Below are 72,089 nucleotides of genomic sequence, written 5' to 3'. Positions count from 1 at the left end.
AACCCCAAATGTATGTTGATGTCCCTTAGTGTATAAGAAGGGTAGGAGTTAGAGTAGAGATGAAGACTGTGAGCTAAGTACTGAGTTCATTGACTTATTTATATTAGAGATATTGACGTACCTGAAGGACAATGTGGCACAGTGGAAAGCATTGGCCTTTGAGTTAGGCGAGAAGTAGATTTGAATCTAGTAGATTCTGATACTACTTGTATGACCATGAGAGATTCATTTAATCTCTCTGAGCCTCAGATTTGTCATCTGTAAAATGAGAATAATACTTGTTATACTTACCTCCTAGGGTGCTTAGGAGGAGCAAGTGATATAAAGCATGGATGCTGGTTTGCAAATCTTTTAAAGGACTATATAAATACTAGCTTTAAGTATTACATACTTTGTCTTCCCTACCAGACTATAAGCTCCTTGAGGGCAGGGCCTATTTCATTCTTCTTTACATCTTGCTAGGGCTTATTTAGCACAGTGTCTCTCATTTATTAAGTATATATTTCCAAAATTTTTGTTGAATGAATGATCCAGATGACTTCCTTGTATGCTTGCTTCTATTGCGTTGTCACAACACAGAGAAATTGTTGGTGGATTCAAGGGGGTGGAGTCACTTGCTTTGTCCCTCAGAAATGACCCTGACCTTGGGACCCACACACTTGGCCCAGGTTTAGTCATGGGGTGAGGCGGGGGGAGGGGGGGGAATTTGGTCTGAAAAGAGATGTCAAGTTCTCTTTCTCACACTCCATGGCTGTTTACACCTATACCCTGAAGCCCTAGGGGAAATCACTTAAAGTTTATGTCTGATTCATATTTATGGCCTTCCTAAAAGGGACTAGAAAGACACTTAATGATATTATAGAATAGATATAGAACATTTCCTCATTTACTTATTTCTTCCTCAAAAGAAATGCTAAACACACACACACACACACACACACACACACACACCTTACAAGCTCTCATTTATAAAGACTCAAACATAAAGCAGAAACTTATTGTCACTATATGCCACAACCTTCTAGGAGGTTGATACTTAAAACAGCCAAACATGAAGTATAAAGCATTTTGTAGGACTGCTGAATAGTCATTTCACATTCACCTTTGCTCTGTATAGTTGCTCTCAAAGTCCATATCTTCCAGCGAGCTAGGCCAGGAGAATGTGGTAGGTAAGTGGGCCCTTATTGTTGACAGTGGTCATCTACTCCAAAAAGCACCTATAGCTACTATAGTTTAGCAAACACCTGCTGAGGGACTCAGGAGCTCCCAGACTCTTAAACTCACAAAGTTGTCTCTGTATTTGGAAACATAAATTTTAGAACTACTATTTGGTCACCTGTACCCAGGTAACAAAATTCAAAAGCAGAAGAGGCAGCCAGGGGTCTAAGATCCAGGCTCAGGGTCATCTGGAAAAGTATTTATTCCATCAGCCATGTGTGAGCAGCTTTTTTCTCACAGGAAGTCTCAGAGCGAGCGTTATTTGCCATGTTGCAGAGATAGGAAGGAAGACTGAATCACAGAGCAGTCACTCCTTTAAATGTCTCCCAGATTGAGTTGTTTATTATTCCCTTTCCAAGCTGCTAGTGTGAGGGCCAGTGGATGGCTGGGTCATCCCAAATATCCAGGTCCTTCAGCACTGAATAAATGCATGTGTTCCACTAGGAAAGGCCAGAGCAAATTTGTGAGTCAAGGGGTTCAACTCCAAGAAAAGCACATGTGGCATTAGATGGGGTCAGCAGAGCCATGCTCCATGGGCTATACTCTGGCCAGAGCCAATCAGGAAGTTTCCCCTGATTTTACCCGTATAGTATTATTATAATGAATTGTCTGCTTAATATCTTTGGGGAACTGAATATTGCAAAGATGGCATGAAGAAGAAACCAAAAAACATCTTTTGTGATTTCATTTGTAAAAAACAAAAATTAAGTCAGGGTAAAATTCACTAAGCTTATGCAAAAATAGCATTATTACTATTATTAATTAATGTCACTGCCAATAACTGAAGATGCATGGTGATAGGAAGTTTTAAAATTACTTACAATATCACAGTTTGTCCAGGCACCATTCTATTAGATACAGAACATAATATTCTGATAATTATAATACAGGATAACGTAATTCGTGCAAAAGAGAATTACTGAAGCACAGTTAAGAGTCTAGAAACCATAGTGTGTACAGATCAGTTGAAAGAACTGGAAATTTTTAGGCCAAAGAAGAGATGATGACTTGGGGAGGACGTAACTAGTATTTGTATAGTGCTTTAAGTTTTTTTAAAGAACTTTACAAATATCATCTCATTTTATTCTTTTTTAAATTTATTTTTTATTTTTAGTTTACAACACTCAGTTCCATAAGTTTTTGAGTTCTAAATGTTCTCTCCTTCCCTTTCCTCCCCACCAAGACAGCATGTAATCCAATATAGGTTCTACATATACCTTTGCACTGAAATTATTTACATAACAATCCAGTTGTAAAGAAGAATTATAACTAATGGAAGTAAACATGAGAAAGAAGAAACAAAACCAAAAAAGAAGGAAAAAAAAAAGAGAGCAAATGGTTTGCATCAATCTGCATTCAGACTCCATATTTCTTTCTCTGGATGTAAATAGCTTTTTCCACCATGAGTCTTTTGGAGCTGTCTTTGAACCTTGCATTGATGAGAAGAGCTAAGTCTATTGGAGTTAGTCCTTATAGATACTGTGTGTCTGCAATTGTATATGATGTTCTCCTGGTTCTGCTCCCCTCACTCAGCATCAATTTATATAGGTCCTTCCAGGTTATAATGAAGTCTGTCTGCTTCTCATTTCTTATAGCACAATAGTATTCCATTACATTCATATACCACAATTTGTTTAGGCACTCCCAAATTGCTCTCCAGAGTGGCTGGATCAGTTCACAACTCCACCAACAATGTAACAATGTTCCAATTTTACCACATCCTCTCCAGCATTTATAATTTTCCTGTTTTGTCATGTTAGCCAATCTGACAGGAGAGATGTGGTACTATCTCATTTTATTCTTATGACAGTCCTGGGAGGTAGATGCTATTATTTTCTAAAATTTACAGATTAGGAAACTGAGGCAGAATTTATGTGACTTGCCTAGAGTCACACACCTAGTAAGTGTCTGAAGCAGGATTTCAACTCAAATCTTTCCAACTCCAGGTCTATCCATTGCATCAGTTAGTTGCCCACAATATCATGTGGCAGAAACATTATTAGATCTGTTCTGCTGAGGCAGAACTAGGAGAAATAACTAGAAAATTGAAGATAGGTAAATTTAGACTATTTAAGGGAAAATTTCCTCACAAATGGAATTATTCAGAAGTAAAAGGGAATGCCTTGGGATGAGATGGGATCCCCCTCACAAGAAGGGTTAAAACAAAGGCTGGAAGATGATTTTTTAGGTATCTGCAGGAGACCTGAAGATATTCTTATTCAAGGATAAGTTGGACTACATATATAACCTCTGAAGTTCCTTCCAACTTTAAAACGTTATGATTGTTCTTCAGGGATGTTTGTGGAAAAGGATTCATAAGCTCTTTGCTAATACCATTTTAACCAGTTAAAAAAATTTGTTTTGACATATGCCTAGAAACTCAGAGAGAACAGAGGCAGGGCAAAATACTTAAGGCATAAAATACATAAGTCCCACAGGAAAATGCAAGTGAGTAGGAAATTATTTGACTTGCTAACAGAGTAACATGAAAGCCACCTAGAAGAGCATCATGAGTAGATAATCACTTATTACTAAAGAGTGTGTGAAACCCTTGGGGTGCCCACGCTTCTGGATGACATTATATAATGAAATCAGATACTCTATTTAAAAGTCCAAAGGATGAGCAAAGGAAGTTCTAAAACACATAAATACCACTAATATACTAAGCAGTACCTTGAAGAAGATGAAAAAAAATTAGCAAATAAAATAATGACACCAAAATTCAATAACTGAGGAAAGTGGGGCAGATTGGTTATGCACTTTGAGAATTTGACATACGTATAGATACACTCATACACTCACCACAGTTCTTTGACAAACAGAAAAAAATTGATGATTCAAAGTTATCATGAAGAGTTTTTGTTTCATGTTGCTATGTACGGTCTATTTTTAAAGTCTATATTACATTTAACATGATTGTAGCGAAATTGCCCTCTTTCTGTATCCCTTCTCTCTGCTCCCTTTTTAAAGCATTTTTGTGTTTCATTGATGTGCTTTTCTTTTTCTTTCTTTTTCTCTTCTGTTCTCTTTCTTCTCTTCTGCTTTCTTCTCTGCATTATTGTCAGTACTCACCCACTCCCCACCACTACACGCAGCCCCACTCCACCTCCTGGAATAGAAGCCCTCCCTCCTAACAAATAAGCAAAACTAGGCAAAAAACCCCAACCCAAATCCCACATGTACTAGGTCTGAAAACATACATTCCATTTCAAGTCTATTATCTCTCTGCCAAAAGGTGGAAAGCATCCTTGTTCATCAGTCTTCTGAAGTCATGATTGATCAGAGCTCTTAGCTCTTTCAAGGTTGTTTTCCCTTGTATAATTGTAACCATTGTATAAATTATTCTCGTGGTTCTGATGTTCAATTCACTCTGTAGTAGTTTATACAAAGTCTTTCAGGGTTTCTCTGAGTCCTTCCTTTTTGTAATTCTTACTGTGCAATAGTAGTCCATTTTATTCATATATTCATATACCATAATTTGTTCAGCCATTTCCCAATTGATGGGCACCCACTTTGTTTCTGGCTCTTTGCTATAACAAAAAAGTACTGCCATAATTTTTTTTTAACATATAGGATGAAATTAACGTTTTTCTTTTACCTCTTTGAAGTATATGGCATGTATCATTGGGTCAAAGGGTACACATGATTTAATAGTATTTTGTGTATAGTTCCAAACTGATTTTCCAGGTGTCTATACTACTTCTCGGATCTTTAGTAAGCAGTTTATTAATGTGCCTGTCCTTTCCGCAATCCCTCCCAAAGTTTTATTTTCCCTTTGCATCATATTTGACAATCTCAAGTATGAGGTAGAATGTCACAGTCGCTTTAATTTGCATTTCCTTTATTTTTAGTGATTTGGAACCCTTTTATATGGTTGTTGATAGTTTACCCATCTACTTTTAAAAACTGCCTATTTATATTCTTTGATTATCTATTATGGAATGGCTCTTTTTTCATATATATGTATATATACATATAAATGTTTATGTATATATGTATATATTAATTTCCTATTTACCTTGGGTATCAGACCTTGATCAATAAATTTGCTGCAAAGATTTTTTTCTAGATAACTTGCCCTTCTAATTCTAACTGGAGAGGAAAAGAGAAAAGAATGCGTATTTACAGTATATAGCACCTACTTTGTGCCAGGCACTGTGACAAGTGGTTTTTTCCCCCTTCAAATACTCCCTTATTTGATTTTCATAACAACTCTATGACATAGATGCTATTATTATTCCCATTTTACAGTTGAGGAAATCGAGGCAAACAGAGGTTATGTGATTTCCCCAGGGTAATACAGCTAGTAAGTGTCTGAGGCTGGATTTGAACTCCTGGCCCAGTGCTCTACCCAGTGCACTGTTAGGTGAAGTGATTTTATTTCTGCAAAAGTTATTATAGTTTCAATTTTATGTAATCAAAACTGTTTTATCTTTTATGACTATTTCTATGTCTTTGGTCAACAACCTTGACCTCGATTAATACATGTGAAAGTTATTTCCTTTCCTTTTCTTTTGTTTATGATTTGACCTTTAATATCTAATAGGTATTTAATCTGTATTTAAGGTATATTTTAATATTACATTTATATCCATGTATCATATAATTGGAACTCATTGTGGTACAGGATATAGGCCATGGTATCGGATATAAGCTATTCCTAATTTCTGCCAGACTGCTTTCCAGTCTTCCTAGCAGTTTTTGTTGAATAATAACCCCTTATTATCATTGGTAGATTATTGGCATAAACTACCAAGTTTAACTGCTCTGGGTTTTGTTTACCTATGCTGTTCCATTGATCAACTTTTTCGTTGTTTTTTTTTATCCAATACCAAATAATTTTGATGATTACTCCTTTATATTATAGTTTAATGCTATCTGCTATTGGTAGAACCCTTTCATTCTTACTTAAATAATTTTTTAACAAAAAATTTTATGATTCTTGATTTTTGTTCCTCAAGATATTTTGTTATAATTTTGTCTGGTTCTATAAAATACTACTTTGGAACTCTGATTGGTATAGTGTGAAATCCATAAGTTATTTTTGGTAATTTTGCCATTTATTATATTATCATAGCCCAACAATTAATACCTCTAATAATTTTTACATTATTTCTTTAACTTTCTTTAAATTTCTTAAAATTCTTTAAATTTCTTTAAAAAAAATACAACTGTTTCCCAGTTGTATTAGTGATTTCCATATGTCTTGGGAGGTAGGTTCCTAGATATTTTATTCATTGTTTAATTATTTGAAATGGAATTTCTTCTTCTATCTCTTTCTGATGGATTTTAGTTGGTAATATACAGAAAAACCAATAATTCTTGTGGGTTTATTTTGTATCCAGCTGTTTTACTGAAGTTACTTAAATTAATTTTAGTTAAATCTTTAAAGTTCTCTAAGTAAGCCATCATATCAACTACAAATAGAGATAATTTGTTTTTTCTTTGCTTATTCTGATTACCTCAATTTCCTTATCTTGCCTTATTGGAATAGCTAGCATTTCTAGAACTTTTTCAAATAATAATTGTGACAATGACCCTCCTTGCTTTACCCCTAATCTTATTGGAAAAGTCTCTAGCATTTCTCCTTTAAAAATAGTGCTAGTTTTTGGTTAGATAGATATTGTTTATCATATTAAAGATAGGTCTCTTTATTCCTATATGTTTTAGTATTTTTATAATGTATATTGTGTTTTATTAAAGTATTTTCTGCAACTAGTGATATAATCATGTCGTTTTAATTTTTTCTATCAAAATGGTCTATTTTGCTTATAGTTTTCCTAATATTGAACCAACACTGAATTTCTGATATAAATCCAACCCTGTAATAATGTAGTCTTTTTAATACATTGTTTTAACCTCTGGGACAGCTAGGTGGTACAGTGGATAAAGCATTGGGCCTGGAGTCAGGAAGACAGGAGTTCAAATTTAGCCTCAGACACTTACTAGCTGTGTGATCCTGGGCAAGCCACTCAACCTCTGTTTGCTTCAGTTTCCTCATCTGTAAAATGAGCTGGAGAAGGAAATAATAACAAATTATTAATAGTACTATTACCTATTTTTTCTTTCTTTGCCTTACTTCTGCCCCATTTGAGTATAAGGATATGTCAAGGGCATCCTTGTTGCAGGAACAAGAGAGAAGCATGGATGCTTTTGCCAGTAACATTCTACAGCAAACTATATCAGTACAGTCATGCAACAGACTGAAATGTACAAAGAATGAAAGATCCCATTGTGATTATTGTTGGTTGACTTCTTTAAAAATCATTTGATTTGGGTTAAACTTTTAACCTTAAAAGGTTAAAACTCCACTTGAGTAAGATGTCTGCTGTGCATAAGTTAAAAATCACCTAAAACCGTCTCTTAAAATGTGGTGGTGGTGGTGGTGGTGATGACGATGATGATGATGATAACTAGCATTTATTAGCTCTTTAAAGTTTGCAAGGCAATTTACAACTATTATCTCATGTTTTCCTCACAATAACCCTGGAAGACGTGTACTATTATTATTTACATTTTAAAGATAAGGAAACTGAGACAGACAGAGGTCAAGTGACTTGCCCAGGGTCATACAGCTAGTAAATGTCTGCTGGATTTGAATTCAGTCTTTCTGATTCCAGGTCCACCATTACTGCCCCACCTAGTTGTGTTTTAAGCAATAGAGATGTTTGTCCAACAACAGAGTTATTATCAATATAAAGAAAACTATAACCCATATAACTATATGCTCAACAAATATGTATACCACTGTCTTGGAGGGTATATAGCACAAAGTTCAAATTTAAGAGGGTTTCCTTGCAGATGGTGAGATCCTCCAGATGTTCTTCTTTGTGAATTATATTATGTTGATTGCATCAAGCTCCTGAAACTCTTAAAGCAGAAGAGTTTGGCCTAGATACCTACACAGGAGAAACCAAGTTGATAAAGAATTCCTATTGTCTAGACTCTACACTTTGACATACACCTGGATGGGCAACTGGCCTATCAGTATATACATCTTTATATAGGCTCTATGCATTGCCTGGGCCCAGATTTGAAGAGAAAGAGGAGTAGGAGAGGGAGGAAGAGAAGGGAGAATGGGTTAGATTGCCTTTGGGAAATTGTACAATGCTATGACTCCAAATTTCTTCCTGCAATAGAGGGTGATATTTTTCACTTCAATATTTTATGGTAATGCTATATTACCAAGTCATGGAATACCATGATCTCTGAGGAATTAAAGTTGTGGATCACTCAAAGGGCAATAGAGAGAAACATGGTAGGCTGCAATGTATTCCAATCAAAGAACTACGCAGGAGACATCATATAAATGGGATCATCAGACATTTGCATGTAAAAGGAGAAGGACTGACCATGTAGGTAGAGCCAAAGATAATCCATGAATAAGCCAGTGTGTCCCACTGGTATCTACTTAAGGTAAAGAGATTTAATAAATGCTTTAGCCTTTTGAGGAAACCCCTGTGGGTTACTTATAGGGGGAAATGCCTAGGAGTTATATCAGGATAAGATGGCAAAGAGAGATTATCCACATGAGAGAGATCACCTATATGCCAAAATATCAAAGTATACTGAATGAAATATCAAAGTATAACTTTTTACTGATGACTCAAGAGTCATCATTATGAACATCATTTATTGCACTGTGCTGTATGCAATACCATATCCCTTCAAGGGCTATTGAGGAACATGTAGAACTGTTTTCCCCAGCACTAAATGAGCCTACACTATTATGTATCTTGTGTTTTTGCCTTAACATTTTGTAATTTTTCTATACAGTCATATCACCCATTACTTATTGGAGTTGGTATGTCAGTAGCTTGCATGCTATCCGCTATCTTTCCCCTCATTTTAATTTGTGCCTTTTAAGCTGCTCTCAGTTTGAAAGCTAGTTGGACAAGTTTATTAGAATTGCATGCAAAGCAGAAATAAATAGCCTTTGAATAAGGGCTTGCTTGGAGGGGGAGGGAGGAGTAGGGAATGGAAACCTCTCCTATGAGAAAATACATGATCTTCTGGTATTTAGTGAAAGAACTTTACAATGTCTACTCTGACTGCCCAGAGATCTTTCTCTTTTTCCTCATTTGGTTTCAGCTGTCTTCCAGGTGGTAGGGTTGCTAGATAACTTAGTCTTGATTATGTGAAGTGTTAATGATAAGTTTTATTTATCTATAATTATGATGTTCATATCATTTAAAGACTCCTTATTTTTGTTGTTCAGCTGTATCTGACTCTTCATGACCCCATGGACTTCTTTTCCTGGGGTTTTCTTGGCAAACATACTGAAGTGGTTTTCCATTTCCTTCTCTAGTGGCAGAGAGGTTAAGTGACTTGCCCAAGGTCACACAGCTAGGAAGTGTCTAAGGCTGGATTTGAACTCAGTTCTTTCTGATGCCAAGCCCAGTGCTCCATCTACTGTGCCAGCCAACTGCCAAAAGAATCCTCATATATCACAAAATGGCTTTTAATTCAATATTTTCCTCACTACTTTAAATAACCATGAATTTTTCTAGCAAAGTTTGCAGTTATCTATTTCTCCTCCTCCTTCTCTTCCTCCTTCTCCTCTTTCTCTTCCTCCTTCTCCTCCTTCTCTTCCTCCTCCTCCTCCTGCTTTTCTCTCTCCTCCTTTGCTTTCCCTTGTAACATATTTTATTTTATTAGTTCAAAGCATTCTTCCAAGAAGGGGTCCATGGGCTTCACCAGAATGCAAAGGGATCTGTGACTAACAAAAAGTTACGAACTCCTATCCTGGAACATTTCCTGAAAAAATACTTAGGTTAAGTAACTTGCCCAGAGTCACACAGCTAGTAAGCATCAAAGGAAGAATTTTAATTCAGGCCTTATTGATATCAAGACTAGTACTCTACCTACTATGCCACATTATTCCTACGTCAGGGATAACTGTTTCAAAGAAGGTAACGATCTAGGAAAGTAAAGCTTGGCACCTCCAAAGGGGTCTCAGCATAAATATTCCCCAGTAGTCCATGTTTCACCAAAAGCCCTACATTGCACACTATTGTTCTGAATCTCTTGGCAGCTTTTCAGAGGAACACACAAGAATGGAAGCTGGACTAGAGTGTCAAGGAGAAAGGAGCAGGAGCTGGCCTTCCATGAAGAAATGCTGCTTATTGTGCTATAGGCAAGGGTCCCACATGGACCAAGGTGCATGTATGTCAGTTGCAGACTGCCTTTCTTTTCCAAAAATGTTTTTTTTCCATTAACAAACATATAATTTCTCTCCTTCTGACCCCACTCCTACTAGAAAAAAATATCCTTGTAACAAATATGAATAGTTAATCAAAACAAATCCCCAAATTTGCCATGTCCAAAAATATGTCTTATTTTGCATATTAAGTCCATCCCTCTCTTTCAGGAGGAGGAGGTAGCATTCTTCATCATCAGTCCTCTGGAATCATGGTTGATCACTGCATCCATCAGAGTTCACAAAGTTTTTCAGAGATGTTTATTTCTATAATGTTGCTTTTGTAGAAATTGTTCTCTTGGTTCTTCTTATTTAACTCTGCATCAGTTCATACAAGCCTTCCTCAGGTTTCTCTGAAATGATCCCCTTCATTGTTTCTTATGCCATAGTTCAGCCATTCCAAAGCCACTTCTATTGTGATTTTCTGGGAGTCCCTTCTTAGCTTATAGGCAAATATGTTTCACTTCAGAGAGAAGCCATGGGCTAGGAGTTATACTGCCAATCGCCCACTTGCTTTTCTTCTTTCTCCTACCCTCTTCCCTTTGCAATAGCTGAATAGCACATGTTTATCCTGTGATATCAAAACCTAATGCAAATTCTCCTCTTCTATGCACTTTATGGATTGTATGAATAGTATTTGAGGAAAATGCCTTCTGAGTTCAATGGGAGAATTCACTGGTAATTCTAAAATCAACTCCTTCAGCAGTCACTGCATTGGAATTAGACTATTCTTTTCTTGGGTCTTTTTTGTCAAATGCCAAGATAAAGTAAATGTGTTTTTGAGGTTCTAAGTGTATTTCAGTTTTGAGTACAGAAGAAAACTTTTTTTATGAAAAAAGAATTTTGTTGCCATGTGGTCTAAAAGGCTGTAAATGTCTTAGATCCAAGATTGAAGGGCAGAGTGGTGGCAAGTAGAGTGTGGGTTCTGGGAAGCAAGAGGTGTGGCTTCTTAATCATGTTGAAATGCTTCAGCAATTCATTTCTCTGGACCTTAACTTCCTTAACTATAAAATGGGGGATATGGAACAAAAGCCATCTTCCCCCTTGGACAATCTGTGATTCTATGTGAAAGGGAATTAAAGTGCATTTGGACAGATTACAACCCAGGCCACAGATAACATGGTATATATTTGGAAGAATAATAGCTTTTGAATCAACCTGGTCTGGGTTCAAATTCTTCCTCTGACATTTACTACCATTGTGACCCTGGTGGAAGTCACTTAACTTCCCTAGGCTTTGGTCTTCTTTCTTTTTAAAAAGTTTTATTGATATATTTTGCTTTTACATTACAAACATGTACAGATTATCCTCACTCCAAAGCTCTCTGGTAACAAAATAAAACAATTAAGCAAAACTAACAAATGAGCTCATCTGAAAGTACATGCATGCAACAGTCCACATCTGTAGGACCTCCCCTTCCCTATTTTTAGAACTTTTTTTTTTTAATAAGAGAAATTTATTTTCTTTCCCTCCCAGCCTTCTCTACTGGTGAGAGAGAGAGAGAGAGAGAGAGAGAGAGAGAGAGAGAGAGAGAGGGAGAATAAAAACAAGTCCCTTGTAACAAATATGCATAATCAAGCCAAAATAAATTTTCTCATTGGCTGTGTGTATATACAGATACATACATGTATGTACATGTGTATGCACATATACATTTGCATATAAATATATATACACATGTGTATATATATATGTATAGGTATGTATATATAAATATATATGTATGTGCGTATATATAGTATATATAAAATAGCTTGTTAGGAAGTGAATAGAATGTTTCATCCAATTCTCTGGAATAATAAATAGTCAGTGTATTGATCACAGTTCTTACAACTTTCAAAGTTGTTTGCTTTACAGTGTTTTGTTATTGCATACATTTTTCTCCTAGTCCTGATTATTTTGTTCTTTACCAGTCTGTAAAAGTCTTTAAATTTTTGTTTGTTTTCATAATGTGGTACAACGTAACATAATATTGATATTACAATATAAATTGTTCTGGTTCTGCTTACTTCGTTCTGCGTCAGTTCAACCTTGGTTTTCCCATGTGAAAAACAAGGGAGTTGGAGTTGCTGGCCTCTGAGAACCCTTCCATCCCTAGATCTATGATCTTGGTGTTGAGAAGGTTATTTCAGATGGTGCAGAGTACAGACTAGGAAGACAATTTGGCATCCTGCTGAGACACATTTCACCTTTTATACAACACATCCTCTCACCTCTCATGTGTCTTACCTGCTTTAGATTCCTTCCCTTTCTGTCTTAAATGAAAGAAATCTGTCTGGCTTTATCAACATGATAAATGGATTAGCCTGTGGATGAACAGAAAAGCCTGTCTCAATTCCAGAAAGTCCCCAAATGTCTAAAATCCATTTAGATGATGAAATAAAGTATAAAAAGAATCAGAAAATTCTGAGTCACAGTTCAGAAAATGTATCAATTCATTCAACAAGCATATATTGACACTGGCTATGTGCTGGTTACTGAGGAGGATACAAAGACACAAATAACAGGGTCCCTGTACTCAAGGAATTTGAAATCTTATGGAGGAAATAAAATACTACCTGAAAAACACTATGTGATAAGTACCACAATAGAGGAACAAAGTGGAGTCATGTGAAAGAGGACTAGTGAGGGTGAAAGACCATTTTTTGGAGCTGGTACTTAACAGATAGATTTCAACTGGTAGAGATAAGAAGAGAGGGTGTTCTAATTGTAGGGACTATAGATGTAGAAAGGTAAGGTATGCAAAGAGGAGGAGTGGGAAATAAGGCTGGAAAGGTGGGTTAAAGGCTGATTTTAGAGGACCTTGTACGCCAGACCAAGGAATTTAGATGTAATTCAATATGACATTGATGAGCTTTGAGCTAGGAAGTGACATAATAAGAACCCATTAGGAAAAGGAAAGTAGTAGACTAAGTTCCAAATGGCAAAAGATCTGCTTAGAGTTTGGGAGGTACTTTTTTCCCTCTTTTTTCTCAGTCTCTTTTCTGAAGTTGAGGTCTTTCAGGATCTCTTTGATACCATAGAGAATACCGAATCCAAAAGACAAAATAACTTTCTTTGTTTTGCTATAATGTTGCTTTTGTTCTAAGATTTTTGTCTGTTTCTCATAAACTGACAAAAACCAAAAGATGCTAGATTCCTTGAACTCCAGCAGCCTGTACTTCCAATTGTAATAAAAGTTTAAAGTTCTTAAAAGTAAATTTAGTTAGTATATTTGTAATTATCATTTTTCTAAATGGTAATTTTAAATTTAATAAAACAAGCATAGTCATTTTATGAGCAAACCAAGTTATATGTAATGCAATTTTATGTCCCTAAAGAAGCTACTGGAAAAGGCACTGGAAATTTTAATATTACATATATTTCAATTTTATCCAACATTTCTGTTTTGTTCCTCCCTCAAACCCCTGAACCCACCCCCACCATTTTTCCTCAGGGTTCCAAAATTTCAGAGAAATTTTGAATGCCCTTTCCTCAACCACCATTTTGAAGGTGTAGGTCAGAGAGAAAAAAAAACCACAAGAAGCTAAGGAAAGAGGAGAGAAGGGAGATAGAAGAAAGGTAAGAGGAGAATTCTGGAGTAAGTAAACAGAAAAGGAACTTCACTAATCATCTTTCCTCCAAAGTAACAATTAAACCCACCCATCTTTCAAATGAATTGAGCCTGTTGGGGGAAATGCAGAAAGAAGTGATATGAGGATGAAGATCACCTGATCACTAGGCAAAATTTGGATTAATAGATAGTGTAGAGCAATGAGGGGGTAGGGATCTAGGCAGGGGTGGAGAACTTTTGGCCTCGAGGCCACATGTGTCCCTCTAGGTTCTCAAGTGTGGCCCTTTGACTGAATCCAAACTTCACAGAGGTTTTTTTGTTGTAACAATATATCATTGTAATTGTAATGATATATTGTAATAGCAATCATTGATCTTTAAGCCTTTAAGTTTTACAAAGAGCTTTAGATATATTATCTAATCTTTTCCTAGCAACAGCCTTGTGAGGTGGGTACTACAGATAAAGATCTATAAAATGAGGGAGTTGGTCAAGATGATTTCCAAGATTCTTTTCATCTCTAAATCCTGTGATCTGTGATCCTTGGGCTGGCCTTGGACAGGGCTAAAGTATATCTTAGGTCTCCTATTCTGCAGGACCCTCCAGAACTAGACAGGCTTGCCCAAATTATCTCTGGTGGTGGAGTGGGAATGGAAGGACAGCAGAAGTGCCTTGGCCTCCCTTAACCTCCCTTTCTGTGATGAGTGATGGGCTGGTAGGTCTTCTTCTTGACTGACATTTACAAAGCTTTCAGTTTCTTTTAAAAACTTTCTTCCTTCAAGGTAACTGTTATCTTTTCTAATAGAGATAGAATATGCCCTCTCTTCCTCAGAAGGTACTATCCATTTCACCAATCCAAATGACACATATCTCCCAGACCTCATCACAAAAGAGAGAAAAATCCTCTAGATTAAAAATAACAACAAGAAAAACAATTTTTACAATTAGAATTCTCAACCCTAAAATCCTGCCTAATTTGAAAGAGTTAAGGTGAGGTCCTGCCTAAAGCGGGGGAAATGAGCCAAATGATCTCTCAGGGTCCCTTCTAAAGGATTCTTAGTCTCTTAGGTTTGTTTTGACTATGTACAGTTCCAGGAGAAAAAAAAAAGGACCACTCTTTGTTTACTGAACTTGTCTCTTGTGAGGTAGAGTGTGCTGTTCATTCTCTGTGGGGTGTTTTTTTTTCCTTTTTTTTTCTTTTTTAAAGAAAAAGAGAGAACAGTGAGCATGTGCAGTAATCCATCACCTTGCTTTCCAGTTTCCAGGCAACAGTACAGGATTACAATTGGTCACATGATATATCTGCTGCCAGGGAGAATAGGGAAAAATGGAAAACCATACTCTCCTAAGAAAGAGGCTGGGTAACAGGTAGAGAGGGTTTTGGTTCCTCCTGTGGCAGTATGAGCAACAAGTGGTCAAGTGACCCTATAAATCCAAGAGGTCATGTGTCTTTGGTATCAGACTGTGGTGCTTGATGATGGAAGAAGAAATAAATAGTAAACATCATTGAACTAGGTAGGTCAGTGGCTGCACAAACATATTTCCTGGAAACCAAATGCTCTGATGTGTTATTGCTAAGAGAAAGGACTAGGTATTCATTCCTTAGTTCTGTTGCCACAAAACCATCAGGGAGTGAAAGGGAACCCTGTTTATAGTCTCTAACAACTTTCCAGAGTGGACCCAGGGGGTGGAATAAAAGGCCTGAGGAAGCTATGAGAAGAAAAGAGAGAAACCACCCTTGAAGGCAAAGTGTCCGCTTTCCATCTTAAAAACCCTCTCTTTGAACATAGCCTGTTTTGATTTTGATTGGATTTTTCTGTGTTGAAGCTCTTTCTTCTGTGAGAAACTAAACAAATGGCAGTTACTTACCCTTTTGTACCAATGCTCCTTGTGGAAATATGAACTGGAAATAGCTCAGTGCCTTGAGACCTGAGAGATGGCCACTTAAGTAATATTTTCCCCAAATAAACTTTGATCTATGTCTTTGTTTTTACATCACATTCATTTCCAAATATATCGCTTTCTCCTCCGCTCCCCAGCCAGCCATCCCCTGTATCAAAGCTCTTTTTTTTTTGATGTATTGAGCAGAACCAACTGACACATTGATAGCCTTTGACAGCATATACAACATTCCACATTTATAATCACCCATCTCTCCAAGGAAATGAAGGAGGTATGTTTTTCCATCTCTTCTCCTGGGCCAAGCTAAGTTATCGTAATTATACAGCATTTAGTCTGGTGTTATTTTTCTTTTCATTTACCCTGTTACAGTCATTTTGTAAATTGTTTTCTATGTTCAGATTACTTCACTCTGTATTAGCTCTTCCCATGCTTCTGGGAATTCTTCATACTCATCATTTCTTATGGTGCAATAATATTCCATCGCATTCATGTACCACAATTTGTTTATCCATTCCTCAATTGATGGGCATCTATTTTGTTCCCAGTTCTTTGCAGCCACAAAAAAAAAAAATGGTACTTTTCTTTCTTTGACCTCCTCGAGGATTATGCCTAGTAGTGAGATATTTGGGTCAAAGGGTGACATTTTAATCATTTTTCCCCTCCCCATATAATTCCAAAGTATTTTTCAGAATAGTTGGACTAAGTCATACCTCCATCAATGGTGCAACTGAAATCTATAGAAACATGTAGCTCTCTGAATTCACAACCCATTTGCAAACTATGATGGGACAGAAGCTTGTACTATTCTCCTGAATTCCTAGCTAGAGTGTTGAATTCTGAGCTCACCCTACAGGGTTCCTCTTCCCATTTCCTCCTTTTCTCACAAATACATTGTTGTCTTCCCCATTAGGGACCCTCCAAAGCAAAAACCACTCACTCACAAAGTCCTCCCTTTCTCCTCCCCGATGGACCCAGAAAACAGATTGCATACACAAAACCGTACATCAAATTCATTTCAACAGGCATTAATTAAATGCCTACTATATGCCAAGCATTGTCGATAGAGACATTGAAAATAGTTCTTGCCCTCAAGAAGCTTCCATTCTGTGTGTGGAAGGGGGAGGAGGGAGGGGAGAGAATTGCTTATGGATAACATGTAACTCTATGTAGAAGGAAGTCAGTCAGCCAGTTTACCAAGGAGATCAAGGGTATTGTATGTGTTTTGGGGGTGGAGGTGACTTTGTGGTTTCTATTTTGACAACAGTGCTTCTGGGGCCCCTCAATCCCTTTTCTCCTAAAGACCAGTCAGCTTCTGGTTAACCTCATCCTAGCTGGGCTCACTAAAATAACAAAAGAACAACGCTGTTCTATAGAGGCTAAGGGCACAGGGTAGTCAAATTGGGGGGCATCAGACCTTAATGTTTTCTTATACTTAGTTAGATGGGTAATGAGAGATCTATACTTTTCTGTTCTCGGCAGGTCACCGAGAGACATTTTTTTTGCAGCAGAGAAAAAATAGTTCTTCTGAAGGCCTAATAATAGGTTGTAGTAGACACCTTTGCATTTTAAAGAGATTTCTCATAAATTAAGTTCAGCAAGAAAGGCAAGGTGAAAAAAGTGACTTGAAGAATTGGCGATTTCAAAGTGTTGAGCTGAAAGTAATGTTGATTATGTTGGGGAAAACTGCCACACACAGCAGGCTGGAATTCTGGTGCACACTGTACTTTAATTAAAAAAGAAAGAAAACTTAATAATTAAGTCATCACGTTACAAAGAGGGTTTCATTGCACCAGAAGGGGAAAAAGACACTTCTCATCTCTTAAAAAAAATTTACTTAATGTTTCTGGGTCTGTAGACTATTTTCTTCCCAGAGACAGAAGGTTATGACCATAGGTCTTTTGAGCTCCAGGATAGAGGGAGAACTTAAAGAAGGCATGGGGGAAGGGAAATTGAGACTTTTTCAAAACATTAAAACCTTGTGTCTGTAGAAAAGATATTCCATGTCTTTAATATTTAACACATGGGAGGATGTGTGGACACCTTAAAACAGTTTGGTGGCCACGAGACATAGACTGTGTGTGCACGTTCAGCTAATAAAAAGAGGCTTGGGACAAGAACAAGGGGTGAAGTTTGGGATTTTCATCTTAATTGGATTGGGAAATGCCTTCTAATTAGGTGTCAGGATTGCTTTCCCCCTGCTTCCCTAGAGCACCTAGGCATCTACTCACACATCTCCTTCCCCTTCATCACCCATAGAGCCAACTCAATTGCATTACCCAGCTGCAGTCGTAGTTGTGCCCATAAACCTCACCCGACCTCACATACATGTACACATCCACGCATGTGTGTGCTCAGGCTTAGGTTGGCTGGAATCTTACCAGTGCAACTCACAGGTATGAAATCACCTTCCCCAGTAAGCAGCCTAAAGCTCCCCAGGGAAACTTTAATTCAAAGGGAAGAGGAGAGGGAGGAGGCGGGGGGGGGGGGGGGAGCGGGGGCAAGTGTTTGATGATAGGGATAAAAAATCCACTGCGGGGCTTGCAGTATTGGATACAGCCAGAATGCTACACATAAACTTGCATTCCACAGTGCTGGGGGGGGGGGGGGGGTGGAGGAAGGGGGGTGCGGAACCCGGCGGTTGGGGGTGGGGCGGAGGGCGGGAGGAACGGAGAAAAGAAACCGGGATTTAGAAAGTCAAAAACTCAAGTTGTGAAAGCAGAAAGGTCAGCACCGGAAGGGTTAACGTGGGGAGTGGAACGTGCGGCGGCTGAGGGTGGTGACCTAGACCGGGGGTGGTGGACTCGGTGGGGGGTGGGGGGGGGTGTTGGAGGTAGGGGGGCCTGTCCCTTTAAGGCTCCTCCGGCACTGTGGGGATTGCTGGGCTAATATGATTGGGGCGGCGGGATCACTTACTTCTGACGCTCCAAAGCCTGGGGGAGTTGGCTCGAGATTGCTTCTCTTTGATAAGGTCCTGGTAACTTAGTAACAACTCCAGGGATTAAAAAAATAATAATAATAATCTATAAAATGGATGTAAATATCTGTGTTCTGAGTCTCCAAACTCCTTTGCAGATGTTTGCATATATTAATATGTATAGTAATGCATATGTGATGTGCGATGGAATATCCTCATCAAAGAAACATTTTGAGGTGTGGGGTAACCCCAAATTATAACACCCCCAGTTCTCGGCCTGGAATTCAGGTTCTTGGCTGCAGTGAAGGGGCTGCGGCAGGAGGGGAGCAAAGGATTTGGGTAGCTCTCAGATCCGGAGGGGGTTAGGAGAGTGCTGGAGATGGGGGGGGGGTAGACGGAAAGGTGTGTGTATGCATGTATGTATTTACGTGTGTTATGTATGTATGATGTTATATTCCAGAGCTGTGGGTTAGTTGAAGGGGACAGGGGTGTTGCAGAAAGGCGCTTATCTCCCTTTCAGGACCGTGCTTCTCGGCTCCTGCCTTTGATGTGCACAGTTAAACCCACAGCTCAGTTTTTGTTGGAATAGCCCGGAGGACATTTGGTGCATGGAATGACTGCTGGAAACAAGACCTGTGTTGAAAGAAGGGGAGGGAGGGGGGTTCGAGGGGGAGGGAAGGAAAGCTGGGATGGTGGTGGAAGAGGCATCGGATCTTTTGCATAAAAAGGGGTGGTGGAGCTATCCCATTCATCCCACCCCCCCTTTTCGGTTAGATTAAAAAAATTCATATATTACTGCTTAATTCCCACCCTCTTCCTTATCGCTAACACCCCCCCTTACCCTCCCCCCCCCAAAGCTGCCCATGTTCTCTGATGCCTTCTCAAAGCTGGGTAGGATCGGGGTGGTTGGGTGCAGAACCCGGGTCCCGGCCAGGGGGCCAAGTGCTAGGAGCCTTCGAGGTTTCGCGGTGGAGCAGAAGAGTGGATCCGCGGTAAGTTGCAAAGAATGCAGCGATCCCGGCGCTGGCCCCTCTCTGGAACCCTTTGATGTGCTCTTGGCTGAGGCTTTGAAGTTTTTCAGGAAAGCTATTTTGGTGCTCGCTCCCAGGCAAGCGAGGAAGAGAGCCGCGGACTGAGGAGGGGAGGGGAAGGTTGGGGGAGTAGATTCTCTAAGAGCCCACCCCCTCCTCCCCCCAATTCATGATCCTAAAGCCGAAAGATCTATAGCAAATACTTATCCAAGTGGGGAAGTGTGTGAGTGTGTGTGTGTGTGTGTCTGTGTGTGAGTGTGCGCGCGCGCGCGGGCGGGGGGAGGGGGAGGTAGGGAGAGATCTTTTTGTGGTCTGATTATTATCATTATTATTTATGTGTGCGTGCTCCACCCCCCCCCACTCTCCCTCCCCCCCCCCCCCCCCGCGTCTGCGTGTGTGTTTGGTAGGTGAGATGAAAGGATGGCAGTTCCCGTACCCCTCCACCCCTCTCTTACCCCCACCCCTTTCCCCTCCTCCCTCCTCCCCCTCCTCCAGCTACTCTCTGTGAAGTCCTAAGGGGCCCAGAGAGCTTAGTTAGGGGGTCAGTAGTTGCTTAGGACGCGAAGGAAGCAAGTGGCTTAGGAGTTTACTGAGGTTTTTTTTCCTCTCTCTCCTTTTCCGCCTTAGATCTCTAGCCTTTTTTTCTTTGGTTTTGTTTTGTTTTTGCAGAGAGGGAAAAAAGGAAAGAGAGACTACCAGCCCCGTCGCCATTTCTGGAGTTTTCTAATTTTTTTTCCTTTAATTTAATGTGTGTGGGGTGGTGTTTAAGGATTGGTCCTTTTGAAGATTCTTCTTGTGTTCGCGGCCCCGGTACCCTGGCGCCGGGTGGATTGTAAAGACTGCTGCTGCTGCTTCTCCTCCTCCTCGTGTCTTTGCTTCTGAGGGGAAGGGGTCCGGTTGCCTTTTTTTTTTTTTTTTGAGTGGGAAGACTCTACGTGGGGAAACCCTTCTTGGAGGAGATGAGAACCCGGCTTCGCTATGCCTGCGCCTTTCAGGTAGATGTGCTAGTCAACACTTGGATTTAACCTCATTTTCTTTTCTCTTGCCCTTCTGCCAGCTGCTCCCCCCCGCCCCGGCTTTTTTCGCCTCTTTCCTCTCTCCCTCCAACCCTCCTGTAGTTCCAGGGACCGCAGATCTCCCGATCACATAGCTCAGGTTGCGGGACTCCAACATCCCGGGACCCTTCCCCCCCACCTACTCTTTGGTTCTCAGGACCGCAAACCTCCCCAGTCTATGGCAGAGGCAGTGGGGTTCCTACATACGGACCCCCTCCGACTCCCCCCGCCCCCTCCATCGCCACCCCCTGCCGCGCTTTGGTTCCCAGCACCTCAATCCTCCCCTTCGGAAGGCAGAGGCTGTGGGGCTCCAACATCCCAGACTCCACCCCTCCCTCCACTCCCCCCTCCCAGTTGGGCTCCAGCCCCGGCGTCTGGGCGTCCTACCCCTTGGAGGCTCTCTTGTATACTTGGTCGGTCTGTTGAAGGATTTTCTTTATTTTATTTTATTTTTTGCCGGGGGAGCCAAGCTGGGTTGATGCGAAGCTTTTGATTCTTCGTGCAAGGTTATAGAGAATGTCTCCACCCCCCTCCCCTTCTTTGCTTCTGAATTCTTCATTCTCCTGTTCTGAGGGGAAAAGGTGTGTGTTTAGGGTGGGAGGGTGGTAAGGGAGCAGAGCCGCTTTGGCTCCAGAAAAAGTTTGAGGATGGGGAGGTAGTGAGTTGGTCTGCTCTCTGGTGTGTGCTTGAGTGGTGTAGGGGGAAGTGGGCGGGAGCGGAGGGCGCTGCAGGTAACTGTTTGTCCCTTAAGGGCTTAAAGTATCCTTTAGGTTTCCGAGGACCCGGGCGGGGAGTGGTGGTGGACATTTTAAAATCAACGTCTGGAAGTAGCTAGAAAATTGAATCTTTTTGGTTTGGAGTGGAGGTGAGGCCGGGGGGAGGGGGTGGCTGTTGGGGGGGAGGGGGCGGGGAGGGAGGTTGGGTGATGGTCCTCAGGCAGCGTCCACGATGCACGTTCCGTGCACTGCAGCTTCAGCACTGGACTGGGAGTGCTCCTTTCTGGGGATCATAATCTGAATTTTTAAGGAGTGAGAGAAGAGAGAGGAGAGTGGAGAGGAAAGGAAAGGGGGTGTGGCGGTGAGGAATGGGAACCATATGCCGGAGGAAGAGCACGTTTCGAGTTCTTTTACCGAAAGCCAAGTTGGGGTAGTTGAGCGAAATTGGTTTCACCTGCCAGCGACCTGCGACTTCAACTTCGGGTCTCTCCGACGTTATCTGGCCTGGGTAGGGGAGGAAGAAGGAAGGAAGGAAGCAAGCAAGTGGCGGTGAAAGGCTCCTTTGGAGACCCGGCCCTTTGCTGTATGGGGTTGACTGGATGGAATGGGTTTGTTGAAGGCTAATTCTTCATCCCTTTCTGTCTTTTTTTTTAAAACCTCCTAACTGGAAAAGTGTGCAGGGAGTTCAGGTTTCTCTTTTGAAACGGTGTATCTGATACTTTTGATTAGCACATTGAAGATAGCTGGGTTGCCTGATTTGAATGTGAGGAGTTGAAAAGCCTGTTTACTTTCTCTCTTTGAAGTTGGGTGGATCTGGTTTTGATTAGATCAATACTCTTTTCTCTCTCTCTCTTCCACCATCCCTCCCTCCCTCCCTCCCCCTTTTCCCCTTGCAGAGAGAAGGTTCAGAGGAGCCTTTGCTGACTTGAGTGAGGAGAGAACAAGCTGATTGCTGAGGAGAACTGGAAGAAAAGAAGAAAGTGTGAGAAACTCTCCGTCGCCATGAGTAGTGCTGTACTGGTGACTCATATCTCAGACCCCAGCAGTAGCTTCAGAGAGGACGCCCCTCGCCCTCCAGTGCCAGGAGAAGAAGGAGAGACACCGCCATGCCAGCAATCTGTCCACCTTGGTCAGGGCAAGAGCCCAGTCATCAAAGCTATGCCTATCTCTTCCAACACTAGGAGGAATGAAGATGGCTTGGGGGAGCCTGAAGGCAGGGCATCCCCAGACTCCCCTCTGGCCAGGTGGACCAAGTCTTTACATTCCTTGTTGGGTGATCAGGATGGGGCTTATCTTTTTCGGACTTTCCTGGAGAGGGAGCAGTGTGTGGATACCTTAGACTTTTGGTTTGCCTGCAATGGATTCAGGCAGATGAACCTTAAGGATACCAAAACTTTAAGAGTGGCCAAAGCAATTTACAAAAGGTACATCGAAAATAACTGTATTGTTTCCAAGCAGCTGAAACCAGCCACCAAGACCTACATAAGAGATAGCATTAAAAAGCAGCAGATAGATTCCATCATGTTTGATCAAGCTCAGACTGAGATTCAGACGGTGATGGAAGAAAATGCCTACCAGATGTTTTTGACTTCTGATATATACCTCGAATACGTAAGGAGCGGGGGAGAAAACCCAGCTTATATTAACAACAGTGGGCTTGGGAGTTTAAAGGTGGTCTGTGGGTATCTCCCCACCTTAAATGAAGAAGAGGAGTGGAGTTGTGAGGACTTTAAAGGCAAGGTTTTGCCTACAGTGGTTGGCCTGTCCAGCAAAACTCTAAGGGCTACAGCAAATGTGAGGTCCACAGAAGCTGTTGAAAATGGATACAGGTAAGAACTTTTGGGCAAGAGTGACTTTGTGAACTTTTATTTTTAAAAGAGCTAGACTGAAAACCCTTTCTGAAGGAGGATACATATTCTGGGTCTTACACAGCTTGTCACGAGCACCTGGAGAAAGGACTAGGAAAGAGTCCCTCCAACCATAATGAGAAAACACTGTCCCAAGGATTAGTTGATTGAGCAGTCTGTTAGCAATCAGCTCTCTGATCTTGTTCTTCTTTGATTAAAAGAGGGTGATGAAGTTAGATGTATGAAACCTAGCCTCAAAAACTCTTGAGGAGTAGTCATTAATGTGGGTTAGCTCTTTCACTGCTGGAGTTTAGAGTTGAGTGAGAGTAAAGCATTTTTAAAAGGCCTCTGAATCACCAAATCCACCAAGCCACTATTTGTGGAAGAGGTCATTCTGCTGTCCATCTGTATGGAGTTTAATTATGCAAAAAGGGAAGCAGCTGGTGGCAGAGCAAGAAGTAACACGTGTACTTACATTACTTTGGTTAAGCCATATAAGTTGGACTTTCATGTTAGGTTTACAGTCAACAGACTGGCTTAATGTTAATAGATAACTGAGGTTGTGGCTCATCTATATTGAATTAGGTATTGCATCAAAATAAAATTATGAATATAGAGAGCCTTCTCATTTTCCAGTGGCCTTTGCTGATGGTATATTAGCTCAAGGTTTTTTTAAGTAATTGTGAATTTGAAGATTATGGTTTAGTTCATAAAGACCTTCACTGAAGTGTGGGTGCCTCTGGTGTACTCTTTGTTGATTCTAAAGATAAATAGTCATTTAGAAAATGGCCAAGTCTTTTAAGATACTTTATCTTTGGAACAGCTTCCATCCTACCTGCTCGAATGACAGGTCCACCTATGTTTTTTCTCTTTTCCCTTTATCTTCCAAGTGGCCTTTGTGAAAGTTAACCTCGTAATTTTATTGTCTCCAGACTCAAAAGGAAAAAGGAGAGAGTTAATTTACTTGGTAGGCCCTTTGGTAGTCAACAAAATTGTGGAATTTTTGACCTCCTGGGTCTGTGTTCTGGACTGTTATTTCCTTTCTAAGTATTTAATTTTAACCATTGTTGTGTTCTTGGTGGGGTGTGCTTGGGCCTTTGGGAACTAATGAACAGGTAAACTGAATGATGGGTGAAAGAAGGAAGAGGGTAGAGAGTGGAACAATGTCTTAGTTGATGTTCCTACAAACACCAGGCAGTTACCTCGAGGGGCTCCTTGTCTGTTACCTAGGTGGACTTGGGGTGGGGGGACAGCGCCGACCCAAGAGGTGATGTATATCAAAAATGGAAAATAAGGGATACTCTTGTTTTCCTTGATTCAGGATCTTGAAGAATATTTTTCTGGATGGTTGTTGTTCCTCAGGTGATTTAAGACCTCTAGTATACTGCCCATATGCTGGTTAAATCTGTCATCCTGTGATGCCACATTCAGTTAGGTAGTCTTGTACTGCCACTTTGAAGGGCTTGATTTTCTGCCTCTGCCTCCCAGCTCACTTACCTTAGAGAGGCCTTAACTGGTTTGTTTGTTTTTTTGGTATTATACCTTTGTGTGTTAATCCCCAGGGGGGGAACGATTGGAAAAGACTAGTATACCTATGTAGTCTAAGTATTTAAGCTCATTGAAAGCAGGTTGTGGCCAGGTAGAGCCTAGCCCATTGTGGAGATGCAATATGGCTGGCTCCAGTTGGGTTTGTACCAGGTTTAGTTGGAATTAATGTTGTGAAGTGTTGAGTGGGAACGGGAAGACCCTGGTTTGTTAATAATGCATTTAGGGCTGCCTTCTGTCTGGATTATGGGGTATGGAAGTTAATGCATTCTCTTATCAAGTTTTTTCCTGACACAATTGATTTTTCTTGTCTGCATTTACAAATCACTACAACCCTCCCCTTCTTGGGGAGTGGCATTTGGAGAATTGAGGTATTTTATATATGCTCAAACTACATTAGGCTTTTTTTCACCCCTCAAATTTCTTGTTATTGTCAGAGATTCTGATGACCCAAACTTGAACTATTCTGTCTTGTCTGAGGGTTGTTTTTGTTTTGTTTTGTTTATGAGGACCAACACAAGAAACCTCTCTCTCACTACAGATGACTACCTTCAGTGCAGAGTTTGTGAGATTCGTGAGGCATATTGATTGAAGTACAGTGACTTGTACAGTATGTGTCAGGCAGGACTTGACTCCCAAGACAATCCTCTATCCCTTATACCATCCTGCCTCTCTGAAACATTAAATTATCTTGACATGTTTTCTTATGCCTGGGATGTTGGGTGACAAACACATGTAGAATTTCCTTTTCTTTTGACTTAGGTAAGTCTTTGGACCATAGTAGAGTTCTGGAGGGTCCTCTCCCTTCCCCACTCCCATGTTTATAAAATCTAAAATCTGTCTCAAGCCCCAGTCAAATGTTCATAAACAACATCGTCCAACTTCATAGTTGGCTGTATAGTCCTTCTAGCTGTTTCCCTAAGCACTGTTATACCTAGAAAAATTATAATTAGCATTTATCTTAGTGTTTATAGTTATCAAAATGCTCTCCCTAAATTATTGCTTTTGACCCTCACAACCCTGTAAGGTTTAAATGTTACGGGTAATATCTGTTTTTAACAAGAGCATGAATACTTGTTGATAAATGAGAAAATGAAGCTGAGAAGCTAAAGCTAGTAAATGTCTGAGATGGGATTTGAATGTGGGCCATTCTAAACTGTTTATGAACTTCCTGGTTCTATTCCCTTTAATAATGGTTAGATGAAAAAACTGGTCCTCTTGGGAAAGAAAGACTGTAGCTGTGGATATGGTTTGGTACTATGTGTTTCTGGGGAATGTACATAGTAAATACTCTTAAGTTACAATGACTTTTGGTAGCACTGTTCTTCAAAACAAAACAAATGGCCTGCTATACTGCCACATGTGCTAATGGAAGTTATATGGAATTAGGGGTTTAGGGTAATGCATTTATTTTAGGAAAGAGCATGGAGAGAAAGTTTAATTTGGGGTACAGATTTTTCTCTCTACCAAAGAGCACTCCATTGTATTCCTTCTTTAGAGGGCAGCTTTGGCAGTGTTTGTATATTCCTCTCCAAGGTAGGCTCATCTGCCTCCCATTAAATCCTCTGTTCTAACATCAGTGAGCTTGGCCTTCCTTTGAAATAAGTTGGGCCAAGCAGATGGCCCTCTACTGGCTCAAAGTGCTTCCTGTCCTTTGAAAGAACTCACTTGATGAGGCCCGACTTGTGTGAAGCTATTGGAACCAAGTTTGGCTTCAATTATCCTAGATGCCACAGTAAAGCTATGCTAGGACCAGCATTCCATGATTAAGTTAAAGGAGAGATCCTCTGACTGCCTGGTAATCTCTAAAATATACTTGTTTGTGTATTTCTCAATAACCCTAATTGTCCCCTGATGTGTGAGTCCAAGAATATATTGAATACAAGTTAGTGTGGCCTTAGGAAAAGAGGGAGTGTGCCTGCTTTTATGCAGCAGTCTTGTTCAGTTGTTAGAGTGGCTACTTGAGAGCCCTAAACTGACAGGGAAAGACTTATAAACAAATACTTTAAATTGCATTGGTTGTGATAGGGGATCCAGAAAGGCCAACTCTATTGTACTGTCTTTGTAAAGGGGCCTTTGCCATGCCCAGTGTATGGAAAGCAACATGCTGTGTGTCATGTTGTCAAGATAAGAGATAAGAATAGTCTGAAAAAAACAATCAGACCTTCTTGAATCTCCAGAGCAACTGCCACCTGACAGCTGAAACCACTTTGCATATTAAGGTTAGAGATTGACTTGAGTGTGCAGTATGAAATTTGCATTATGGGCTACCATTTTCCATAGGAATTTAAAATCCTTGTAGGCAACTTGATGCAAAACAGCACTGAAGAGAAACAATCAAGCCATCTGGGTACAATTACTGTAGCATGGTCAAGTTTTTTTTTCTTAAAGTAATTACAAGAAAACAGCCCTAATCAGTTTTCTTAAAGTATGTGGAGATTTCTGCAAAGTTCTGCGTTCTTAAAAACTGAGCTCACTTTTCTTCCTCTCTCCCCCCCCTCCAACCATCTTGTTATGATTATAGAAAAATTCCAGTACTTTTTTTATTCCAGTTAACTGAGTTAGGAGCAATACACTCCCATTTTTAATTCCTACTCAAACAGTAGTCTAGTATTTTGTAAGTGAAAGGAGAAGGGGGTTTATTTTAGGAAGTCCATGTGTCAGTTCTCAGTGCAAAACTTTGAGTGGTTTCAAACGTGGATGAGTGAACATGTGATTTTAGTCAAATGATCATGTACAGGAAGCGGGGAGCAGTGCGGCAGCATCGCAAAGAGGAATTTCTTGGGGAAGATTGATTAAATGTAGTTTCTACCATTTGGTCGAAAAGTAACCAGTCAAAAATGACTGCTGATCTATTAATATGAGAATGATGACAAAAGTATAGGGGACATAAGAAGGTACTTAAGGGCCACTGGTGGCAGACTTGGCTCTCTAGGTACCTGTTGCTCATCTTGAGACTTTTTAAAGAACGACAAGACCCAGTGTGCTTTCAGAGTAAGTGCTAAAGGGTTGGGACTCGAATATTTATAGTAATATTCCCAAGGTCTCTCAGGATTATAGCACCATACACAGAATAGAAACTCACTAAATTTTCATCACACAGTGCTTAAAAATGGAAAAAGAGATCATGGAGATCATGTGTGACACCTGTGGAAACTGAGGCAAGACAAACTTATCACTGCTGAAACTATTAACAGTCGACATATATAGTACTTTTAGGGTTTGCTAAGCACATACCTACATTATCTCATTTGAGACAACCCTATGAAAGTAAATGCTAAGTTTATTTTTTTTATCCATGTTTTAGGTGAAACTAAAAGTAGTTTAACTTGCTCAGGTCATATAATAGCTAATAAACATTTGGAAGTGTAATTGAACCCAGGTCTTCCCGAATCCAACTCCCAACAGCCTTATGATTGTTAGTCTAATGTGAGTTTGATTTTGATTTGAAGACTTAAAAAAATCATCAGTTCTGGTTGGGATGGGTTTTTTAATGTTTAACCCATCCCCCTGCTTCTGGGTAAGGCTATGAAACCATCCTAGAGAATTTAATGTGTTTTAAAAGAATTGTGAGGAAAGTGATAACAGTTTTCCCCATTCCTCTTTCTCTAGCTCACCTCCCAGCTGGTCTATTTATCTACTCTAGCTTTTTTGTAGAATTCTATCCCTTTGTTGTTCTTCTCCCTACCCCCATCCGTTTACACTTGTCTCTTGTTCTCCCCTCTCTGAAGATAGTAATGAATGATGGTTCATTATTATCTTCAGTCTTCTTTGAGGGCTCCTCAGATACTTGAAGGGTTGTCCAGATCATTCCTCTACCATCTTTTTTCCAGGCTGAATCATTACAGTTTCTTCAGTCTTGCCTACTGGATCTTATTATCCAAGCCTGTAATACTTTCCAATGTTTTCCACCAACCCCCTTTCCCCATTCTCTGTGTTCTTTGATATTAGTGGAGAAATGGGGTAGTGGAAAAAGAATCCAGGACCTGGAGTCAGGAGACACAGGTAGAAACTCTAATGCTTACTAGTTGTTTGGCCTTGGATAAGTCACATCTAACATCTGACCCTCTCTTATCCTTGTCTGCGAAATGAGCATAAGTCTCATAATATCCACCCCACTAAGTCACTATGAGGAAAGTGCTCTGTGGACTTTCAAGCATTATATTACTACAAGCTGTTGTTAGTGGAGCCCAGAAATGTAGGATGTAGATTTTTTGTGTGTGAAGGGGAGAGAGGCTGGCTTTTATAATTTTTGTATGTTTACAGTACATCTGTTTATTTTATATTCTCAATGTCCCCCTTCAGGCAATTGTGTACTCACTTAAGGATTACAAGACTTCATTTTTAATTTCTTAGTCTATTGATGCATAACAAGATCGTGGAAAGCTAAATTTGAGGTCTTCTGGGGATTGGGAGCCAACCTTAGTTTTAGCTTCTGCTCTCTTGTTAGCCTTATGACCTTGGGCAGGTCACTTAAACCCATAAGTTTAAAAATCTATCAAATCAAATTGGACTCAGATAATAGATTTAGAGTTCAACTCTCCAACCATATAAGAAGATCCTTGAAGGCAAGGAGGCCTCTAACCTCATGTCCTCATCATTTTTGTATGCCCCTTAGTGCATAGTACCACCATGCACAGAGATATTCGAATTATATTCAATTGACTTGATTGTATCTCTCAGTTGCCCTGTTTTCCAGCCAGAACTACCAAGGGTTCTTAACTTCTTTGTGTTATGGGCAGTCTGTTGAAGACTTTGAACTCCTTGGAATGATCTTTTTTTAAATGCATAAAGTAAAATGCATAGAATTACAAAGGAAACCAACTATGTTGAATTTGTTATGAAAATATTTTTTTTAAAAAAATTCAGATTCCAGGTTAAGAACCTCTGACATAGACTGTAGTTATTGCTGTCTGAGCTGGTATGTTCTTTACTGAGCAGTAATACTGGTTTTCATCCAAGGACCATGTTCTCTTTAGGATGTTTGCAGACTGATTTGAGATCTTTCTTGGGCCTGTCATTAGTCTTCCACTTTTTCATTTCTGTCTATATTTATATCCTTTGTTCTTTTAGGAAAGCATGATAGGTCTAGCTGAGCTTAAATATCTCCTTTATTCATTGTAAGCAGTCTCTCTTCTTTCCCTCACACCCTCCCCCAAAGGTCAGGCTTTAATGGGGGAGCTAACTTTAGTCATGCTGTCAGTATTAGCACTGTCCTGCTGAAAGAGGTCTATCTCTACCTCCTTAAGCCCCTTACTGGTCACTCCAGAGGAATGCAACCCAGCAGGGGAGGAGCACACACTTGTTATGTGAGGGAACTCTGTAAAGACTGAGCTCAAGAGGTTGAAAGTGGGGAGCCAGCCAATGGCCAGTGAAACAAAAGGCGTAGAGATGCAAGAAGAGCCAAGGACTTCTTTCCATTTAAACAGCTGTGCTGCTCACTTTAATCCAGCTGGCCCTAACCATTCTTGGCAGAAGGATGGTGGTTAGTGTGTATAAATGTATATGTGTGTGTGTGTTGGGGGGTGGGGAAGAGATAATGAGAGTGGAAGAGAGTTCAAGACACACCATTATAATTTTTCAGGGATTGCCTTCCTAGCTAACTCATACCAATTCTCAGTGTTGAAACCAGATTCTCCAGTTTGCTAGACTTTACTCCCCAAGCAGGGGTCAGGATAGAACCTGTAATTTGGACTGTTTGAATACCCCGCCCCCACCCCAGCACTGAACCCCGACCCTATGCCATGATAGTCATGGGAGAAGTCAGTTTCTGCCAAATGCATAAGAGTGATTCAGTGATGGTTAACCTTTTCCCCCAGTCTCCCTTTTAGGTCATTCACTTCCCTTCACTACTAGGGAAAAAAAGAACTATTTCTCTCTTTAAATATTAATTTAAAGTTTTCTTTCTGACATTCTTGGGAAACTACTCCTTGATCAGGCCAGTAGGAAGTGGGGCAGAGAGGGGTGAAGGGAGCTAGCCTGTTGTCCGAAACAGTCTGGGAGCAATTCAGCTGCTATAGATGGGACATATCAGGGTCCTTTTGTGGTGTCTTATTTTTGACAAGATGAATTAACTTAATGGGCATGAAAATGCAGGCATCCTGCCTAGAGGGGCTATAGTGGGTTGAAACTGGGTAGATAACTGGCCCATTCCCCTCTATGCCCTTGGTCACTGACTTATCTGTGGTTCCTAGGACAGGTTACTGACTCCTATTGGACTTTGTCTTTTTAGATCCTTCAAGAGGAATGATCCAATTAATCCATACCACGTAAGCTCGGGCCATGTCTTTGCTCCGGCAGCTAGCGCCAATGACAGTGAAATCTCGAGTGATGCGCTGACGGATGACTCCATGTCTATGACAGACAGTAGTGTGTAAGTATGTCATTGCTCTCATGCTGCTGGGTGTGGTTGAAGACAGTGAGGCTGACTGAAGACACACAGCTAATCTAAATTTTGTTTTGAACTTCCCATCTTGGAGTGTTTTATTGTTTTGTTTTGGAGTGAAAGTTAGAGTATTTGTGCATTCAGTGCTTTGAGTGGAGATGGCAGTGATCAGGGTAGTGGCCCAGCAGTGAGAAACTAAAGTTGGATTTACAGAATCCTCTGCCCAGAAGGCATAGATGCTGATGGTGTCATTTTCTGCAGGCTTTGCTTAAACTGTATTGAAAGCTAGGGCTTCCACCTTATTCTTTTCATTCTCAATAGCAGGAAAGTGAATGGCATTAGTAGGATTCAGATTTAGGTCCTCTCTTGTTCAATGTGGTGAAAAGAGGTTAGGACTGGGTTTTTGCTCAACCTGAGGTACTACAAGGTATACCTGTAAAATAGACTTTTTCCAAGAAATATCTGTACTCAGACATCCAGCTGATGGCCCATTCTTTCAAACATGCTCAGTGGTGACAAATCTTCCTTTGAGGGTGGGTTTGATTTTTTAAATAGCCAAAAATATTCCTGAGCCAATTCTGGGTAATAAAATGGGCAAGTTGTTATTGTTGTTTTCAGTTGTGTCTGACTCCTCAGGACCCCATTTGGAATTTTCTTGGAGAAGATATTGGAGCGGTTTACCATTTCCTTACCCAGTTCATTTTACAGAGGAAGAAACTGAGGCAAACAGGGTTAAGTGACTTGCCCAGGGTCACACAGATAATAAATGTCTAAGGCCAGATTTAAGCTCAAGAAGATGAGTCCTCCTGTGATCCCAGGCCTGACACTCCAACCACTTGGACACCTAGCTGTCCAAGATGGGCAATAGAGCTGGTTAATACCATTCTGGATCCCAAGTGATGCTTGCATGTCTCAGTCTCCAGGGGCAATTTTGAAAAATGTTTTGAGCAGTGACGGCTCCATAGGGATAAATTTGTACATTCCACAACTCTAACTTATCTGATGAACCACATTTATTTCTTCATTTCACACCTCAGAGTTCATTTCACCCACTAGCTGACTGCGTAATATGAAGTGAGTCATATTACTTCTAAGTCTGAGTTTCATTTTTCTGTAATAAGAAGGTATTTGGACCCTGTTGATGTCAAAGGTTCCCTTTTAATTCAACAGCGACTCTACCACTGACTCATTGGCCTTATGTCTTCTCTTTGCTGTTGATAAATGCTCCAGAGACCTTTGGGGGAAGTAAAAGTTGTGATGTAATGGGGGAGGGGAGCATCATAACATTAATGTTGTTAGAGGAAGATTATAAAGTAACAACTATTCTCAAACATAGATGATTTCAACTTGTCTTCAGAGCATGGTGGGGGTGGGGAGGTCATTACTTTGAGAATGCTTGATGACAAATCTTTGCCCTTTTTGAGAGCAAATGGGATTTCTCTTACCAGCTCAGTGTCATTCTGGGCAGATTATGGTGAAGAAAGGTGGATGATCAAACTGGTTATGCAATTAATGGCTTATTCATTCAGCACAGTTCAGAGAACAGATTAAAGTGTTAGATATGTGAGTTTTCCAAATGACTGAAGCTTATCCATCAACATTAGTAAGATGTTTCCGAAGTATCATGTATTTCCCTGCCTTCTTAAGCATTATTTAACATTTTCTTGATGGTACTGGTCATTAGCAACATCATTTATTGCACTATATTATAACTGAGTGAAGCCAAATGGGTTTCTTGAGAGGTGTAGTGCTGTTAACTCATATAATAAGTGACCCAAACTGGTATGCTTTGAGTTTTGGCTTAGCTTCTTAGAATTTTCCCATCTCTTCATCTCTTCCTCACTATTCAGTAGTTACTTTTCCCTGTTATCATAGAATCACCAAATGTTAGAAGCTGTTTAATTCAGGAATTTCCTCTGCAATACACCCAGCAAGTGGTCATTCTGCTGTTGCTTGAAGATTTCAAGAGAGAGGAACACCACTGATTTCCAAATCAGCCATTCCACTTGATTAGGAAGTTTTCCCTCACATTAAGCTCAAATCAGCCTTTCTTCAACTTGTAGTCTTTACTCTTAGTACTGTCCTCTGGAGGTCTTGCAGAAAGCCTAATCCTGCTTTCCCAAGATAGGTCGAAAAGACTGTATGTCTTTATCCCACTCCCTGCCCCACTTCCCCAGTCTTTTCTAGGCCTAAACATAATTTCATAGATTTAGAGCTAGGAAAGACTTTAAAAGATAGTGCACCTCATTTTATAAATTCCTAGTTCCTCTATGCCCAAAGGGCATACCCTTTGATCCAGCATCCACAAAAAGGAAAAGGACCTATTTGTACAAAAATATTTATAGCAACTCTTTTTGTGGTGGCTTAGAATTGGAAATCAAAGGGATGCCCATCAGTTGGGGAATGGCTAACTAAACAAGCTATCATATGTGATCACAATGGAATATTATTGTGCTGTAAGAAATGACAAGCAGGATGATTTCAGAAAAACCTGAAAAACACTTACATGAACTGATACATAGTGAAGTGAACAACCAGGGGAATGTTGTATACAGTAACAGCAGTATTGTAAGATGAAGAAGTGTGAATGACTTAGCTGTTCTCAGCAATCAATGAACTAAGGCAATTCCAAAGGACTTCAGAGAAAGAACCGATATTGATTGAATACAGACTGAGGCATGCTATTTCTTTCGTTTTTCCTTTTATTTGAGTCTTGTACAAAATGACTGATGTAGAAATATTTTACATAATTGCACATGTACAAACCTATATCTGGTTGCTTACTCTTTCAGGGAGGGGGGAGGGGAGAGAGGGAGGGAAGGTTACAATTTGCAACTCAAAATTTTAAATAAAAATGTAAAAAAAAAATTCCTAGTTCCTTCAACAGAGAGCATGGTCATGAGGCCCTTAACCATGTTGGTTGCCTTCTTCTGGACAATCCGGTTTACCAGTGCCTTGTTTGTAACTTTTTATAAGCATTTATTATCTTACCTTCCCATAGTCTCCCACCCCTCATTGAATAATTAAAAAAAAATAAAAATCAAACCTTCACAATGAATATACATAGTCATACAAAATAAAATCTCATATTGTCCATGTCCAAAAATGTATGTCTCATTCTTCATTTTAAGTCCATCCTATCTCTGGCAAGAGGTGGGTGGTATGTTTTATCTAAAATCTTCTGGACTTGTGGTTTATCATTGCATTGGTAAAAGTTCTAAAGTCTTTCAAAGCTGTTTTTCTCTATAACTTTGTTTTCATTGTATAAATTGTTCCCCAGTTCTTTATCAGTTCATAGAAGTCTTCCCACTTCCCTCAAAGCTATTCATTTTGTCATTTCTTACAGCACAATATTTCATGAAATAATGTACCATAATTTATTTAGCCATTCCCCAGTAGGGGAACACACCCTTAGTTTCTAATTTTTTGCTACTGCAAAATGAACTGATAAAAGTATTTTGGACATCCAAGTCCTTTGTCAATATTATTCCTCAAGTGGTGGTATCTAGAACTATGCACAGTACTTCAGATGTGGTTTGATCTCACTTTATGGTGGGATTATTATTTCCCCCATTTTAAAAAATTTTATTTTTAAATTAAGCATTTATTTTCTCCCATCACAACCCCAATTTGAAAGAAAAAAAAAAGAAAATCAACTATGTATAGTCAAGCAAAACAAAAAAGCCCTTATCGTCCATGTCCAAAACCACTGTACCTAGGTGGTACAGTGGTTAGTGGTCTGGAGTTAGACCTTAGTTCAAATGTGACTTTGGATACACTTCCTAGCAGTGTGGCCTTGGGCAAGTTACTGACTCTGCCTCAGTTTCCTCAATTGGAAGATGGAGATAATTATAGCACCTACCTCATAGAGGAATCAAATGAGATAACATTTGTAAAAAGCTCTGTTGTTAGTGATAGTCTCATTCTGCATCTTGAATCCCATCTCTGACAAGATGTGGATAGCAGAGATTATTCGTCTTCAGTCCTCAGAATCATGGTCGATCCTTGCAGTGATCAGAGCTTATGCCTTTCAAAGTTGTCTTTACAATACTGTTATTATTTGTATAAATTGTTCTCTTAATTTCTGCTTACTCCATTCTATGCCAGTTTATACAAATTTTCCCAGGTTTTTTGGGAGCCATCCCTTTCATCATTTTTTATATCACAATAATATTCTATTTATATGCCATATGTTCAGTCATTCTCCAAATGGTGGGCACCACCACTTAGTTTCAAGTTTTTGGACCCCCAAATAAAGAGCTGCTTTAAATATTTTTATACATATGGGTCCTTTTTTCTCTTTTGAATTCCCTTCATTTTGATGCTATATCTTTTTTTGATGAAGCAGAATTCATTTTTTTTTTTTTTGGCTAGCATATCTTACTGTTCGCTTATTGAGCTTGCAGACCTATTGAGTAAATATTCCTGTCAGTATCATCCCTGCTTTCTCCCCTCCTTATCTTCAGTTGCTGTTTCTAATCTGCTATGGGTTTAGAAACTTGATAAACATGTAAGAATTTTTTATAAAGTAAGAGTAAGTAGTCATTGATGGTTCTCTTGTGAATGAAAATAATGAACTTTAGTCCACGGATTCTGTGTATATTTAGAGGCCTTCCTGGTTGATTGTGATTTTCTCCCTTCTCATGCCAGTCCATCTCTTTCCCTCTAGATTTCCTTTCCCCCATACTAAACTTTGACCCCGTAAGCCTTCCCATTGTAACTAAATCACTAACCCTCCTGTTCATCTACCATTCCAAACATGCAAATCCTCAAAGTTGGGTAATTTCCACTTTGCAAATGCTCTGCTTTTGGATGGCAGTAGGAGAAATTAATTAATTAGCACCCAGAAGTAGAGACATAATACAAACTTATGGTGCTTTCATCTCAATTGGGTCCTCATTGCTACTCACAAATCCTTCTCTGTTGTTACTGACTCCCTACCTAATTTCTCCAGAGTTTCAAACCTTATTCTCTTTTAAGCTCCCAACCTTATCCTATGCCCACTCACATCCTTACAGCAGATTATTTAGGTTGGGGCCATCTGATGGGAACTACTTAATTTCTTCTTTTCCATTCCTTACCACTTGCCATTATCACCCAATCTGTTCTCCTTCCTTATGGTCACAAACATTCTTTCTAGGTCTTTGCTTCCACAATCATTGTCTTCTTCCTTATCTCTCCCGTGTATCTTTAATCTCTCTTTATCTACTGATTCTTTTTGATTACAAACATATTCAAGTTTGCTGATTAGAGGGGGGAAAAGCTTTTCCTTGACCATTCTATACCATTTATCTACACTTCCATGTTCATTTCTTCTTTATTAATAAACTTCTTGAAAAAGTTGCTACGCAGTTCTGTGGCTTTCTTATCCTACATTCTTTCCTTTACTCCCTATTCTGTGATGTACAGCCCTTCCACTCTTCTCTAAGGTCACTAGTGACCTTCTAATCACCAAATCCAGTGGCCTTTTTTCAGTCCTCACCCTACTTAACCTTCTGAATTATTTTGTACCAAACATGCCTTTCTTTTGGATTTCTTCTTCCTTGACCTCAGAGTCATCATATGTCTCTTCTTGAAGGCTTTATTCTCAGCCCTTTTCTTTCTTTGTGTTTTCTTTTGCCATTTCATTTATTTTCAAGATTTTATCTATATCCCTGACCAAATCTCTGTCACCTTCTGGAGAATACCTACAAGATCTCTTTACCTGACCATCCCAGTGATACCTCAAACTGGTCCAAAATTAAATGTATCTTTTCCTTCAAACATGCTTCTCTGTTAGTTGTACCACCCACTCTCAGTCACAGATAGACTATATTTGTGTTTATCTTTGACTCTTCTCTAACTTTCTCTTCTTGTATCTAGGTTCTTAGCAAGTCCTGCGCTCTGCTTTAAAAAACATCCCTTCTATCCTTCTCCTGTTTTTTTCTGTGCTCTGCTACTATGCTAGTTGCCTTCATTACCATCTACTTGAGCTGTTGAAAATAGGCTTCTTTCTACTTGCCTTTCTACGTCTAGTCTAACCAATGTAACCTTCATACTCTTGTCCCACTAATCCAGTGCCTAGGACAGGAGCTATCACTCCTATTTGGTCTTCCTTGGTACCATATTGCTTTTTGTGTAAAAGCTGGACTGCTCTGTATGGCAGTCTGCTACTTTTTCTACCTTTCTTGCCTTTTCTCATATGATTTCCCATTTAAACACCCCTACTCAACTGAGAGACTTAATTCTCAGTCTGAAAATACCTTGTGCCTTCCTACTTTGGCACTTTTGCTCATAATGTTCTCTATACTTGGAATGTCATCCTTTCCCTTTTCTTTTTGAGTCCCTACCTACTCTTTAATAATCAGATTCCACCATTTCTGTAAGTAAGGACCTTCTCCTTTGGACATCTCATGCCACCTTGTTTTATACCTTGAGTAGATAGGTGTATAGAAAAACAAATTATAAATAAGTATATTTGGGTCATATAGCCCTTTTAGATGATAAAGTATAGTTAGCTCAGGGCCTTTGTAATGTCTTTATTTCCTTTAACATCTCACAACATGCTTTATCCACGCTTGTTGACTGACTTGACTGTATAGGTTGTAAGCCGAATGTATGTCAAATTAAATTTGTTGAATCATAATCACAAGATTTTAGAGCTGATGAGAACCTTAGAGATAATCTAGATAGCTCTTCTTATTTTTACAGATGAGGAATCTGAGGCTCAGAGAAGAGAAAGGACCTAAGTCATATAACTCATTAGTAGCAAAATCAAATATGAATCTGGGTCTTCTGACCCCAAATCCAGCATTCTTAGCACTTCTGCCTCCATGAGCTGAAATGAGTAAGATAGATTAGATTCCCATTTTCCTTTGGAAAATGATTGGGGGTGGGGTTGAAGTAGCTTTGAGCTTTCATCCAGATTTTAAAATATACAATTGGGGAAAAAAAAAACAACTTTTTCAAAGCATCTTTTATTTTAGGACCCCCACTGGTTATTTAGTGGTCAGGTCTCTCAGCTTATTAATAGCTATTTAGGGGGGGAAAAAGTGGACATAGTGTGTTTTCCTCTTACATCTCCCCTCCCCCTTTCCCAGAGGAAATGCTTGCCTGGCTTTATTTGGAGGTGGTTCTGCTTATGCTGTTTGATCTTAGGGCCCTCCCAGGGGGGAAAAACGTAACTTGCCCCTTTCCAGCTGTACCTCTGAAAGTCCTTTGTAGAACTGCATGTGGAAGCCGCTTGTGAGGAAATAGATGAAATCATCTTTGAGCATCCATTGTGCTTTGTGACTAGAGCTACAGGGTGGTTCAGAGTGTGCCATGTTGGTATAGTGGCTTCTCTTAGTCTGGAGCAATGACATGACCTAAGTATGAGGAAAAACCCAGCAGCCTGGCTGTTTGAGCCTTGCCTAAATGTAGGAAAACCATTCAAAACTAAGGAAAGGGTCAAAAACTTTTTTTGAAAAAGAGAACTTTTAAAAGAGGGCCAATAGCAATGTGAATAGATGACTTTTGACTGTTAATTCACAAACCAGTGAACCCGTTAGAAAGTGCTTGTGAGGTGGTCAGACTTTGGAACCATTGGGCAAGAGCTGTCCTGATTAAATAAAGCAGACCCAAGGAAACTTTTATTTCTGACTGGTTCTGGGTGTGTGCATGTGCTCTTGCTACAGAGTGTTCAGGGGTCTAGTCATTTCTGCTCTAGTGTGTAGGGTGGGTCACTGGGGATTCCCAGGGCTGGGATTATACCCTCTCTTCATAGCCATTCGAATTGTAGGCCTTATAGAGATAAGAGCACCAAGTGAGAAATAAAATGTGTGGTGGATGAAAAGCTGAACTGAATTGCTTTCAGTCCATTGTTGGTCTAGGGGAGCTTAAAGGGGATAAGAGGGTAGCAGGCCTCTTTGAAATTTACTTGAACAAGTGAATGGGAGCTCCTGGTAAAGCAGTCATGAAAAGAGCTCTGGCTGTTTTTTCCTGCTGTAACAATAGACAGTGCATACTGTGAGGAGCTTGGGGAAGCTGGGTTGATTGGACTGCTGGGAGCCTCAAGCTTGGGGAGGAGAATTAGGATAGGGCAAGGGGGTGGGGTGGGCATCATACATGGGCTTTACTTGACTCCCGAAGGTTTGAGTTGATTAGACACCTAGGAAAAGCTGTCTTCTCCATTCTTGGTAGAAGTGATTCTGTGTTAACATCTTTTTGCAAGAGTCCCAGGTAGAAGTTGATATGAGGCTGTATTTGTAGATTTCTCAGGAGTGACAAAGCAAGAAAAGGTGGAATTTATAGAGCCAGAATTTAAAAAAGAAATCCTTTCCTTCTCCCCCAAGGCCCATTGGAAGAACATTTTAATGGGGAATAAGCCACCATATTTAAAGTGACTGGGAGTATGGGTCTCCATATTCTGTAGATCAGCAAACATGCTATTTTATGAGCTTGTTACTAGGAGAGTCCCACCCTTTGAAAAAATGGCTTTTTAAAAGGTTCACTGCTAGTAAGTAGAACTGGGAAACTATCACAACTTATAACAATGTAAATACAAAGAAGAACACCAAAAAAAAAATCAAAACTGAATACTGTGAAATTAGAATGACCAAGCTTGGCCCTAGAGAAGAAATAGGAAAATGTAACTTCTCCCTTCCCTTCCTTGCAAGAGGAGAGGGGGACCTATGGGTGCAGAACCTTGTATATAATGTTGTACTTGGTTGATATGTTAGTCTGACTGATTTTTTTTGTTCTCTTTTATTCTTTGTTAAAAGGATTAAGGCTCTCTCAGAGGGGGAATAGGGAGGGAGATAATTGGAAATGAATATGATAGGAAAAAACAATAGACAAATTTAAATTGAAAAAAAAAAAGTTCCGTCTAGAATCCCAGAATAGGTCCTAACCTCCAGTTTTAGGGCTTTGGGACAGGATTGCAGTGTCGCTACGGGAGTCTGAGCTTAGCTGTGATAAAGTATAAAGTCTGACAACATCAGAGACAGCAGGCTCTTTTCGTTCTAAGTATGGCATGGATGCTTAAAAGTTGCCAAAAGCCAAGAAAGCAAAGTAGAGTCTATTTAGTTCTCTTCCTCTCTCTCTCTTTCTTAGGTGATAGTTGAATTTTATACTATGGATCAGCTCACTTCTTTGGGGGGTTGGGATGTAGGTGTCAAATCATGAAAAAGATGATTTCCATTCCTAGAAGGGGGGTGGTGGTGTCTTTTTATTATTATTATTTGCTTATATCTTATTTATGGATTGACTGTGGACACAAGGGAATGAAACTGAGCAAACTTCAAATATTACCTTATCTTACAAACCAGGCTTTTGATGTTGGCAAGATCACAAACTCGCTTCAGAATTGTTGCCAAATGAAGACGGGAGTGAAGGCGTGTGCGCAGGAGTCTGATATTTCAAAGCCACAGTCAAACCACATTCAGGTTAGGTCAGGCACAGCTGAGTCAAAAGGCTAAGCTAATTGGCTCGACTTAAATGGCATCTGACCGAGCACACACTTCAAAACCAATGTTCCATAGAAACAGATTGACCGGGCACGAGGCTAGTTAGCTAAAATGTTTATAATTAACTCTACTATTTAGTGCCTAAAATTTGGTAGTTCTTCAGCCCACAATCTTAACTGGCTAAGAAGACAGATCAGACATTTAAGAACTGGAGATGAAGCTGACAGGAATGTGGGGCTGTTTTGTAAGAAGATTCTCCTGGGAATTTATAGTCACGTCTCCTTGGAGACTCCTAAAACCTATTTATTGAGTGCACAAGTTACAACCTCTATTTTCTCCCTCACTGTCCGGCAAGAGTTACCTGAGGTTAAAGCATAGAAACTGCAACAAATGGGATGATGTGGGGATTTTAAAAATCACTCATTCCTGATTCTCATAAATCTGGCAGTGACCTGGTTTCTTCTCCTCCATCCTGCCCCTTTCATCAACATTCCTTTTTTTCCTTGTCTTAAAGTGGCCTAGAGAGAAAAAAATAACACCAGAAACCAGAGTAACAAACCAGCATCTCTAATCCATGTGGTTCAGATCTGGGGTCAGAGGACATCCTGGCTCTGTCACTTTTCTGGACATAAGTTTACTCATCTGTTGAATGGAGGAGTTGGTAGTAGTAGGTAGCATTTACATGGCACCTTAAGGTTTGCAAAGTGCCATACATAATCTCATTTGAACCTCACAAGGATACTGAGAGAGGGAAACTGAGACAGAAAGATTAAGTGACTTGTCAAGGGTCACATAGCTAGTATGTGTCTCGTATAGGATTAGAACTAGGGTCTAATGCCTGAGGTAGCATTAGAATTCAGATCATCCTCAGTTGAAATCTAATATTCTATCCACTGTGCAACCTAACTGCCCTCATGATCCTGTGATTTTATGATTTCCATTGAAGAGGGGAAGAAAAAGGAGATTATAAGACAAACAGAGTGGTTGTTATGTACCCTTTGGAAACTTCAAGACAGTTGTCTTGCTTTTATAGAGAGCTCTACCTAGCCAGTCATTAGATTGATAGCTAGCATGGGGTCTTCCATGTCAAAAACACATGCCCTCAGAAAGAAGCCTTTGAAACTAAAGACCAGAGAAGGGATCCATTTATCAAATTGTTTTGGGCCTTTTTCATTATTTTTCATTATAGGTTCTACTCCCCTGTTCTCCTCATTCTCCCAACAGCTCTATCTTACAGGATAGTATGTTGTGGTGGCCATAAGTACCACTGGGACAGGATTTTGTGAGCAATATTTACCCCTTCTCATTCTCCAGGAAGCTTCTTTTGTTGCTTACTGCTTTTCAGTTGTAGCTGACTCTTTGTGACTCCTTTTTGGGTTTTCTTGGCAAGGATACTGGAATGGTTTGCCATTTCATTCTCTAGCTCATTTAACAGATAAGAAAATTCAGGCAAACAGGGTTAAGTGACTCACTTAGGGTCACACAGCTAGTAAGTGTCTGAGGTCAGATCTGAACTCGGGTCTGCCCGACTCCAGGCCCTCAACTCAATCCATTGCATTTCCTATGCCCTAGGAAGCTCCTAGAACCATAGAATGTTAGAAAGGCCTTTAGCTAACATCTAGTTTTGCCCTGCTGATTTATAAATGAAGAAATTGAGATGCAGAGAAAAGTTAAGTGACTTGCAGAAAGTCGCAGAAGACATAAATAGCAGAGTCAGGATTTGAAGCCAATTTCTTTGACTTTAAATCTGGTGTTCTCTCTACTACACTATAATGCTGGTCTCCCGATTCTGCGTTGGATACAATGATGCATTGCATAGAGTGTCAGGAAGACGTGACTTTGAATTCTGCTGCAGACGCTGGCTCTGAGACCCTGGCCTTAACCCCTCTCAGTTTTCTTATCTATGAAATGTAAATAATAATAGCCCCTGCCTGACTGGGTTGTTGTGAGGATCACAACATACATGTGAGATCACATCTATAAAGGGCTCACAGACTTATTGCCTGTATGAATGCTAGCTATTAAATTTTTTAAACAGCAGCTAGGTGGCGCAGTGGCTAGAGTGCAGGGCCTAGAGTCTGGAAGATTCATCTTCCTGGGTTCAAATTCAGCCTCAGACACTTACTAGCTGTGTGACCCTGGGCAAGTCACTTAACCCTGTTTGCCTCAGTTTCCTCATCTGTGAAATGAGCTGAAGAAGGAAATGGCAAAACACTAGTATCTTTGCCAAGAAAATCTCAAATGGAATCACAAAGAGACATGGCCGACCAGCAAATTTAATAAAAAACAAGCAAAATGAACTAAGGGAAATTATTCAAATGATTTACAAGAGAGGCGAATTCAGAAATGACAAGGGGTTTGATGATTAAGTTCAAAATAAGTCTGTTAGTACCATGATACTTCTTTTCAAATGCTCTTTAAGAGAGTTTATCATACAGTGCTACAGGAAAGAATTGGTGGTGATTGTTCACTGTGGAATCATGGAATCAATCCTAGGGACTTTTTTAAACGTTAGAAAAAATTAATCATCTGTCTGGGACAGTTGGATCTAATCTGGGCCTAAAGCAAGGGGGCAGATGAGTGAGTAGACCTCAGGAAGTCTCTCCCTGTTTTAGGATTTAGTATCTCTGGTGAATTCAGTTTGAGGTTCTCCAAAGATGATGGCTCTTAATTTTAGCATGGACTATGGCTCCATCAATTAGAAGCTTCTTGGTGTGGTTGAGATGGGTGATTTTGGTACTTTTGATGCTGATTTGTTGAACTGCCCCCAGTTTAACCCTGAACATTTGTATTTGCCTGGCTTTCTAGAGATGGAATCCCTCCTTACAGAATGGGAAGCAAGAAACAACTACAGAGAGAAATGCATCGCAGTGTGAAGGCCAATGGCCAAGTTTCTCTACCTCATTTCCCGGTGAGTACTAGATTGGAGGAAAAAGAAACAGCCATATCAGCCATATGGTGGCTGAGCATTCTGTGAAAGGAGTGGGTGGAAAGGCATTCTGCTCTGAAATCTACCCAGGCTGAGGATATGAGGAGTTAAATTGGTTATAGCCTAGGCCTCTTGTGCGTTTGTGTGTTTGGTTGGGGGGCAGGGGGGAGTGCATGTGGAAGGGTAGGTTTTTTTAAGTGCTAGTAAATGATGACCGAAGCTGCAGGCCTGGGAAATGCTCAATCAACCAATGAAGCATTAAGTGCCTACAATGTGCCAGGCACTGTGCTAAGCTCTGGAGATTAGAAAGACAAAAATGCAGCAGTTCCAGGAGCTTACAGTCGTACCAGAACCTCAAGAATAACTTTTTACATGATTGTGTCTCATTCTTTCACACAACCAGAAGCAAGTTGCCTTTCTGCAAGCAGAAACATTGGGGAGGGGATTGGTTAAAGGGTGAGGCTGGTGATGGACATGAACGGTAGTCTTTTTAGTGTAGGGGTTCCCAACCTTTCAGTCCTGCACTCCCCCTGCCCCCCTACCATACTTAGCTTTCAGTAAATCTTTCTGTATCCCTTTTCCAGTGTGACAGGAAATAAATTCTGGATTTCTTCTTGCATAAGCACATAAAGAATAAAATAGAGATTAATTTCAGGAGGATAATACAGTTACCGAATATTCTCCATATTCCCTTGATAAACTTCTCATACCTTCCCCAGTGGGCATGAACTAGCTCATTTATGGAATGAGGTTAGAAGCCTTATGCTTCTTGCAGAGTACATGTAGTGTTTGGGGACTTTGAATGCTTGGTGAAGACCCCCCCCTAGCGCCCCCAGGTGCATGTCCTCCTGAAAGCTCCTTGCTTTATTGGAGAGGAGAGGGGAAGGTCATGGCTGGATAAAACTTCTGGGTTGTCTTCTTTATTCCCAAGCCTTATCTAGTTCTCCCTGAGACTTTAGGGTTGTCAAGGAAGGCATTTAATCAGAGAGGAAAGAAAGTTCTCAATTTATAGCAAATGTCTCTGTTTACAAATTCTTCTGCTAGCTTCAGAGATTCCAGTTAGCTCAAGTTATGTTGCTTTTAGAAAATTAACACAATGAATTGCTAATTCCACAGAGCCCTTGTGTGAGGTTGGTGCACTGTGAAAGCTGTTTACAAAATTGGGTACAAACTTATCTTGTCTTAAAATGAACATACCAAGACTTTTTTTTTTTTAGCTTTTTTGTCTACACCAGCATCTGCCAAAAAAATAAAAAATAAAAACCCAACCCTGAGAACCAAAAAAAAAAAAATACTCCAGATGATTCTGGCTTTGGGGTGTGTGTGTGTGTGTGTGTGTGTTTATATAAAGAAAAGTTCTATAGCCCAAGCTTGTAAATTAGATTATTTTGTCCTGGGGTGTGCAAATCGACTTTCTCCATAAGGCAGTGCTTTGATCAGGGGCTGAATAGAGCCAGCTTGTGTAAGAATGACAATTTCCAACAGAGTGGCCTTTTTCTCCCCTCACATCATTTCTCCAGCTAAGTGGTTGCCGTAGCGAGGCCTGTCTCGTCTGGTGGGGAGAATGCTGGCCTTGGCAGCTTGGCTTTCCGCTTCAAAAGAGAGAGGGAGAAATTAGGGGGAGAGGGTGAGGAGGGTGGGGGGCTAGGGGTGAGGGGGAGGAGAGATAATAGGAAGTGGCTGGAGAACTCTGTGGTAGTGGGTGTTCTCCGTGCTTGCTTCTTTTGGCAGGCATCCTTGTTGCCTTTTTATATTCTGGACTTGATTTGGAGATGTTCCCTTTTCCCTTGACAGATCAGCTTCAGGCAGCCAGACTCAGCAGTGTTCTGCTACCAGCCTGCAGCAGCTTTCTTCATTTTCTGTACAAAGAGATGGTAGGGGGGGTGGGGGGTGGAAAAAAGAGAGAGATCTAGGACACTGTTGAGACAACACTACCTCAACACTACCGCCCAGTGTGCGGTCAGGAAATAAATTACCACTTCTTCTCTGATCTGGAGCAGTTTGACTCCTTTTTTCCCCCTTCCCAATCTTATTTTTTTTAATTTCCAACTCTTTCTGTTTAGACTCTACTTTTTATTCTTTGAGTTGGTTTCTCCCCTCCCCACCTCAGTGGGCTTTTTTTTTTTTTTTTTTTTGATGTTTGACAACAGTCTTTGAAGATTTTCTACTTCAGAGTGGCTACTGATGGGCTGGTTGTACTACAGAGAGAACAAGCGGGGCTTCTCAGAGTGCGACCAACTGCTCCTGCCGAAGGCAAATGCTGGTGGGGACGATGGCTCTCCATGAGGCCGCAGCACTGGCTCATAAAAATCCCAAGCAGCCTGTGCCTCGTTGCGATCGTCTTTTCATCCAAACATGGAGATGCAATGAGCCTAGTGGGGCCAGGGTAGCTCTGGCGAAGCCGCCACCACCGCTCGCCCTGCCTGTTAAACATGGCTCGTCCCTTCCTTCTTGGTGTTTTGTAGAGAACCCACCGCCTGCCTAAGGAGATGACACCCGTAGAACCGGCCATTTTTGCCGCCGAGTTGATCTCCCGGCTGGAGAAGCTAAAGAAAGAACAAGAAAGTTTGGACAATCTGGAGGAGAGGCTGCAGCAAATCAAGGAGGTAGGAGGTTTAGTTAGCTTCTCCCATGCTAGTTCTGCCCTCATACATTTTGTGTGTGTGTGTGTGTGTGTGTGTGTGTGTGTGTGTATGTGTGTGTGCGTGCAGGTGCTACCCACCTCTCTTCTTCTTTTCCCTCATCCCTCCTACTCCTTGACCCTACCCCCCATCCCCTCACTGCCTTCCATGGGGCAAGAGGAATGATGGGAAATTGGAGTGGGAGGTGGGTGTAACCAAATCAGTTCTTCATAGGGAATGAGTTTCCTTTTCTAGCTGTGGAAGATCCTCTATGGTTTATTCTCCCTGAACTGCCCCTAGACTGAGTGTATAAGAAAGGGTATTGAAATGTAACCTCTAACATCTCTCCCTGACACTCATCTATACACATTCCCTGGCTAACTGTATTCCTTTTTACCTCTTATTGTAACTTCTAGGATGAAGAGAAGGAGGGGTCAGAGTTGCCTGTCAGCACTCGGGAGGTAGCAGCGCAGCACCCACTTTCCCTCCTACCATCTGGCAGCTATGAAGAAGATCCCCAAGCTATCTTAGATGACCACCTGTCAAGGGTGCTGAAGACTCCTGGCTGCCAGTCCCCAGGCATGGGGCGACACAGTCCCCGTTCCCATTCTCCTGACCACCATCACCACTATCACCCCCTACTCCAACCCGGTGGTCGGCTGCCACCCCCAGCAATCACCTCAACTCTCTGCCCACTTGGCAAAGGCTTTGTTACAAAGCAGATGACTAAACATGTATACCACCACTACATCCACCACCATACCATCCCTAAAACCAAGGAGCAGATCGAAGTAGAGGCAGCTCAGAAGGTGCAGTGCTTCTGTCTTGGGGGCACGGATTATTATTTGTGCTCAAAATGCAAGAGTCATTCCAAGGGACCAGAGCTGGCACCAGTGGAACAGTTTAGGTAAGTGGCAGGCACTCCATGGATTCTCCTTTTGGGACTGTCCTCCAGGCCTAGTGAGATTCTGAAATTTCTCAAAAATATCACAAATTTTAGCTGACCTGGAGAGAAAGTGTGGTGGGCTCAGATGCATGGGTGTCATCCGCTTGACTTGGCAATCCTCTCACCCCGCTACCTTCCCAGCCTTATAGTTCTCCGTTGATGAACTCCAAGAATTCTAGAACTTAACCATATCAATACGGGTGGGGGTTTTCTTCTCCTTGGTTCTTTTCCAGCAGCCGAGGTAATACCCTATCAAAGCGGAATGGAAAGGTGACAGAACCGTGTTTGGCCTTGTCAGCCAAGGAAGGAATCCCTGTTGGAACAGGGATACTGCAACTACCTGGGAATGAGGGGGACAGGTCACAGAACGTTTGGCAGTGGATGTTGGAGAGTGAGAGACAGAACAAGCACAAGCCTCATAGGTAAACACCCAGCTGTGTACAGTCCAGATAGTCATTACAGAGGTATTGCAGGACTAGCTAATTTATACAGTAAGCTGAAACAAGTGGAATTGTTTTCTCCTGCCACCTTAATATTGTAAGTTGAACTGGACTATGGCAGGTTTCCCCACCCCCTTCCTGCTGCCCTTTTCCTTTCTCTCTTCCCCTTCTCCTTATTTCTCCCCTTTGCCTCTCCCCCTAGAATAGGAATTTCTCTTGAAGTAATATTTCACAGTGTTTTAAAGCTAACTTCTTTTTGCTTTTTCTCTGTTTTCTTCTCAGTGCCCAGAACACAAAAAAAGCCTATCCTTTGGAGTCAGCCCGAGGAGCCATTGGTGACCGGGCCACCCGCCCCCATCTGTGGGGGAGTAGCATGGGGCACTCCCGCACCATGCCACATGCCCATCCCTTCACACAAGACCCTGGCATGGCTCCCCTGGGTCCCCCTAATACCCTTGCTCAGCTGGAGGAGGCTTGTCGTAGGTTGGCTGAAGTGTCCAAGCCCCAAAAGCAACGGTAAGTGGGAAAAGACAATTGATCTGATAGGTTGGCTTTGCTGCCAGATGGGACCCTTTGCCCAATCCAAAATAGTAACCCCATTTTTATAGCGCTCTAAGGTTTGCAAAACACTTTACACGGATGATCTTATTTGAGCTTGCCAACAAGCCTGGTAGATATAGTCTCTGTTATTCCCATTTTCCTGGTGAGGAAACTGAGCATGACAAAGGTTGATTTGCCAGGCACACAGCTATTAAGTGCCCAAGGTGGGATTCACACCCAGGGCTTCCAGCTCCCAATCCAGGCCAAACTCCACCTGTCCATGCTTTCAATCTAGTGGTATCCCATGATAACCTAGCATTTATAGAGTACTTTAAGGTTTTCAGAGTGCTTTTCCTCATTTGATCCTCAACCCTGTAAGGTGAGTAGATAACTATTATAATCCCCAATTTACAGATGGGGAAATTAAGGCTAGGAAAAGTTAGGTGACTTGCCCAAGGTCAGTTGGCTTGTAACTATCTGAGGCAGGAGTTGAACTCAGATCTTTTCACTTTTTCCTCCACCACTCTGAGCCATGACTGAATTTAGTTTCTGACAGTCAGGAATCTTTGCAGACTTAGAGCCTTTTCCCAACCTCCAAGGAAAGCCTTGGCTAATTGTTAAGTATAGTGATAACCAGGGTTTAATCTGTTTCTTATAAGTAGTCAGCAAACAGAACAGGTTAGTTGAAGCTTTCCTGAAGGGTGGGGGTCAGGGCTTAGATGATTCCTAGGAAGTTTCCCTCCCCTAAGATTCAGAGGACAGGTTGAGTGAGATGGAGCATTCACCTGGCCAATGAGAGCATTCTGTTCCTTGATAAAAAGAGCTAGTGTTTATATGGCACTTTAAGGTTTGGAAGCAACTTTACATGTATTTGATCCTCACAATAACCTTAGGAAATAGATACTACTGTTAACATCACCCCCATTTTACAGATGGAGAAACTAAGGCTGAGAGAATTCAAATACCTTGCCCAGGGTCATACAGCTGGCAAGTGTCTGAGGCAGGATTTGAACTTGGGACTTTGTTGAGTCTAAATCCAGCACCCACTCGTTCCACTGGAACATCTGCCTATCACATCCTAACTGGCCGGGAGGTCCATTCTGATTCCTCTTAGTGAAAGCATATGGGTGGCTTTTCCCCCCAAAATCCCCAATGCCAGGTTGGGGTCTTACTGTGGTTCTCAAAAGAAGGCATTTATGATTTGTATGACCTCGAGTAAGTTCTTTAACTTCTCTAGGCTTCTGTTTCCTCATCTTAAAAAAAAAACAACAACAACTAAATGAGGGGTTGGATTAGATGACCCTTAAAAAGTCCCTTTAGAGCTATGATCCTATAGTAAGTTGGTTCTATTTGTGTCTTTGGTAGATGAAAGTACATCTGCAAACTCTTGTGTTATTTTCTAATTTGGAGTGCATTTAGAGCAAGAAGGAAAGGGAAGGGGAACAAGCATTTATTAAGCACCTACTATATTCCAGGACTTGTGCTAAGCATTTCATAAATATTGTCTTGTTTAATGCTTTCCAACACCTCTAGGAGGTAGGTGCTGTTATCCATCCCCTTTTATTGAGGCAGAGACTAAATGACTTGCTCGGGTAGTCAGCTAGTAAGTGTTTGAGGCTGAATTTGAACTCAGGCCTTCCTGACTCCAGACTCAGGGCTCTAACCATTGTGCCACCTAACTGCCCTGCTACACTTTCCGGATTGTAAAATGTGGCAAGAATGGTGATGAATTGTGCATCTCCGGTTGTGTCTCCTAGGTGCTGTACATCAAATCAACAGAAAGATAAAAACCACTCTACTGTTGGTCATGTGGGAGGTGCCTCCTTCTGCAACCCCAGTCTGGCCCCAGAAGAGTAAGTGCATAGTTCGATTTCTTGTTACGTTTGTATTCATAGCTAAAGTTTAGCTTTTCATACACTTCTTTGCCTATACTATATATATTCATGGGAGGAAGTGGGAAACAGAGGCATAGCTAACAAGCTGAGCCAGAAATGACTTCTCTGTCAGGCTTTATCCTTTCTGATAGCTTGGCTTGTATTTTTCCAAGATACAAACCAATGGAGGTGAGAAGCCCGTGGGATTGGATTGGAGCTAAGAGGTATTTGGGAAGCAGGAGAAAATCACACTTAAGTGGATAATTGCCAAAAAAGATAAGTGTGTAAGGTAGCTCCTCAAGAGCTATAAGGGTGCACATGTGGCCTCTTGTAGCACAAAAGGGTTAGCTAGTGAAGGGTGATGGACGGCCACCATACCTGGAAAAGGCAAACTTTTTAAGCTTTTGCTCAGAGAACAAAACCTTTTCCCAAATCTTCCCTCTTCTTTTAAGTTTCCTTTCTTGCAAAGTGGGCAAAGAATATTGGATTAGTTTAATTACAGGATATTTCTTTTAACAAGAACAGTGATCTCAAGTCGTCAAAGTTTTCTTCCTTAGCCTTTTCAGCAGTGAGTAACGTTTAAAGTCCCCACTAGGCCACCTGACTAGATCTTTTCATTCTTAATTGATTGACCTTAAGAGGAACAGTTTTCTTAGCATTTTTTTTTCCTGAGGCCACTCAAAAAAAACTTAGTTCGCAGTAATATAGTCTTCCAGATTTGCTCTCATACTGTGACCTCCTAACACTCTGGGCATATACATCTCTTCAGAAGTATCATTGGGCGTGGCAGCATGGCATTCATTGCACTCACCATGATTTATCAATTCTGTGGCCATATGTAGGCATCTTTGGACAGAACCTCTCTGGCCCATCCAGTTTATTTTAACTTGCTCACTCTTTCTCTCTCTCATCAGAGGAGATTGGAGGAGTCATAGTTAATCTCAGGAATCAAAAAAAAATCCCCCTTTCCTGTGTATCTCAACCTTGCTACCAAAAGGTGATCCAGTGGAAAACATTGACCATGTTTTATAGACTAAATAGATATAAAATGGTAGAAATATTAAACACATCCTGTAGTGACTACAGTAGAAAAAAAGAATTGATAAGTGGCATCTGAAGAAAATATTCAAACTTAGATGGTGACTAAACAGTCCTAAGGCAAGGATTCTTAACCTGGGGTCTTTTTTTTTTAAATATTGGTAATTATTCCAATATAAATGGTTTACTTTTAAATTTATTTTATACATTTAAAAACATTCACCAGACTGCCAAAGGGGGACCACAACACAAAAAAGGTCAAGAACCCCTGTCCTAAAGGAGGTGTGGATCAAAGAACGAATCACAGAGACAATAGCAGTCATCTCTTTGGAAGCCATCTCTTGACCACAGAGAGATAGGGCTTCATTTCTGACATGTTGTGCTTCCGAGAGCCCCCTCTCTGTCTCTGCCAAGGATGCCTTCCCACCCCTTCCCCTTTTCTTCTGCATTTGTTTAGTTGCTCCAACCTGTTACCTCTCGTCTTATTTCAGTCACAGAGAGCCAAAGAAACTGGCAAGTGTTCACTCCCTTCAGGCCAACGAGCTGGTCGTCACTTATTTTTTCTGTGGAGAAGAAATTCCGTACAGGAGGATGTTAAAGGCGCAGAGTCTGACACTTGGCCACTTTAAAGAGCAACTCAGCAAAAAGGGAAATTATAGGTAAGAACCTTGTGGCTTCTTTCTTCTTCAATGTTTGTTTGCTTAGAACTAAGAGCCAGAGTCATGAGGAATCTTCCTCAGCCTGACTCTACCCATGGCGGGGGGTGGTGGGGAGGTAAACTTTCAAATATTTTTTGAGAATACCAGGTTGCCAAATTTTGTGGAGGTGTTTAGGCTTCCCTTCTTTCCTACTCTCCCTCTTTTCCCGCCACCCACTGGAAGTAGGGAAGGGTGTTGGTAAACTTTTGTGTTTAATGGGGCTGCTTGGTAATGGGGCATTTACCCTTTCCCTTCTATATGAGTATGGATCCTAGGAACATACATTGAAGGCTGGAAAGGGTCTTAAGAATTATCTTGTCCAGTCGCCTCATTTTATAGATGAGCAAACAGAGGCCTAGAAAAGTTAAGCGACTTACTCACATTCAGATAGGAAGTGACAGAGTCGTAATTCAAACCTAGGACCTTTGGCTCCAAATCTGGAACTCTTTTTATTTTATCATTCCTGTCTCTCCTCAGGAAACTATAATATTCAGTCCTACCGTAAGGCCATTTGGAGCCTGGGATGGGTCATTTCTAAGGAATTTATATTCTTTGATAGAAGGGAAAATGTAGTAGGCTTGGGGGAGAGGAAGAGGATAGGTTACCTTTTCCACTCCAAAGGAAAAATGGACGGAGGCCATTACTCAGGAAAGTGGTGGAATTACCCATGTCTGTAGACCAAGCTTTTTGCCTGATAAACCCATAGAACTGTTTCAACACTTTTCCTTTATTCAGAAGGTCAGAGTCACTTCAAGAACGTGCTCTTCTGTACTTATCGGCAGTTGTGGGTTTTAGACAAATCTGCCTTTCCTATTCCTGTAGGCCCAAGCCCATGATTATTTTGACTTCCATGTAGTAGACTTCGGTTGCCTTCTCTTAATGTCATGTAGGTGCTCACAGACCCCCACAAATATGAATGAGAAATTTTCCCACAGCTTCTAAAATAATACATATAGGAGTTCGGACTCCTTTTTCCCCCTTGATTTGTTTTTATTGTAAGGCATTCCTTTTTAGTCTCAGCGTTGGCTCTTTCTTCACTAACTGGACCATTAGCAGGATAACAATTCATGCCTTGAAGAAGTCATCCTGTTTTGGCAAAGTGCTGGTTCTTTTCCAACAACTAGCTTCATCCAGCATCTTGGCAGCAGGGTTTTAGCTGTGCCTGCCCTGTGGTGAAAACGAGACCCCCTGATCCTGTGGGCGTAGGCTGGCTTTGGATATAGGCCCCTTCTAGCCAAAGATGGACAGAGACACTGAAGTCATGGGAGGCTTCCAGACGGGGGCTTCACTTTTATTAGCTGCCATGTGCCAGACTTTCAGAGAAGCTGTTGCAGTTTTTTCTTTACAGTGTTCCATAGAATAATTTCCAAGAAACTCCAGAGAATTTTCTAAAATTTGTTTCTTTTTGGAGGTAGGAAAAAACATGTAAGTTATTGTTAAGCAAGCTGTTTCTAGGCTTGGATGTCTCCCATTTTACATGTAGGTGGAGACAATACCAAACAGTTATAAAAGGGATTTTAGAATCTGTCCCCCTCCCTTTTTTTTTTTTATCTTGAACAGACATGAGGTGAAACTAATTACCCAAATGTGTGCACCTCCAGGGATTCATTTTGATCTTAAGCTTTGACTTTTGGCTGGACTTTGAGTGAAACTGCAGGTGAACTTCAGGGGGAAAGGGGCCATTGAGTTCCGAGGAGCAAGCAGGGACTGGAGGAAAGACTAACCCAGCAGCTTTGGTCACATCTGGCATTGATTTCTTTTTAAGGCACACTTAATAAGCATGTCTTTGAAGCCTTTGCCTTTCATTTAATGCACAAAGACTTGCACAAACGGTTGACTCTCAAATTCTTTATTGATTGGATCAGGCTGTAACCCAGGCCCTTCGAATCTGTCTTATCTCTGCTTTCCAGTTCCAAAGTCATTTATCCAGTTCCTTCTTTGGGTTGGGTTGTGGGGGGTGGGGGTGGGTAGGGAATTGTGGATCCCCCCCACACACCCCTCAACACCTCACGCCAACCCTTTGAAAACACTATATTAAGTACTGGAAACCAGAAAACAACAAATACCAAAAACTTACGAGGAGTCGGACTGGGCTGGAGCAGGGGAGGTGGGGGGGTGGCATGGAGAGTGTGGAGTGAGGGGGAACCTGGGCCCTGTTGAGTAATCTCAACATGGCAGGAGTTCAAAAACGGAACAGTAACTCCAGACTTGCCAGATGATATTGGTGCCAGATGTCAGAAAAAAACAAAGTTTGCCACATAAAACATGTTTCGGTGGAAAAAGCCCGTTTCTTCAAGAAAATGAGGGCAGGCAACATGTTTGAAGTAGTGGGGGGGGGGAGGGAGAGGGCGGGGTGGGGATGTTGCAGCCTCTCTCCCCTCTCCAAGATGAGGTGGCAATTATGTAAAAGATCTTGCATATTTTCTCAGAGATGCAGAGCTTCAGACCAGATTCGTAAACACCAATGAGATTTGGAGATGGGTGGAGGGCCACTGGTGAGAGAGGGCTTGCCCTTTGATATAAAAGGGAGGAACAGTGACTTTATCACCCCCATTTGTATTATTATTTTTTTTTTACAACAGCTTTTTGTTGTTCTGTACTTGAGAAACATCAGACTTGAGCAGTTCCACATACACAGAAGTACAGAGGGGAATGTACATGAAACCACAAATCCCTATTACATACAGCTTGCCTTTCAAAAAAAGACTATAATAAATTCAACACATTAGTTTCAAAGCTATTGGGCTTGCATTTTAAAAGAATATAATAAACTTGACACATTAGTTTCAAAGCTGTCCTGTTTGTCACTGTTGTCTTCTGAAGCTCCCTCTGTTCTCCTCTGTACATTTTTTAATGGTACAATGACCCTCTTCACTTCGTTGTTTTTTTTTTTTTGCATCCATATCTTTAGCCCCCCTCTTGCTCCCAAATCAGGAAAAAACCCAACCCTCTCTTGTAACAAATCCACAATTGGCTATGTCTGAAACTGTGTGTCTTAATCTAACCTTTGATGCCCCCACCTCCCTGCCAGGCACACTACCCCTGTTTGTTCACTGTCTTCTCTCTTGAGTTACCCCAAGGACTCTTGAGTTCTCTTATGTGAAATGTTTTTATGGAGTAGTGCTGTGCTGATGCTCTAATCAGCTGGAACTGCTAAAAACAAGTACCTTGACTAAATGCAGCTGTTTCTCTTTACTCAGCCTTATCTCCCTTGAAAGCATTTGGCTTGCCTTTATTAAAGGGGGGTGGGGAGGTGGGAATCTTAACTGTAACTTGGGGAAAATTCATTCTTTAAAAAAAACCACAAACTCCAAAGACAATGGATTATGTGGGGGGGGGGAACAGTTCTTTTCTCCCTCCCTCCCCTGGAGTATGGTGACCTTTAACCTGTCAGTGGTCTTTGTTGGTTGAAAATTACAGAGCACAAAGGGCAGCTTTTAATCTATTTGAGGGTCTCCTTTGCCAGTGATCAGATGGCAAAGTGCACTCACTTTTTGGTTTCTTTGGGAGAGTGGGCAGCTGGAAGAAGAGTTGTTGCTGTAAATGTTAGCCCTTCTACCAGAGGCTAGTCATTTGCTCATATGCAATTAAGCAGCCTTGGAAGGAAGAATAGTAGAATGGGATAAAAAGAACCTTTAATCAGGGAGCTGAACAGCCTAATTCAGCATAATAGAAGGGTCCTTTGGAGTTTGATACTTGGGGAAGAGTGAGGCACAGCTAGGGGAAAAGGAAGGTGACTCCATTGTCTGAGCAACCCTAAGGAAAGGCAGTATGTTACTGCCTAACATCTACTGTTTATCTGGTATTGGGGTACTTAGCAGATACCTTGATACCATTGGAGGTGGCATTCAAGGAGAATAAATACAATTTCTGGACGTGCAGTCAGGCTAATAATAGGGATCTTCATATAATGTCTCTTTCAGGAGCCTTAGAGATGATTCACTCTAACCTCATCATTTTATAGATGAGAAAATTGAAGTGGCCCCAGAGGAAGGATGTGACACAGCAAGTCAATGCCAGAATTCCTAGTATTAGATCTCGAGAGGCAATATGGTACACTGGGAGGAGTGTTGGATTTGAAGTTAGAGGATCTAGGTCTGCCACATGTGACATTGGACAAGTCACACATTGGGCCCGCCCCCCTTTAATAAAGGGAAGCAAAATGCTAAAATAGGGAGTTGAACTAAATGACCTCTAAGTATAAAAACAACAATCCTATCGTCTCGACTCAAACTTTTTATGGAACAGCTAAAGATGCTTCTCATTATAGTCCCTTTTAGGACATCTTCCTAGCTGCAGATACAGTCCCCTTTAGGGTATCCTTCTGGCTGGGGCGGGGGTGGTATTGATGTTATCCTTTATAAAAATCTTTAAATTCTATTTTAAAACATCTGTGTCAGGTGACTTAATTTCAGAAATTGTTTTCCTCTTAAAAATGAACAACGTTTTAGGCAGATATTGCTGCTAACTATGAGTCTGCATACACAGTCCCCAAGATGGGCTTTTCAAATAGTGGAATTTTATTCCTTTTCTTGGTATTGTTCCTGTTTTGCTTCTTAGCGCTGTTGTTCCATTTGCAGTCGCCATGATAGATTGGCTGTTGGCTGAAATTTATACACATGCACATATTAGTGTGTTCTTCTAAGTCTCAGTGAGACAAAATCTCATCATTCCTCCACCCACACTCCCCACCTCTGCTGTTAGCTCCGTGGGTCATTCATCAAGCACTAAGTGCCTTCCGTGTGTGCCAGGCACTAGGCTAGATGCTGGAAATGAAAAGTGAAAATCGTTCCTGGTCTCAAGGTGCTTATAGTCTAGTTAGGAGAAAATCTCTTTATGTGTGCAAGTGTATACGTACATATAGGATTATCAGAGTCCACTCCATCACTCGGTCACCCCTCGGTTTGTTCCTCGTCATGTTTGTTCCCATCGTTCTTAGTTCTTGGATAATTCTAGAGTTGTGTTTGGGTATTTTCTGATTAATCAACTCAGGGCTCCCATCCCAGTTTATTAGATATTATTTGATAAACCAAAGAAGTTGCTTTTATCCCTCTTTATATGAACACCCCTAATCTCCCAGGATTAAGTTGGTATTGAAATTTCCAGCTATATAATTTATTAACAGTATACTCAATAGTAACACAAAACATAAATAACTATGTGCCATATTTTAGCTTTGAGAAGGGTCACAGCCAGAGTCACCCCTAACCATTGCTGCAACTGCCAATGACTTCTTACTTCGGGAAACATAATTCCACTTTTCAGTTCACCCATAGGTTAAGATAGTTCCATCAAGAAAGATCTTTTCATGTTATTTCCCTATCTTCTCTCCAGCTGTGAAAGGAAAATTCTTTTTTTTTTTTCCTCTCAAGCAGTGATTTCCACAACATCCTTTTAACTCAAGGCCACAGTAACTAGATCCTCTGAAGGAAAGGGTTTTGAAACATGTGATATACATACACACACGTGTATATTACACACACGCACGCACACTGTATATATGTATATGTATGTATGTGTATATATATATATATATTAAAAGTGATTGTAAATAGAAAGCAATAGCAGTTTTGTGTCTGGAAAGAGCTCGTGGAGAGTGAAACGGGAGCTGAGCCTTGAAGGAGACTAAGGATTCTGATTCTGAGTGATAGAAAAAGGAGGTAGGTAGTAGAGGACAGCCAAGAGAAAAGGATGGAGTGAGAGGGATGCTGCATGTGATGTGAGGCCATTTTTAGATTTGTAATTTAAGAAAATCAGCTTGGCAGATGTGCAAAGGCTACATTGGAGAGGCGAGAGACCTTGGCAGGGTGACTGGTTAGAAGGCTATTGTAATAGTCCAGCTGAGAGGAGATATGGAGCCTTGCACTGGGGGGTGGGGGGTGGGGTGGCTATGTAAGTGCAGAAAAGAGGTTGTATGCTACATATAGTGTGGGGAAAAGATAGTAAAATTTGGCAGGTTGTGGGGTCAGTAGAATGAGGAGTTGTGTATAACACAAAGCTTTCAAAATGATTAAAAAGATGGTTGTATCCTAGGGCAACTGGGTGGTGCAGTGGATAGAGTACTGGGCCTGAAGTCAGGAAGACTCATCGTCCTGAGTTCAGATCTGACCCCAGATACTTATTAGCTGTATGACCCTGGACAGGTCACTTAGCTCTGTTTGCCCCAGTTTCCTTATCTGCAAAATGAGCTGGAGAAGGAAATGACAAACCACTCCAGTGTTTTGCCAGGAAAACCTCAAATGGATTCACGAAGAGTTGGACACAACCAAAAAACACCCTAGACAAAAATAGGAAGTTTTAGAAGAAGGGGGGAAGATAGTAAGTTAAGTTTTGCACATGCTGAGTTAGTCTCTGGGCTGTGTAATTCAAAGTGTCCAGTAGGCAATTGGTGATATCAGACTGGAGCTCAGTCTGGGGAGGGAATCTAAGATTAGGAATAGAGATCTGGGAGTCATCAGCATAGAAATGCTAATTAAACCCATGTGAAGTGTTGAGGTCATTGAGAGAGCTCTTTCATGCCCTTCCCTGGGGACCCATTTCAACCCTACTTCCCCATCGGGACACCCATTCTTGATCTTTTCGAGTACCTTCTGGAATCTCCACCCTGCCCTGTGTGCAACTGCCTCCCCCATAATAAATTTACTTTCATTTTAGAACTTTTTGTCTCCTATTTCTCCCATCTTCTAGTACTTACTGAGACCAGGCTTCTGGTTGCCACTGTATCCTTGACCATCCTTACCCAGTGCAAGTTGCAATTTCTCTCATATCCTCATATACCACCTCCTTGTTTTCTCATCAATTCCCCTTAGGGTGGGAGTTAGGATATACCTTTATCCCCATTGCCACTTCCTGACTCTTCTGCTACTGCTGCCACCACTCAGCATTATCTCCTACTTTAAGGTTCATTCTTCCAAATCTATCATTCAGCTTTCTCATCGACTAATTCGGTTGCCCTCTCTACCAGATTGATTTCCCTTATACTGAAATCTCCCATTTTATGAGTCTACCAAATGCCCCTCACCTCTTCCATCCTTCCACTTCGCACAGAAGGATGGTATGCTAGATCTCACCTTTGTGTGGGATTCCATTTCCATGATCAAGAACTCTTAAATTCCTTCACCTGATTATAATATCCTATCACTCTTTCTTTTTATGCCTTACTCTTCCTCAAACCTATTCTTTACCTTCACTGTGATCTCTGTTTCTTCCAACTCTCAGCACTTTCCACACCATCACCCTTGTTTCAGCAATACTTTCTTCCCTTCCCAGTCTCCCTTGGGTGCAACAATTCAACTCTACACTGCTATGTGTTCTCATCTGTTGCTCTTTTGTCCTATCGCTGTTAACAACCTGCCAAAAGGGAATCCTGAATTACTCCTGTAATCCCCCTCTTTTTCTCTTACTGAAGGGCAGTGGTGGAAGTCCTGTGAGAGGACTGGAGTCACTATGGATCTGTTACCTAATCTGAGTCAAGGCAGGTCTTTCACTCCTTCCTAATTGAGTCTCACTACCCACGGCATCTATGACATATTATGTCTGATCTCTCCACTGAGGATCTCACCTCATACTTAATGAAGAAAATAGAGACCATTTGCTGTGAGCCTTCATCTTTTCTCCCTTCTTATTTCACAACCTTTTTATATACCATCTCTCCTTTGCTCCAGTCTGATGAAAAGGTGACTCTTCTCACCAAGCCCAGACACTGGAATCTGTGGTGACAGGGAGGAGTCAAGGATGACACTGAGCTTATAGTGGAGTGATGATGGTGCCCTCAACAGTAATAGGGGAAGTCTGGAAGTATTATGTGTATACTAGAACCTCTCACCTCCCATCTTATCCTACTCATAGCTCCCATTGGAAATCTCCCCTCTATCTAGTCTTCATTTTTTTTTCCTCCTTTCTAAGGTTTGCTATCCTGCTGCTTACAAATATGTCCAGATTATTTCCTATCCTTAAAAAAACGCTTACCAGATCCAGCTATTGTCCTCTCTCTTCTCTTTCTCAGCCAACAGCGTAGAAAAAGTCATCAGTATCTGGTGACTGACACTGACTTCCTTTCTTCTCACTCTCTTCTGTACCCTCATCACTCTACTGAAATTGCTTTTCTTGGAAGTTACCAGTGATCTCTTAATGGCCAAATCTAATGGCCTTTTTAAAAAAATCCTAATCTTTTGTGATCCCTCAGCAACATTTGGCACTCTCATCTTAGATGCTCTTTCCTCTGGATTTTGGTGCGTGTCTGATCCTTCTCAGTCTGCTTTGCTGACTTGTTATTTACAGAAGTCCCCTAACTAAGGATATTCCCCAAGACTCTATTCTCAGTCTTCCTTTTTTTGGTGGGGGGGAGAGAACTATTTATTAAATGCACCCATCCTGCAAGGACTGGTACAAACAAACAATTGACAACCACAGCAGCAATCAACCTGATTACAGAAAGTAAAACTTCTCGGTAATGATGCCATTGAGTTGAAGCCTTCTGTCTTTATATTGCCATAATTTTTAGTCTCCCTTGTTCAAGCTTGAAACGGCCATTTGTTATTGCCATGTTGACTGTGCCTCCCATCTTGGGGAACAGTGAAGTTTGGGTAGTAAAATCTCTTTCCTGAGCTGTGACTTAGTTTCCTTTCATAGTTACCAGAGAGAGAAGCCAGGGGCTCCTTAAGGGCTACCCAGAGTCTCCACACCAACACTCTTCCAATGAGTGAGCCCCCGGGTCTTCTTTCTATGTTCTCCCTTGGTGACCTCATCAGTTCCCATGGGTTTAATTACCTATGCAAATAACTCCCACATATATAGCATATATTCTTATTGTCTCATTTGAGCTCAAATCCTGCCTGTTAGAGATTTCAAACTGGATATCCTGAAGGCATCTCAAACTAATAATGTCCAAAAGAGAATACATTATCTTTCCCTTCAAACTGTCCCTTGTTCCAGACTTCTCTATCACTGTTGAGGGTAACCATCATCCTTCCAGTATAACCTTGGTGTCATCCTTGACTCTTCCCTTCCACCGTGCCAACATATCCAGTCAATTACCAAATCTCGTCATTTTTATGTCTACAACACGGCTAGCCTATAGTCCCATCTTTATATTTACACAGACCACCCCATTTCAGCCCCTCATCTCTTGCTTGGGCTGTTGCAATAGCCTGCTAATTGATCTACCCAATTCTCTTAGTTTCTCCCCATTCTATTTCATCCTTTACCCCAGCTGCCAGAATGATTTTCCTAAAAAACAGTTCTGACATGGAATAAGCTGCTTGGTACCTATTCAGTAAATTCTAGTGGCTCCCTCTTACCTTTAGGATAAACTATAAACTCTCATTCATTTAAAGTTTTTCACAAACTGCTCCCATCCTACTTTTCCAGATTGATGCATTACCACCCTCATGTACCCTGTGATCCAGCTCTATCAGACTATTTATTACAGATGATCCTCCACCTGTCTCTCTGCCTTTGCATTGACTGTCCCCCATGCCTGAAATGTATTCTGTTTCTTAGAATCTCAGGTTTCATTCAAGATTCTGCCTTATTACTTTGATCTGCATGGGGTCTTTCCTGGTCTGCGCAGCTGCTAGTGCCTTCCTCTGCAATGTTACTGTGTATATATCTTGTGTATTTTGTCTCTGCCTCTATATCATCATGTAATTACCCCTATTAGAGTGTAAACTCCTTGAGGGCAAGGATTGTGACTTTCCCCCCCTTTAATCTGCAGTACTCAGCATAGTTCCTGCCACATAGTAGGCACTTAACAAGTGCTTGCTTGATTGAGGGGTGCTGTAGAAAGAGTACCAGATTTGGAATGGAAGACCTGGGCTTTAATCCTGACTCTGCCACTTTACTAGATATCTAACCTTTGGTAAATCACTTAAATCAGGGATGCTTAACCTAGTGTTAAGATTTCAAGGTGTCTGTGAAATTGGATAAGGATAGATGACATCTTTATTTTCACTAACCTCTAACTAAAATTTAGCGTTTCCTTCAATTATGAGTTTAAGTAAAATTATTTTGAGAAGTAATCTATAGGGTTCACTTCCCTCCCAAAGAGGTTTATAAAAGTTGAGAATCCCAGACTTAAAGTCTCTAGGGCTTTAGTGTCCTCATGTGTGAAATGAAGAAGTTGGATTAGACATTCTCCTGCTCTGAATCCTAGAATGCTGTGAATCCCCAAGATGCCCTTTCATTGAATGCTTTTGTGTTTTTTTTCTTTTCAGGTATTATTTCAAAAAAGCAAGTGACGAGTTTGACTGTGGGGCTGTTTTTGAAGAGATTTGGGAAGATGATACGATACTCCCAATGTATGAAGGAAGGATTCTGGGGAAAGTAGAAAGAATCGATTAATTTTTATTTTGGCGGTGGTGGGTGGTAATGGAAACAACTTTTTGCATCTGTTTCTTAAGAACTGTTGAAACAAAGCTAATGATACCTGTCTTGGAAGTGACAAAAAAGATATTTTGAAGGAAAATTGAATCAATGAAGAAGAAAGAAATCTAGGAAGACTTGGCGAGTCAGCCTTCATTATTCACTGGGTACGGAAATAAGAAAAAGCCCTGAACTATTTATTAAAAAGATGACCACTCTTGGCTATTGAAGATGCAAACCATTTTTTGAGAGACTTCCTTACATATCACTTCCTAGAGATCTGAAATCCATAAACTAAGAAAAACTGTATAGCTTCCCTGAACAGGAATCCTTACTGATATTTATTGATCCTGGTATTTCCTTTTACATCCAGTTAATGGATATGCTGCTTTAACAGAGGAGAGGGGAAAGAGGAACATTGTTCTTTAATTGTTCAATTCAAATGTAGGAGTTTAGCTAGGAGTGAATTAATGATTTCTATCATTTAAAAGGAATTATGCTTTGCCCAGTATTTCTCCAAGTGAAGTTAGATTGTTTTAATGGTGCCCTATGGTAGAGTGGAGAGAGAGCTGGCCTCAAAGCCAGGTGGACCTGGGGGTTCAAGTCCTGACTCTGACACATCCTGGCTTTGTGACCTCAGGCAAGTCACTTAACCTCTCAGTGCCCCAGGCAGCCCTCTAAGACTTTAAGCTGCAGGGAAGGTGTTGACCTGCTTTGGTAGAGGAAGTTCCTCATTTGGGAGTTCCCTGTATCAAAGAAATCACAGGTTTAGCTCCTATTCCTTTCCCTATACTATTAATACACATAAAAATTGGTGAATTAAAAAAAAAAAAGCTATGCTGCTCTAACTTGTAATAAAGTTCTTAATGTTTAAATATGATGCATTATCACTATAACACAAGAACAGTGTTTGATTGGAGAATTTGTGTAACATGGGTGCTGTGAGGATCTTACAGCTGAGATCCCTAGTGTGGTCAGTGCCCGACTCCCTAGTTGGATGGTCTGAGTGATCTTCCCCACGAGATTCTGTGTGCTTCCTGCCCCCCCACCCCATCCAGAGGACCCAATCATATACAGGATAAAATAAGCGCATGCCATGTAGCTAGCTCACGTAGGAGGTGATTTTAGCATGCCCTTTATTAAAAGTGCAGTGTCTTTAAGCCTTCGGGTCCAGGGGAAGATTCAGACTTTGTATTGAAGTCTTCACTCCCCTTTTTGTCCCAGCCCTGAGCTTCACTCCTCCCCTGTACTCCCCCGTCCCCATCCCCAACCCCCACTACAGACCTCAGAGGAAATTGCACCAAAACTCAGAAATGGTTCTTTCACACATTTGCACCCCTGCAGCCCCCAAATAAAAAGGGTGGATGCAAACCCAGAAGCAGCACCTCCTTCCCCAAGAGTCCTTCATTTTGATGTTTGGGTTTTTCGTGTTAAGTTAATGTGTGCATTCTGTTTGTCATTACTACCTTGTACTGTAAGTCTGTATATATTGTATGGTGAAAGATTATTAATACACTATCTCTAGTGTTTGAAATGGAATCAGTACAGTACCTGTGCCTGCATGGTGGGTTATACCGTGTAATCGCCCTATATTGAGGGCTCAACTTTCCCTTGTTTTTTGAAAGGGGTTTATGTATAAATATATTTTATGCCTTTTTATTACAAGTCTTATACTCATGACTTTTGCCATGGCGTTTTGTTCTACTTACACTGTAAATTATGCATTATAAAGAGTTTCATTTAAGGAAAATTACTTGGTACGATAATTATTGTAATTAAGAGATGTAGCCTTTATTAAAGTTTTATATTTTTCAAATTAGCATTGTGTCTAAATTCTTGGTGGGAGGGAAGGAACATCATAATTTTCACAATGTTATTCTCCTTATCATGCTGTTTGGCTATTATCATCCCGTGGTCTTAGCAGGTTGAGTTTATCTTGCAATTATATTAGATCTGTGTGACCAGCTTCACTCTGATGGAGCTGTGATCTCATCAATGTGGTATGAATTCAGCAATTCAGATTGAGCTCTCAAAATGGTGGCTCTTGTCCACCATGTCTTAGAAGTCCTCCGTGGTGGAGAGGTTGAGGTGCAACATTCTGAAATCCCACCATTCTTATAGTCAACCAGCTTTGCAACCTCTGACTCACCCTTTGCATCCACTCGGTCCCTTTTTCTACTCATAATCATCATCCCAGTTCAGGCCCTGATCACCTTTCACCTGAACTGTTGCAATGACTCTAGTCTATTGTTACACAGATACTCAACTGACATTCCTAAAACACAAATTGAGCGTGTCATTCCTCTTCTCAAGAAATTCCAGTGGCTCCCTCTTTCCTCTGGCTTTTGAAGCCACAATCTAGCTTGAGCCACCTTTTCAGGGCTTTTTTCACATTACTCACTTTCATGAACTCAATGTTCCAGCCAAACTGGTCTGCTTTCTGTTTGCCATATGTGGCATCACATCTCCCTACCCTTCATGCCTGGGATGAACGTCTATCTTGTCTTGGCTACGTAAAATCCTTGGCTTTTTTTGAAGTGGTCAGTTTCCATGGCACCTCCAGAAAGCCAATAGTGATACTTCTATATTACTACTACCTTCTTACCCCACTGCCAAATTACTCTGCTTACGTTGTGTATTTAATTTTCTTTGTACATTTAGTTTTCCTCTGAGTAAAAGAGAATGGACCGGTAGAATAGAATAACCCACTTGGGGGAATGGTTTTTGTCTTTGTTCCCCAGTGCCTAGCACAGTACTTGATACAGGGTAAATATAAATGCTTATCGAATTGAATTTCCTCATAATCAATTCTAGGCCCAGCTCATTGTCCATCCAAAATGTCCAAGATGTATGTATTGATAGACTAGTTCAGTGGTTTATCCAATTACGTATTTCAAACTTTTTTGTTCAATCATTTTACAGTCACATCTGACCTTCACGACTCTTTTGGGAGTTTTCTTGGCAAAGATACTGGAGTGCTTTGCCATTTCTTTCTTCAGCTCATTTTGGAGATGAGGAAACTGAGGTAAACAGGGTTAAGTGACTTGCCAAGGGTCACACAGCTATTCGTGTCTGAGGCCACATTTGAACTCAGCTCTTACTGACCCTGGGCCCAGGGCTTTATCCCCTGCACCACCTAGCTGCCCCAAATCTCAAACTAGATAACATTTTTTCATTCATTTGGCTTTCCCTGGGTAGTTAGGCTGAACTCTTGAGTAATGTGAGATCTCATTTAAGAGGCTCTGCAATCTTCCTAGGCCCGATGCATTCTGCACAACATCATCCACAAGCATGAGCATCTTGAGAATTTTGCTGTCTGTGAGGAATCCCTCTTCCATTTAGACTGAATGCTGGACATTATGACAGCAGCAAGCACCTTGGAAAATATGTCTGTCTCTGTTTTTTACTTGGCTAGAAAACAGGATTGTTAAAAAAAAATTAGTTGTGTGGCATCACTATTTTGACATTTGCACAGGAGACATCTTGTTGGACATTATTAGGTATTTTGTTCTACTAAATCAAATGCTTTTGATTATACTCAGCTGATAAGTAAAGTGGGATCTTGCATCCTCTATACTTTTTAATTGGTTGTGTGACTGCAATGATGTCTATCCTAGGATATAGAAGCCTACTTCATCCCTTTTTATACTTTCATTAAGTCCTCATTTTTTCTCGTAGAAATCTTGAAGAGATAAGAAAGTCATGACAGTCAGTAGTTACTCTCTTTTGCCTTTTTTATAAAAAAAAAAGTCCAAGATTTTTCCAAGCCTTTAGTAACCTTCCCCATCTTAGCTTCTTTGAGACTCAATCACTATACTCTCATTGTCATTCAGTTGAGTCCAACTCTTCGTGACCCCATTTGGGGTTTTCTTGGCAAAGATACTGGAGTAGTTTCCCATTTTTTTTCTCCAGCTCATTTTATAGATGAGGAAACCGAGTCAAAAAGGGCTAAATGACTTGTCCAGGTCACAGCTGGTAAGTGTCTGAGGCCAGATTTGAACTCACTAAGAAAAGTCTTCTTGACTCTAGGCCTGGTACTCCATCCACTGTCCCATCTAGCTGCCCTTCAATGTCCTTAGGATTGTGTTAGCTTCAATACACCCTTCCTTTTAATATACTTTGCCCTACCCAGCTGATCTTCCTTTTTTTTTTTTTTTTGAGTGGCATTTATACCTCATGCAGCATATAGGAACTGTGATGTTAGATTCCGAATGAGATTGATCTTCCATCACTGATACTTTATCATAGAGACCTTTACAGATCTTTTCCATGCCTCACCTGTTTGTCATTCTTCCTTTCTTCCTTGCATTTCCCCCAGGATCATTTAGCTTAGTTGGATCTCACATGAGGCCCTTTTAAAAGCTTGTTTTTCCCTCCATCGGCTCTTGTTTTATGAGACAATCTTACTCATGATCATCCTCCATAAAATATCACAATTGCATTTATGTTTTAAACCTATGTTGCCCTTGGCTACCATATTTCTGGACTGACCCAGCCAATAAAGTATTTACTTGACTATGCAGTCAAGTATAGTTTTCTCTGGTTTCTTTTGTGTGGTGATTAGTTTCCATTATTTAACTTCCTTAGGAAATGGTAATGATCTGTGTTAATGTCACTTCATTTATCTATTCCCAATTTTTCAGCGCAGTGGATTGTTACAAATTGGACAGGTTTGGATTTTCACTATTGGAGACCATATTTTCTCATTTATACTTCTAATTTGGTACTAACTTTATTTTGTTCTAATAAATTGGTGTCCTGACAATAAGTACACAGAAAGCTTATTTAGAACTGACTTGTTCATCAGTAACTAATCATTTTCTATATGTTAACAATATAAACAATAAAATTGGTGTGGGTTTTTTTTTTTTTGATGCTTGTCATCTGCAGTGCAGCTCTTTTCAAAGAAAGTATTTCTGATTTATAGGTGTTGAGGCCTCTGTATAGTATGTAGGCCTTTGATCATTTTTGTTCCTACAGACTCACTTTTTTGTATGTTTTCCCCCCATCTTACTCAATACCCACCTCAGTGCCCAATGCACTGAAATCACCAAGTGTTAATGTTGATTTAATTTGGAAGGCCTTTTGGAGTACTACGTAGTTCTCTACCTCCTCATCCTCTGCAACAGATGTTGGCACATAAACTGTAATTATTTTCATTGTCGCAATGCTCGTCATGAGTACTGCAATATGAGATGGCCAGATGTCCCACGAAATGATGTTTATTATTGCCCTTGGATGCATGATAAAACCAACTCTGCCAGCTCCTTTATTTGCCAGGGGAATCTGTGAGCTGTCCTTCCATTTAGCTGCAAATTCCCTTTGTCTTCTGGTTTTATTTACATGATGACCAGCATTAGCTCTCCGCAATCAGTGATTTACTGTATTTTTTGAATCAAGGCATGCTATCATTTTAGAGCCAGAAGGGACTGTTTTAGATCACCTAGTCTGAACCTCTTCTTTTACAAATGAGGAAACTGAGGCTGAGAAGTCAGGTGACTCATCTAAGGTCATACAACTAATCCTAATCTAAAGCTGTTTTCAAGGTTTTGGATTTTTTTTTTAGTCCTAAGTTGCCCCCAAGTAAGTCCTGGCCAGGTTCTGCCCTAGGCAAAATTTCAAAGTAGGCCAAATATGACTTTGATTCCTTCCCAATTTCCCCTTTCAGTTTAACAGGGCAAATATATCACACACACACACACACACACACACAGAGTAGAAAACAGAGAGATGCATGTTTTGTGAGGTTGGACTTAGAGGATTAGAAAAGCTTCCTTATGAGGTGGCCTTTGAATTGGATCTTAAATGATGGTCAGAAAGTCAGTAGGTGGACATGGGAATTGGAATGGGACTGGGGATGGGGAAAAGAATTGGTATGCCAGTATGAAAAAGCATTGGCAAAGGCATAGAGCCAAGGAAGCGTGGGGAATGTCTGAGGGACAAGGTGTAGTCAGATGGGCTGGAGGAATATGAGAGAAAGAGGGGTTTGAAGGCCAGGCAAAGGAGTTAGAACTTTCTTGATAGTAGGGAGGCATCGAAGGATTACGATAGAAAAATGACATGGCTAGAGCTCTGTCTAAAGAAGGTACATTGGAAGGGGTGTTAGATCAGGCTTCTATGCTAGAGGCAACAGGAGAAAGGTAGAAAGGAAGAGATGGTGGAGGTAGACCGTATGACTGGGATATAGAAGATGAGAAAAAGGACAGTCAAAGTGACCACCAAATCATTGGAGGTTGGTTTGGGGAAAGAAGCCTCGGCAGGCTGAGTCTGTGGTGCAAAACTGTGAGATGAATTAGAGTGGAAAGAGGAGAGAAGGCCTAGGACAGAGTCCAGGGGAGATCTACCTTAACGATAATAGCTAACATTTATGAAGCACTTAAGGATTACAACAACTGAAAACTCCTAAATCCCTTTATCAGATCAGAACTTCTTATCATTCAACCTCTGATTACGCCTTTCCTTTCCTAAATCTTTTTTTCCTCCTCACCAGGCCCTGTAATCCCTCAACTCCTCTGCATTGTCTCAGGCCATCACCTCTCCCTCCATCTTTGTTCCCTTCCTAATCTTGATGCTGTAATTAACCAGTTCAGTGCTATACTACTTGTTCTAGTATCCCTTACACCCCTACCCTTTTGATGCTCAGGTCTTGCCAAACCCCAACCTTGGATGACCCCCGCTATCTGCCTCTTCACCTCCTAACTCATGCTGTTGAATGGATCTGGAGGAAATTATGCAACAGAGCCAGCTGGGTTCGCTTCAGATTTATGTAATCTAATTTCAACTGCCCTCAGCTTTGCAAGACAATGCTTTTAGTCCTCCCTAACTGATCTATTTAACTCTCCACCAAAGCCATTCCAAATCTTCTCTTCTCTCCTTAAGCCAACCAAACCATTCCCTTTTTCCCCTTCTCAGTTGAAGCCCTTGAGTCATACTCTATTGAAAAAAAAATACACAATTCATGTAAGCTCTCTCCTTGTCTCCTCTTCTACTCCAATCTCTGATGAAGTGACTCTTTTTGCCAGGATTCCCAAACCCTTCTGTCCTCTCTCACAGATTTCCTTAACAGTCATCCTCCCTGCTCTTCTTCAATCGCTTCCTATCTATTGGTTCCTCCTACTTCCAAACATGCCCAAGTTCCTCCCAGAACAAAACTTCACTGCGACTTATTATTCCCTCAAGCCATCATCCTGTATTTCTCCTTCCTTTCACAGCCAAACACCTAAAAAACCTCTACACTAGCTGTTCTACTTCCTCTTCTCTCACTCTCTTCCTAACCCTTTGCATTCTGGCTCCTGACTTCATCAATCATCAGAAACCTCTTTCTCTCCAGAGTTATTAATGATCTCTCAGTTGCTATATCTAATGGTCTCTTTTCAGGCCTCATTCTTCTTGACCCCTCTGCAGTATTTGGCACTGTGAATTACCCTTTCTTCTCATATACTCTCTCTTCTCTAGGTTTTCATTACACTACTCTTTTCTGGTTCTCTTCCTACTGTTTGACCATTCCTTTTAAGTCTCCCTTGTTGGTTTTTTCATCTATATGACACCTCCTAACTGCAGATGTACCCAAGACTCTGTCCTGGATCCTCTTCTATGTCTCATATTTTATCACTTTATCACCAACCCCTATGGGTTTAATTATGGCCTCTATACAGATGACTCCCAATTCTATATATCAATCTCTTGTTTCTCTCCTGAGCTCCAGATATGCATCTCTAATTGTTTATTGGATATTTCAAGCTGGATCTATAAAACTGAACTCATCATATTTCTCCTACAGTTCTCTGCCACCTTTGCTTCTGAGCTTTTTTCAGTCAAGGGATTCACCATCCTTCTGGTTACCCAGATTCATGACCTTAGGGTTGCCTTTGATACTTTTCTTTCTCTCATCTCACATATCTAACCAGTTTCCATATATTGTCATTCATATCTTTACAATATCGCTTGAATCCATCCTCTTCTATTCTTACATGGCCACAATCCTAGTTTGGGCCTTCACAATTTTTCATCTAGAGTATTGTAATAGCCTGCTAATTGGTCTTCCGGCCTCTACTCTCACTTTTCCAGTCAATCATTCACATAGCTGCTAATGTGATTTACTTAAAGGACATGTCTTATCACGTCACTCCTTTACTCAATAAATTCCAATGGATCCTTATTACCTAATTGTTGTTGCTGTTGTCCAGCTGTGTCCAACTCTTTGTGGCTCCATTTGGGGTTTTCTTGGCAAAGATGCTGGAGTGGTCTGCTATTTCCTTCTCCAACTTATTTTACAGATGAAGAAACTGAGGCAAACAGGGTGAAGTGTCTTGCTTAGGGTTACGTGGCTAGTGTCTGAGGTCAAATTTGAACTCGGGAAGATGAGTCTTCTGACTTCAGGCCCAGCACTTTATCCACTGTGCCACCCATCTGTTCTCCTCTATTGCCTCTGGAATCACATATAAACTCTTTTTGGTTTCTAAAGCTCTCCACAAACTGGCCTCAACCTATCATTCCCAACTTATTACAAGTTGCTCCATTGTATGCACTCTCTAACCCAGACAAATTGGACAAATTGGTCCTCATACGCAGCACTCTACCTCCAATCTCTGTGCTATTGAACGATTCTCCCTCATGTCTAGAATCCCTTGTTTCCTTCAAAATTCTACTCAAGCGATACTTTCCCCATGAAGCCTCACCTAATTCCCCAATCTGCTAGTGTCCTTCAAAAATGTATCTGGTATTTATTTCATATATACTTACTTATGTACCTATTTCCTCCTCCTTGCTACGGCTAACTCTTCTACCTAAGCTGTAGAATCTCATCTCCTCCACAATCTTGCTCCAGGAATCATCCTTTCTCATGCATCTTCAGTCTCATCCTCTCCACTGGCACTTTCTCATTTGCCTATGAACATGTTCAGGTTTTCTCAATTCTCAAAAAGACTTCCTTTTATTTCATCCTGCAATTATATTGTATGTATATTATACATGTGTTGTCTTGCCCTCCCCTTCCTGACACCCCAGAATATAAGCTCCTTGAGGACAGGGACTGCATCATTTTTGTTTTTGTATCACCAACACAGTACTTGGTATATAGCACTTGCTTAATGAATGTTTTTTAATTGATTTGTCAATTAGATATAGACAACTTTTTTCAAAGGGAAATCAAAGAGAAAGACTAGATCCTAACCAGATTCATTCATTCCATAATAATTTACTAAGGCCCTGCTATGTGCCAGGCACTGATTACATAAAGTTCTTCAGTTCATCATCGGGTTATCATATTTTTCCTTAAACATGTCAAGAGGGTTTCTTTGGAATATTTCTTTTGCTGGTAAAAAAAAAATGCCTTTGAAATTTTGCCAGAAGCTTGGGACTATTTTTTTTTAAATGTGCAGATTTTATTATATTACCCCTTTAAGCTCTGTAGAAATAAAAACAAATAAATTGGAAATAACTATTACTGAGTATGTAAAGATGGAAGTGAAACAGTTCTATGATGGCAGTGGTGGTAGTGGGGAGGCAGGGACCTACATGTCCACCACAGACTGACAAATTAGAAATGACAGAGTACAGCCCAAAAGGCAACCCAGAAGTATGTGGTGGACACAAGTAGGTGGAGAATGGCACAAAAGAAGCGGCATAAAGCTGTCAGAGAGAAGCATGACTGGAAGAAAATGGGACTTATCATGTATTGAGAGTAAAGAATGACAGACAGTCTTCATGCTTTATTGGTAATATCATGTAATATCAAGAGCTCTGGAACAAGACCATCACTACTACTGGAGTTGTTGCTGTTTGTCCTTTGTTCTTGAAGAGGACTGTGACATCAGGAAGAGGATGCCATGACTTGCAAATGAATTGGATTTAAG

At 40.8% G+C, this 72,089-nt stretch overlaps 1 protein-coding gene across 2 annotated transcripts; it reads left to right on the top strand.

Moving 5' to 3' along the window:
- Positions 1-19,316: 19,316 nt before the first annotated feature.
- Positions 19,317-64,051, top strand: AXIN2 (axin 2). 2 transcript variants are annotated; one of them, XM_036757578.1, is made up of 12 exons: positions 19,317-19,775; positions 20,484-20,809; positions 22,482-23,414; positions 31,210-31,350; positions 43,596-43,698; positions 46,182-46,322; positions 46,754-47,244; positions 47,520-47,705; positions 48,006-48,239; positions 50,021-50,116; positions 51,667-51,834; positions 62,088-64,051. In XM_036757578.1, exons 3-12 carry the CDS (start codon positions 22,588-22,590, stop codon positions 62,212-62,214), a joined length of 2,514 nt encoding a protein of 837 aa, XP_036613473.1. In that variant the 5' UTR covers positions 19,317-19,775; positions 20,484-20,809; positions 22,482-22,587; the 3' UTR covers positions 62,215-64,051. The 2 variants fall into 2 exon arrangements, with proteins under 2 accessions (XP_036613473.1, XP_036613472.1); XM_036757577.1 differs by having other exon boundaries at positions 19,688-19,775; positions 47,517-47,705.
- Positions 64,052-72,089: the final 8,038 nt, after the last annotated feature.

The sequence above is a fragment of the Trichosurus vulpecula genome, chromosome 4 (assembly GCF_011100635.1).
Source record: "Trichosurus vulpecula isolate mTriVul1 chromosome 4, mTriVul1.pri, whole genome shotgun sequence".
Classification (NCBI taxonomy): domain Eukaryota; kingdom Metazoa; phylum Chordata; class Mammalia; order Diprotodontia; family Phalangeridae; genus Trichosurus; species Trichosurus vulpecula.
This window is presented reverse-complemented; position numbering and strand designations above follow the sequence as displayed.

Excerpts from the sequence above, each read along its gene's own strand:
- AXIN2 (XM_036757577.1), top strand. The coding sequence starts at position 22,588 with ATGAGTAGTGCTGTACTGGTGACTCATATCTCAGACCCCAGCAGTAGC. Across the intron at positions 46,323-46,753 it reads GGCTGCAGCAAATCAAGGAG|GATGAAGAGAAGGAGGGGTC; the intron begins GTAGGAGGTTTA and ends TGTAACTTCTAG. Across the intron at positions 47,245-47,516 it reads GCACCAGTGGAACAGTTTAG|CAGCCGAGGTAATACCCTAT; the intron begins GTAAGTGGCAGG and ends GTTCTTTTCCAG.